The sequence below is a fragment of the Toxotes jaculatrix genome, chromosome 1 (genome assembly GCF_017976425.1).
Source record: "Toxotes jaculatrix isolate fToxJac2 chromosome 1, fToxJac2.pri, whole genome shotgun sequence".
Lineage (NCBI taxonomy): Eukaryota > Metazoa > Chordata > Actinopteri > Toxotidae > Toxotes > Toxotes jaculatrix.
The window spans coordinates 19505215-19577303 of NC_054394.1; the positions used below are offsets into that span (position 1 = coordinate 19505215).

The 72089-nt window shown below is 40.3% G+C and overlaps 1 protein-coding gene across 1 annotated transcript in view; it reads left to right on the plus strand.

Annotated features, from left to right (window-relative positions):
* Window positions 1–70392: 70392 nt before the first annotated feature.
* Window positions 70393–72089, plus strand: part of lmo1 (LIM domain only 1) — a 25073-nt gene continuing 23376 nt past the window's right edge. Inside the window, exon 1 of the mRNA XM_041036688.1 lies at window positions 70393–70766. Coding sequence (XP_040892622.1) covers window positions 70745–70766 — 22 coding nt within the window. The 5' untranslated portion in view covers window positions 70393–70744. The remainder of the gene's footprint in view (window positions 70767–72089) is intronic.

Sequence of the window (72089 nt, forward strand, 5' to 3'; positions counted from 1 at the left end):
TCCCAGATAGACACAATCAGGGCGATGAGTAAACACATACACTATGTCTATCTTGCCTATTAATCTGGGCACCCAGCTGTGAGGAGGGCTTTGCTGCTCTATCTCCTCTGGTCCACACAGTAGCCAGCTGGTATTGCTGCCTGTGTTTGGACTTCATCGAAAACTCTGGATCGTTTCAATGCAACACAGATCAGAGCACACTGTTGAATGGATTATGGCTGTTTCTGTGAATATTTTGAACCTGCGTTATGGGATGACAGCCTTTCTTGTAGGTCTTGAATATGAGAAACTTAATGTAACTTTTAGTTCAACAATTACTTACATTAAATAAATGGAGATGAACACAGAGGTAGATAAAGTTATGCAGTGAGGTAGCTTAACTCATTGTTACAAGTGACACAGAGCAGCTCCAGATGAAAGATGGCATAAATCTAAATGGCATAAGTCTGTTGTCACTTATTGTCAAAATTAGTCTCCTTTTACGATGCCTTTAATAATAATAAAATTAATCTAATAATTTTGTTGACAATTACATGTTTTCGCCCTGAGATTAATGGTGGCGATGATGCTCAGAGGTGTTCCTAATATTCTGCCCCCCTCATGTGTCTAAATGGAAAGGACAAAAAATCTGACACACCTCTCAGTATAATGTAGTCTTGTAGAACACCACCACAAACTATATAATTGTATTTACACATTTCTGGCAGTGTCTGATCATTATGTAATTATAAGATAGACTTTAAAGCATGGCTGTTGTATAGGTTGGCATTAGATTGTACAGGTGTGCCTAATTAAGGGGCCACTGAATGTATATATGTTTAGATGGTCAAAATTGTAATAACCATAAAGAAGAAGTTTGAGTTTTTATTTATTTAGTCTACCTTCATGGTCAAATCCATTTTTATTACTGTTCTCCATGGGGTGAAAATTTTTGGTTCCGACTGAGTTGGCACTTGCCTAAAAACTGGACCTATTAAAGAGAAGTCCCTACGAGGTGCTATCAAACACGGACGGACACAGCCCTGAGTATGCAGGAGCTGCCGATGATTGAGCGTGTCGAAGTAACGTGACCAAAACATAACATCTACAAAGCAAAAAGCAACATCTAGTATGAACGTTAAACGCTAACATTAGCAAGCTAGGCTAACTAGCTTTCTTTTTCCAAGTGGAAACTAACCTAGTTTTCTAGCTTCGACCTTCTGAGTAAATAGCAAACTTAACGGCAAGTTTGGCCTCCCCAAGTGTTGAGAAAAAAAACAACAACAAAAAAGTGCATTTGTCACTGTGATGCACTATTTCCTCAGAACAACAGTTAAACCGTCTCACAATTTCTGACAGAATTGCCTGTCCACATTTTGGGCAAGTACAGCTGTCACATGCAGGTAATCTACTACTGACTGGCACTTCATGGACCATTATTCCAATGTACCATAATTTCATCCCTTCAGCCGGACCTGACCACTTTAGAGGGGGTCACTTAACAATGGCCAGTAATGGCAGGGCCAGAAGAGGTGGGAAGTGATGAAGATAAGCTGTCAAAATTTAAGCTTTGGTATCTGTCAAAGCAGCCTCACAAAAGGAACACCCTTAATGTGTTTCTTGGCAAAATCCACTTAAAAATCCGATGTGAAAAATGTGTGAATTCAATATTACATATCTTGGTACATCATGGATATTCTATTGTTTAGTGGTATGAACTTTAGGCCTAATATGCTTATGGATTTATGCTACATGATCCTCGATATAATCTGACTTGGATCCCAAAGAAAAAAACAAACAGCAAGCATAAAAGACAGAGCCTATGAACAGACATAGGGTCTGTAACTCTGCAGGTGAATATTCCATTGACATTTCATCTGCAGTGGTATTAAGGTGCGGGGCGACACTGGCCATGCGGGTAGTGGGCTGGTTGAAGCATGAAATTCATTGTCAAATACTTTTTTCAGTTTAGGGAGAAAAATGCCTGATGTGGGGAAAATAACAGGAAACACTATTTACTGGCATGAATAATGTGACATTACTAGCTAGCTTAAAACACACAATATTAAATGCTATAGAAATGGTAAAAGGCATTCCTCTTATTATCATGACCACTTAGTTATATTGAAATCCATCATGTCATTTTAGATGGCTCAATTCATAGTACATATAGGTGTATTAATAGAATATAACAGAAATCCTATTACTCTTTTGAATCTCAGTGTGAAATGCATAAATTGCAAATGGGGTGGTGCGTGGAACGTATGAGAGACCCGTTAATGAAGGGCTCTGATTAGCATTTGTTAAAACTCAGTGAAGTTCTTGCATGCTAAAGGTCAGACGGCTGTTCTGACATGGGCAGATGAAAACGTTCTACTTTTTGGGGGAATGTCATGATTTGAATTAAGATTGTCAGATTGGCTGTAAGCTCGTATCACAGTGCAGGCGTCTTGTATGACCTTTTCAAGGAATTGTCATTTTCCGCCCCTGTGATGCCACCATGGCTCAGCGGGGGAGAGGCCCCTCTTCTCTCGCCATGTAATTTGTCCTGGGTGTTACCATTCACACTGCACTAGTCCCAGCCGCTCGCTCAAATGCCTATGTATCTACAGACCAGCAGGCTGCGACTACAGAATAACGAGAATATAGCTGCTCAGGTTCTACTCTATGCTCTGTGTAAAGCAGGAGAGGCCTCTGCTGTGTGCTGCTGTTGGCCTGAGCGTCACACACTCACATGCCTGCATGGCTCCAGTGCTGGAGCAACCACTGGTCTAAAGCAAATATGATCGCAGTTAACGATATTAACTACACTCGCTACAACAACTACACTCATGGGCGATCAAGCACTGAAGCCAGCTGTTGAAAGTTGTTGTGTGCTTTGCAGTAAACTATTTTTTTTTACTCACAATGATGTGTGTTCACAACAGACGACACAACTTCAAACCCAAGTGGTGACATACTGTGTTTTGACATAGTGTGTATAGGGAATTTTCCTGAACGTGTTGCCATGATATTACAACATACCTAGTAACACCACCATTTATATGGTGAAAAGGCATATAAGTGAAAAATGGGCTAAATTCTGTCAAAAAGGGCATTTAAGACAAATAATCACAGTTTAATAACAACAATTACAGTAAACATCTAAAAAAAAACCCTTTAACCTAATTTAGCCCAGTTTTTACCCAGATGCCAAGATATTCACAAATTTGCTGGATTACCAGCTGGGCAGAGCGGGCAACAGACTGTGAGGGGCTCCAAAAGCCCCAGGTTTCCTGCTTATTAGTTGGCTTTGGTAATTTGATTAATTGCAAATATGTAAGGGAATTTGCACCACTAAAGTGCAATATCAACTTAATTGTGTCTGGTATTATTAAATAACTTCTTCCTGTCTTGTGGCGGGGCCCTGTTTCTGTCAACATTCAGTGTTTCTGTTACTGTCAACATTGCTGCAAAACATGTTTCAAACCTATTACGAGGGACTTAAAGGTGCTTCGGCCTGTTTACAGACCTGGGTGTCCACACATTTAACTACTGGTGACATGACTTTTGAAGTCTGCCTTCTGAGATTTGCACCTACAATGAAGATCATGCGGCATAGCAGCACTATAGCTGATGTGGCACTGCTGCCCTTTCACAGCTAATTGGTCGCTCTGCGCTCATCATCTGGTTATCAGCGGTGATTGGCTGATGGTAAGCTGCGACTGGTCATTCGAGTGTCACTAGCCTGTGTTCCTGTAATTAAAATCTGTCATCCAGAACCACATCCCTCGTCGCCAGTAAACCCTTTCGTCAGATGGCAGAGCTCAGATAAACTGTCCTGCAGCTATTTCTCTGATGAAAGAATAGAATGGCACATTTGCGGTGCAAAGCGGAAGAAACAGAGAAAAAAAATACTCAAGATATTCCCTCAAAGTTTCCAAAAGTTGGCCTTAATGTGTGAAGTAAATAAGCAAAGGGTTGTCACGTTAATAAGCAGATGAAAGATCACTGTTTTTGTGTTCCCTATTTGAAAAAATACGGCAATTTGTCACAATGAAGTATAGACAATAAAATGGATGCTGTCTTCATATTGTAACTCAGAAACTTTTAACTACAACGGTGAAGTGTTTTATCATTGATAGAAAAAGCAGAAGTGCTGTGGATGATGTAGAGGGAGAGAGGATGAAGCAAAAGGTATTTGATATTTTTAATGACGTTGAACATTTGTTCAGGGCTTTAACTACTGGAGGGCACTCCACTGTTGAGTTTCCACCAGGCTGGCCTTCAGAAACATGGACAACAGAAATCTTTGGAAATTAATTAGAGACAAATCCCTTCTCGCTGCTGAAGTGTGGCATTTAAGGCATTGTCCTTGGTGCTCGTATAACACCACCTTTCAGTGTCGACCCCTCTCCTTCCACCGGCTGGATAATGCAGCCTAATCCACATTAGCAATCACTCCAGTCCCTGTTGTGTAGTGGCAGTCCTTCCTAATTGCTTGGCATTATTAGGTACTTTACTTGTAAATTTGAAGAGGAGGAACATCATTCTACTGCATCCAAGCAGCAAATGATCCAATTTGCTTAATTTCCAAGTAACACCACCAGTCTGTTTTTCCTTTACTGCTCCCCCTATTGTTTGCTGAGAAGAATAATAGAGGAACACATAAAAAGTTGAGATGTTGTTTTACGTAATGATTATCTGAAAAATAACGTCAGGGATAAAATGAGCTAAATATACATTTATATATAAATAAAAATCTTCTTAATATCCACTGACAGAGAGCAACGAACAGTAAGAATTTCATCAGATATGCCTGACTCCTATATAGGCCTCAAACAAATGCAGAAGTCTGACTGAAATCAGCTTGTATTCAAATGAACTACTGCCATTGTTTAGAAATTCCAAAGGAGGCAGAAGAAGAAGAGTACCTTTGATCTAATATGACGCTGATCCTTCAGCACTGCAGAGTTGTTTACTTAATTAGAAAATGGCATTTATTTATAAATGGAGCGAGGCAGCATCAAGGCAGAAATGAGCCCCTCAGACTCACACACTGATGATATATCTGAGTGACTTAATCTCAAACTCAGACACTGGCCTGAGAGGCAGGAGAAGGGAAAATAGTTTCACAATCTGTAACTCACTCATTCTTTATCTCTTTTCTCTGTGTCTTCTTCACACACTCAGACACAGCATGGCGTTCTCTTTCTCTCAACCTCCATGACAGTCTTTTTAAAGTTTTACCACCGTCTTGGCGTCTGTTTCACTTTCTTTTAAAGAGATTTACTTATGAGTTGTTGACTGCTGGTCTCTCTTTATTTCTCTGTCTGAATTAAGGGGCATATGCAGCCCAATCCAGCTCATCTCTCCCTCTGCCTGTCAGTCAGCCAGACGGCCAGTGTCCCTGGACTGCGTGTGGAGGGAGGGAGGAAAGTCATGCCACTACACACCAAAGGGGAATAAGGCAGACATGACAGCCTGATGACACTTGCTTTTGTGTATCATATCATTTTACCAATCATCTGCATTTCATTTATGTGAGACTTGGTGCACCAACGCAAAGTGTCAGGCCTGTTGGCCTAGTTAGGTTGAGAGTGAAGTTGGCTGGGTGAAAAGCGAGCTGATGAAACCCTCGTGTCTGTGGCCCGCTGACAAACCCTGGTACTCCAAATGGAAGTGGAAAGGCAGCCTTATTACAGTACATTTCATACAGCAAATGGGGAAACAAATGTGACTTGATATCCCAGGATGCCCTTTGTTGTTGTTATTACTGCTGTTGCTATTGTCAATAATGGTGATGATAACGCCTGGTGTTTTGTTTCTGTGCTCTCTTTTGTTGTCTTTTTGTTGTTCATCCCAAACAGGGTTTGTTGGCAGAAGAGCTGCTGCAGCAAGGAAGAGACAAATTTCTCACACTGAGGGTTGCACTTTGTTATTGTGATCCTCTCTGTTTGAATTTAAAACTTAAGATGAAATCTCCAGATCCCAAGTTCATCTGTCTTTAACAATGTGGTAAACAACAGAGCTGTGGACTGAGTGTTAATCCAGACTTAGAGCAGAGTTTTGTCTGCACTTAGACTTCAGTCCTGTAATCATTCATCTTTGCAGCACAGACTACCATATTCAGTTTGGGCATCTTGTATATTTAAAGTGTTTCTAACACTAGACATTGGACACAATGGACCCCTTAACTTTGCATTATTTATGATTTTTCTAAACTGGCAACCTCTTTCATGAGATTTTGAGGAATATTTACCACAGGCCTGCCTTTATTGATTGCATCAATAAGTAAATGGCTTTCTGTGGCCCACCCCAATTAAACTTCGTCAGTAGATAAGTCCTTCAGATAAGAACAAAGACTCAGACCCTGCTCAGACCCTTTGGATTGAAAATAATTTCTGGGTAAGCTTTTAGTTTTGTGCTCACATATTTCCTGAGTTATACGAAAAAAGAAAAGATTAAATTGGCCTTAATATTGTATATTTTATATGAATATATTTAAGTGTGGACCCAAATGCACCTTATACTGTTGTAGTGCTGCACTTAAGAGGAGCACAGATTAGCAATTAGGCCCCTCTTTCACTCTTTGTTGGCACTACTGTCAGTTTTCCATAGAGACCGGAACACTTGGAGACAAACATTTAAAAGCTCTTCATGTAAAAACAGCAGGAGAACTCTGTCTGAAGAAGGTCTAAATACAGAAATGAATAAATAAATACAATAAAATGTGGGCACTGTTCTCATTTTGCAGCTTGGATGCAGCCTTGTCAAACGGCACTTAAAAGCGAGGGAGCTGGTCTTGGGGGAGGTTGAGATGTTTATTCTAATGGATGCCATAATGAATGCTTACAGAGTCAGGCCTTGGCTTCGATAGGGGGCTCTGTGCCAGCATGGTTTTAAAGGAGAGCAGTCACTGCAGCAGCCCTGGGCGCTTGGCACGCCGAGTTCTCCACAATCTCCCGGCACACACAGAAATGGCAGCAAGGACCTGGAGATAACCACCCGTGAAATCTCTCATCACAAGCCTTTGATTACTTGTCCACTATTTACTGTTTTTAAACCCTGAACTTCAAACACAGCAAATAAAACACAATTCCTGTGACATCTCCTTCCTCATAGGGCCATGTTTATTGAAGATGCCTGTCTACAAATAGTCCCGATGTTGTATTGTTTCTGACTTAAGACTCTTTGGAAGCACAAAAACATTTAAATCAAATGCTGGATTATCACCAACTGTCTCATTTTTACATGGTTTCATGGAATCATTCAAAAATATTTAACCAAGTTTTGAAAACAGAGGCAGCTTTCTGTAGATTTTATATGTGTCTGTTTTTTCAGATTAAACTGTCTATGGTGTGTACAATTAGTATAGTCTATGCATGTGTGTGTGTGTTGCGTGCCTGCTAGGGGTGAAGACTGAAGCGCTTTATTAAAATGATGAGAGCAAGTTCAATTTGAATCATGCAGTGCTTGTCAGTGGCTTCTCGAATTGCAGGGCTGATGAAATTGCTCTTGCGGTTATTTAAAAGCAGTTGTAATCCATCTGAAAATGCTGTGATATAATCCATTTAATTTCTTATTCCTTGCAGCAATAACATTGAGTAACAAAAATCTATCAAAGCAATGTAGCCTGGTGATTTAGTAATTATCTTTATTTTACATTACTGCAATTCAGCCAGGATTAATTGGAGTCTTATCTGAACAGAGCGGCAGGTCACTTACCTCAATACACCACAATGTGTTTTTATCTTAATCATCAACCTCCACAAACTCAATTGTGACCCACTGTGCCAAGAAATGATTATTTTCTGATGCATAAAATCAGCAATATATACAGACAAGCACACTGAAACTAACAGCTATAACAGAGTTTTAATGGTTTTCTTTTTTCAAAATAAAACATAAAAGTGGTGAAATGAGAACTAAATGTGTACTGTTGACTGCTGCAGTACCTCAGATGCTACTAGTGAAAAAACAGCGTCTCTGTAAAGGACCAGCAGGCTCTATCACATGGTAGGTGTCATGTAGTGATTCCTGTTTGGGAGAACTCAACAAATATCTAGTATCGATCAGCTGTTTAAGTTGAGTTAATGTATGAGCGATGCTCAATGTATTCCCTAATGGGTAACCTGCCTGTAGGCAGTGCACTGGTAATAAGACCTCAGACAGCCACATAACTCAGCCTGTCTCTAAGACCACTCTCTTTTTCCTCCACCTGGGCTATCTGACATCTGATATTAGTGAAATCGCCAGCACTCTGGAAAGAGGAAGAGGAGGAAAGAAGGAGAAGAGAAGAGAAGGAGCATTACAAGGCCTATGAAAGCTGTAGTGGGTGAGGGAGCGGTAATTAGAGATTTATTCACCATGAAGGCACCAAAGTGGTTTTGTTTCTATCATTGTCTACATGTGTAGAGTACAGATTATTAGATTAAAGTGGTGTTTTTGCTTTGGTGTTTTTTGTTTTTATTTTTGTAGCTCATTTCTGTTTCTTACATTAGTGTCAACCATTTTCCAAAGCAAACATTTTAGATCTGGAGAATGTGGTTTCCTACAATCTGGACAGCCATTAGTTTCTGTTCATGTCACTACAGTACAAAAATTAACTTGTAGTGACTTGAGCCTTGTTTGAGACAGCTTGTATATCGCAGTGAACATTCTGTTTGTATTTTTCTTTTCTTTTTTGCTCAAATTACATCAGTGCAGTGCGTCAGTTTTGAAAACCCTGTCAGTGATCTGCTCCACTGCTGGTGGGAACCAAGCAACCTTCTTTATTCCCCTCCAATATTTACCTCACTTGTTTATATAATGATCTTCCCCTATTTTTAAATAGTTAAGTATTTCATTGATGACCAGCCTCTCCCCTTTTTCTTCATTTTTTTCTGTATTTTTTTTCGACTTTTTCTTCTTTATATTTATATAATTTACTGTATTATCTGATTTTTGTCATGTGTACAAAGCACTAAAAATCGCAAAAAAAAAATCCCACTATTTATAAGCAATGTTTTCAGAAGAAAGAACCTGAAAAAAACAGCAGTAATTCAAGTACCTTCTTGCATCACGAAGGTTCAGTATCAAACTCTCATAGGGAAGCTCTAACATCCAAAATGCGTCTCCAATCACCACTTGACTGCACCACCAACACCAATACACAGGAACTTGCCAGCAACAGCATTACAACACAATAAGAATGCAAATGGCTGCTTGGACCTAAATCCATCTAAACACTTATGTTGTTTTCAGAAGTGGTTGTCTGTGCTGTAGAACAATTAGTGATAAAAGCTCTGTAACATGAAAAGCTAGAATTACCGCCTCGTGGTTGTATGCCTCCGCCAACCAGACCAGTTTACATGTTTATATTCATGTCTGTCCAGACCAATATATGTAGTGGAGACTTTTCAACCCTGCAGCATCAAAGCTCTATACAGTCACCACGGCTTTAAGGTGGGCGCCCAAGATTTGTGTCACCAAATCAGTATTTGGCCAAATGGCTCCTAGGTTATGGCAAGAAAACTATGACATCACAGTGAAGCTTACCTTTGACCTTAGGATATAAAATGTCATCATTTCATCAGTTTATCCTAATAGACATCTGTGTGAATCTTTTTCATAATTAGCCTATGAATGCTAGTGTTACGGCCAGAAATGTGTTTTGAGAGGTCACAGTGACCTTTGACCTTTGACCACCAAATTCTAATTAGTTCTTCCCCGAGTCCAAGTGGACTTTTGTGCCAGATGTAATGAAATTCCCACCAGGTGTTCCTGATATATCGCATTAACAAGAACGGGACGGACATGAGGTCACACTGACCTTGACCTCTGACCTGTGACTACCAAAATCTCATCAGTTCATCCTGGAGTTGAAGTGAATTTGAAGAAAATTCCCTCAAGATGTTCCTGAGATATCGCATTCACGAGAATATGACAGATGGACAAACCGAAAATATAATGCCTCCGGCCACGGCTGTCGCTGGCTTGGAGGCATAACAAAGGTATGGCCCTTTAATGTGTGTGAGTGTGTGTGTGTGTGTGCATGTGTGCCCTGGTGGTGTTAAGAACATCAGCAGTGGTCTGTTTGTTGCCTGCCTGCTGATGGATAAAACACATAAAGGACTGTCCTCACTAAGATTAATTGATTCCTTCACATTTGGATTCAGTTCAGAGAACCAGAGAAATTGGTTGTTTTGACAGTGGCATGGCTCTCACTCACTCACTCACTCACTCACAACCAAAAAAACACACACTACTTAAACATATAGGATATGTACATGGACAGATTTAAACACCCCCCCGTTCATAGTGAGGGGAAACCTTTTCTTATTCAGCTGTTTTGGTACATTAGAATCAGAATTAGCAGGGTTATTACCACAAATATAATGATTATGAGGAATCACTGGGGCCATCCATTTAAAAACACATCTTTTCAGGACCTTATAAAAACAACTTTTTAGACATTACTTGTGCTCTTTAAATCACTTATGCCATGCTAACAGCAGCGCTGTCTTCTTGGAAAACATTTTTCCCATCGCAAGAAATAAATACATCACAAGCGCCCAGGTAGAAAAATCATTATTTTTGATTTGAATTTACCTTGCCTGTAGGTATGAGCGTATTGATGCCGTAGCAGAACATGCACAACAGGCCAAAATAGAAACATGTAAACCCTTGGCTGTGGTGGGACTTCATGATGGCATTTTCATGTATTTTGATCATACCCTCTGCACTCCTGGAAAGCCTCTCACATGTTCTGCGGCATAAGTGCTCATGTCTAATACCCTCAGAGGACGTTTTGGTCTGTCTCTATGAGTCTAATTTACGGATATCTGCATGAATTGGGAGGGCCTGGGGCCAACCATCTCATGTCTTTTTAAAGGAGGGGGTGGGTTGTTGCGTTAGTAGGCCCTTTCGGGACAGGAGCAGCATTTCAGATAAGATCGGCGGTGGGATGTGGTGAGCCGGGCCGTTTGTTCTCGTTGGCCATCTCTCATGTTGCACCACTGATTGGGAGGAAAGCTAAAATTGCTTTCACCGGGGCTCACTCCAGCAGTAGGCAATGATAACTAACAATGCCCCCGGGACCTAGTTAAAGCTGCATCACACGCGCTGGAAAACCACTTTAATGTGGCAGCATTAGGAAGCTGTCAGTTGGGTTGGTGGGGAAAACAGATTCCAACTCATCGTGGATTTTGAAAACATTTGTTATCCTCACTTCAAAAATGCATACAATCAAGCAGGCATTTTTAATTTCATTTCACCCTGCTTACCATGAAGCAAAAAAGGTCTAAAGCGAGGATACAGAACAGAAAATTACCATGCTTCCGCTCTTCTCTCAAACCCTCAGCTGCCTCGCTCAGTCACAGGGAATGTGGAGCTCTTTTCATGCAGAAATGCAGCAGGTTGCGAGCTTCTCTTGTTTTACTCAACTTATGATTCAGGTACTGTTCAGTGCATGTACTTTGCACTGCTTACATTATTGACCCATCTGGGCAATTTCTCTAAGTGCTACTTAAAATTAGTGCTACTTATAGCTGCTGCTAATTACACTAAAGGTTTCCTTGTCAACTGTAAAGCAGGAAAACAATATAAATAGTCCTCTTTTTGAAGCTCAATATGATGGAGCTGTTTCTCAAACACCACTTTCATTAAAAGGATATGCTACGTATTTCTCTGAATGGCACCCAGTTTGAGAGAAAGAGGCTGATCTGAGGTTTACTTCGTAAAAACTATTGTTTTTCCCTATAGATTTTATATGAAAATGTCTCTTTTACTACTTACAGTTATGAATTTATGTTGACCTCCATATGTATATATGTATTTCCCTTAATTTGTTGTGATAGTGCTTCCTGTTGGCTATATCCTTCCAGGCATGAAACTAACAATCACACACCTCATCTACTCCAACAAGGTATTTACTTCACAATAAAAGGTACCAAAGTGCTTCTTTTACATGATGTGCAATGCTATAAAAGGAGTTTGTTTATTTATTCATTCTCTTTACCCACCTGCTTATCAGGGCCTATGTGTGGAATTATGGTTGACTCCTTCACTGTTTATTATACAGAAAAATACAAGGTTTTATTGCCAGATATCACTTTTCATATTCAGATTATCCACAGTGTATGTCGCTATATTTGACTTCATTAATTACTATTGCATGTCACTGCTTTTTTCAATTTAGTCCTTATATAGGAGTTTAATAATTTTATCATCTGATGATCTGGGCAGCAAAAACTGAGAAATGTAAGAGTCACTTTTAAATGTCTGTGACGTTAAAATGACAAAAGAAAAGAAAATTTCTCACACTAAGCTTGGAGACTAAACGACGGTTAGCTAACACATCATGAGCTTTGATATATGAGCAATTTAGAGTTAATTTCTAATACCAGACTGTCAGAACTGGGAGGCAGTACATTATTAGTGACCTTTAACCTGTTACAGTATTTCTCATACTTCTGTGCTTTCATGTTACTTATGGGAAATTAGAAATTCTACTCAATAGTACAAAAGCATTGTAAAACAGTATATAGCATAGCTCCACAATGCACATTGAATCACAGATAGGTTTTGCCGCGTCTATCAAATAACAGTTAGCTGAAGTGGCTGTTCTGTGGTTTGAACTAATTTTCTTTTCTTTGGATGTGAGCCAAATAAAAAAACAAACAAACAAAAAAACACAAATTCAAACAAACCACTAATTATATAACAATCAGTATAAACAGTTTAATCACTAGTACTGGTGTTTAAAAACCCCTTCTTGCATTAAAATAAATGCTGTCAGTATGCATAAATTTGCAAGGTAACTTTGAATTGAATTATGTTCATTCTATCACTGAAAAAGATAACATCAGCCACTTATGTGATTTCGTTAATATCAACAATATATTAAACTGCATATACTGTTGAAAGAACAGGCAGGCAGATAAGAGCTGAGAGGTTGTTCCAGCTCCTCTTAGCCAGTAAATCGACATCTTTGTGCTTTGTTTTTACCAGTTGCCTTGCTGAAAATGAACAGTATTCCAGCCTGTCACCTTTGGAAAGCTTGGCCTTTCAACAAGCTTTGGCAGTCGGTGTAAAGTGGGAACACCTGGTTTGCAGTGGCACTGTAACACACAACTCACGTGATTCATGATAATCTGTAATATTAAGCTACTCCCAACACAGCAGGCAATTTCTCAATCACAAAATTTGGTGATATGGTAATTCTCTGTTTTGCACAACGATAGTCATCTCTGTAATGACCTGCCTCTGTAAACTAGTTAAAAAAGAGACATGCAGGCTTTAAATGTAGGGTCATCACTCTCTCTATTAATGAGTGTAACTAAAATAAAAACAAATCATTTTAAAACACGCAGCCAGTGGGTTGGATGCTTACTAAAAGTGTTTTTTTATTTCCTCTTTGAAAAGAAAATGTCAAAAACAAGGTATAATATGAAGTCTCATCCATACAAACACTCCACTCTGGCAAAACTCTGATCACTCAACAAAAGACACCCTATCTTTGCTTAATGCCTTCTCCTCCATTTGGCAATGCTCTCTGAGTGTCCAAGAGGTGTTCTTATCCATTTAATATATGCTCACAGTGTATCCTGTCAAATATAGATTTGAATCAATAGCACTCTGGAGTGGCTCGTTAAACTTAAATCAGCTTGGAAGTGGTGCATGCCTGCCTCACAGCTGCTGTCATTAACCACCGCCTTGCAGATTATTGAAGAAATGTCCTTGTGTGAGCAGATCCACCAGTTTACCTGAGGACTGTCGGCTGGAACTCCAATGTAAGATGAACCAGCACTGAGGCACAAACAGCTTATATCCCCACCATTCGGTCTTAACGAAGCACTCCACCCAAGATCTATATTTTGAGTGTCAAACATGCCCCTGTGTTGGCTTGAAAAGTGGCTGCAAAAAGTTTTCAGTTTTTGTCCTTCAGAGAACATAGCGGCTGCACTCAGCTGACATGAATTCATGTCAGTTACCACGAATTCCCATGGCGACCAGTAGTTCCTCATGCGCAAGCCTTTCGAGCTTGCAGGTAGACGCTTGTGCGTGTTAGAGGGCTCTTGCTTTTTCATTGGTCAGAACTGCTCTATTCTAGACCTCCCATTCAACAACACCACAGACTATTGCCTCCAAAATGACAATTCAGTTGAATTGACACCTCTCTAAACCACTTTCAACAAAAACTGAACATTTTAACCTCAGTGAAGGAGAATTTATTTCAGGCCTGTTTTATTTGACAGCATCACTTTTGGCTAGGTGTACAAAATAAACTGCCAACTACCTGTATATTGAAATTCAAAAGCTTTTTAGTTTGAGTATCATTAGGATCACTTCGGAGTATGTGAGCTATCTCCATGACAACTGAGCAAACCCCATACTCTAAGGAAGACTATGAGATGTGGTCAAAAGCTCTTGAAAAACCAGAAAGAGAACCCTGACACATTTTTTTTTCCTTGAAAACTTTTTGGCAATATACTAAGTAAAGTCACTGCATATTGTTTTCTAGCCTAATACACCACAGGTGTGCATCAGCTGTGTTGGATGTTTTGCACCATGACTGTTCAGATTTTTTTCAGATTTGCTGCCTTTAATAACAAATTCCAGTTACTGCTTTTTGGCCTCTTCAAAAGTCTGGACTTGAATGACTGGTAGTAAAGAAACTCAGACGCAATTTGCTGTTAATAAGGTAAAAAAAACATGCAGTACAAAACCACCAACATGGTCCTTGCTCTCTTGTGTGTTAGGGTTAGGTTCCTCAGCTTTTCAAATGCATGGGCAACTAAAAATATAAAGAAGAAGTGACTCATCCACTTCTCTGTAAAGAGTCTATTGCACAGCCACGCCTTGTGGGAAAGGGTTAACTGCAGCAGAAACAATAATGAGAGCGCAGTGAGACGTGTGAAGTAATTAGTCAGTCTGCTCTCTAATATTTACCCAGTTAATTATTTGTGAGTATTACTCTTGTCTTCCCTTCAGATGGCTGCCTGTGTTGTTTTTTCCACACCATTTGTCACTGTCCACCTCTTGTGGGTTCTCATCCCCGCTTCCTGTCGTTTTTCTTTTTTTCCCAATTTTTCCCTTCGTTTGCTGTGGCAGGAGAGTGGCATTTTGGTGAACCCATGCCAGTGGAGGTGTTACACCGCTGTCCCTGGTTGTGCGAGGTCAACTATGATTATTTATTCATCTGTCTGTTTGTCTAACATTAGTAGCAAGATGTGAAAATGGTTGCTAACTTTCCAGAGTGGTGTACACCACAGAAAGGTCAGAGTGAGGACAGACAGGTTCAACACTGACTGTGAATAACGTAAACTTGTAAGCCCCATGATGAAGGAGAGGACTCAACAAGTATAAAGGTTGCACTTGGCCACAGTAAACTATACATACATGCCTTTTGGTAATTATAGAAATAGAGAAATGCAGAGATGTGAAATCAGATCTATAGAAATATATTGAGGTGGATGGATGGTGTCAATATTACAACCTTACAACAAACTTGAAGGATCAGTTTGACATTTTGGGAAAACCCAAAATGTAAAAACAACACATTATGTTTTTACAGGGGGTCATGAGCTGGATTATTTCTTGACCCTGAGCAGTGGATTCCTGGAGAACCATGAGGTTGCCAAACAACCAGTGGAGACTCCAGGTAGGCAGATGTTGTTACCTTTTGGCAAAGCCAGGCTTGCTGTTTCACATTGTTTCTAGTCTTCTAGCAACTGGCAGCTTGCTGTAGCCTTGTATTTAAGATAAAGATATAAGAATGGAACCAATCTTCTCATCTGACTCTTGGCAAGAAAGTGAATACATTTCTCAAAATGTCGAACTATTCCTCTAACTTTATAGAACTATGATTGTCCATCAGCCACTATAAGTGACCTGAATGGATATGGGAAAAGGAGAAAAAAAAATCTATTATCACTGTCATTGTTTAATTAATGTTTCACACGTGGAGGAAATATGTCGGTGGCCAGTGTAGGTGGGGGAGGGGTCAAAGCAGGGGAGTAGGGTGGGCTTGGTTCGTTGAAAGAAAGACAAAACAGTAATTATTTCATTATGGCATGACAGCAATAATATTACAGTAGTGCAGTCTGCAGTGTGCTTATCTGTGGAACAAATGAGCTCTCCCCCAAGAGAACAGACTGCAACACTGAGCCTAAGGTAGGGTTTGCATTGCTGTCTTTCTTTCTCTCCCTTTAACACACACTTTCTTTCCCCTTTCTCAGCTACCTTTTTAATATTCTCATTCATAGCACATGCAATTATTTTAAAAATAAATTTAGCACAGATAAAAAAAAAATTGGGCCTCTTGGGTGACGCAAATGACTTCCTTGTTTTTATTAGAAGACAAGGTGTTTATTAGGGGCCTTGTTGGCTTATTGCAGGAGGTTTCTGAGTTTGAGTAATTGTCCAATTAGGTGTAATTTCAGGATTGGTGCTAACCCAGGCGATTGTGCTGTAAGAGGAAGACTACCACCGGGACACACATTAATGAATCCCACTGAGACCTGTCTACCTTTAAGAAAGAGAGACTGTGTCTGCTTCTGTTTCGCCTTCCCAAATCTTTTTAACGAGGCATTATAACTGGGATTTACAATTGAGTCACGGCACTACTTCTCCCTCCCCCACTTCATCGTTCCTTATTCTTCGCCGTCTGCGCGCTGGGTTACAAAAATAATTTATCATTCATGTTATTTCAGTTCTCTGAGCAATTGCCTCTTATTCAAACAGAAAGGTTACCTTAATTGTTATGTAGCTCAGCTATTTATGCCCTGGCATAAAAATGCATGTTTGCTGCTTCATGGAAAGGTCACTCATTACAACCCAAATAACTTTTTCGGTGTGGGCTCCTCAAAGTGTTTGTTGGCTACTTCACACTGGGAGATGGAACAAGGGTTTTCAGAGAGGGCTCCAGAGGTTCACAGTAGTTGTCCCCGATCTGATGTGTTGAACTTGTTGTCTTTCCCTCTCTTGGTCTCTCTTTTGTTGCATAACATTCTCTTTTTCCTCTTTAAAGGAACAATTTAACATTTTGGGATAAATATTTATTGTCCTCCTTGCCGAGACTTAGATAAGAAGATGGATACCTTTCTCATGTCTGACTATTAAATATGAAGCTACAGCAAGGACACAGAGCTTAAATTAGCCCAAAGACTGGAAACCAGTGGGGTCAGCTAGTCTGCATGTAAAAAAAAAAACATTTGTCAGCACCCCTAGAGCTCACTAACCATCCATAACATGCTAGTGAGATTTAGAAGTGTCAGCAGACAGTGTCAGTAGAATTTTGTTACCTTTGGACAGACCAAGGCTAGTTGTTCTCCTGTTTCCCGTCGTTTCGTTACGTTAAGCTAAGCTAACCGCCTGCTGGCTGTAACACGATCAAATACACATATTTCCTAAAAAGTGGAACTATTCCTTTTATACAAACTATTATCTTTCCCTTATCTTGACCAAGTGCCTTGAGTGGGCAAAATAATCATAAAAATATTAATTGTGTTTCGTTGCCAGGAGTGGCCATTGTAGGAAAAACATTTGACTGTTTCAGTTTAAAGGTTTTTATGTTAACAAGGAATGTTGCTAATATGAGAACATGATAAAAAATATAATCCAGGCGGCTTAATGTTCCCTACAAAATGGAGACAGCGCTGGCAAAAGAGATGGACAAATGCAGAAAGAGAAAGAGACAAAGAGAATGAGACAGAAAATGAAAAAAGACAGGGGAAAAAGCGGACAGCATAAGGGTGAGAACTGGGAGAACCTGTAATAGACACAGAAACTGAAATATTAATAAGGGTGAGGGCTGTGATGTTTAAACTCTCGGACAGCATCTCCCTGCATGTGTTTACAGGCCTGTTCTTTGTGGACAAATAATAGGTGTTAGGGTGGTCTAAAAAATTCAACATACTGCATAATGTACAAAGTTCTGGCACAGAAACACGAAAAATAGCCAGGTGCCTCTATCATAAAAGGCTTGGTCTTCACAATATGTCCACACTTGCTCCCTGTACCACTCTGTTGTTACATCTGTATGGGCTTAATGCTTCAGCAGGACACAGAGGGTGGAGATGAAGGGAGAACTACACACTGGGAGAGTCTTCATTAGCTCAGAGCTCAGTGCAACAGACATTGGTTCACACCACCTGACCCCTGGGCGTACAGTGCACACGGCCAAGGAGTGGACATCATGCAGGCACACTTGCTTCCAGCCAGTGGGGAGATAAAGCACTAAGCTGCTCATATGGATGCTAGCCGCATCAAGAGAAATGTGTTTGAAGCTCACATCTAGTTTGGGTTCATGTCAAGGTTGCATTACACCCACCCGCCCACCACCAACACCACCCTCTCTTTCTCCCTGTCTCTGGTTCATCCCTTCTCACATTAGAGCCTCTCACAGTTTCACCACAACCACTGACACCACCACCACCAGCACATCACATCCTCGCAACAGCTACCCACTGCTCATCTTCACACTAAACCTTGTCCTTCTTTCAGGCTTACGTTTCAACACTCCCTCAGAAATAAGCCATTTCAAAAAGATTCATGAGCAGCTGGAGCTGCCATGCTGTATAACTGCAGCCATCACAGGCTTCTTCGCTGATACAGCCTGACGTCTCAAAAGGCTGCGGGATTCAAAACAAAATCAGGTTTCCTGATCCAGCGACAAACTGAGCTATTGGGAAGGCGCTTTTGCTAAGACTCTTTGTGACATGATGATTGGGAGACAGGCTCAAATTCCCTATGAATATGGATGCAACTGTTTATGCCTCTAGGAGAAGAAATCAAGCACATACTTGACTGGTAAATATTTGTAAAAAAAATCTTGGAATGCTTTTGGCAAGGTAGGCTATATATCTGTTTTGTTAGGGATAGATTATTTCTTTCCAGTGTGTGGGCTTGGACTGTCAGTTCATACTATCCTAAAAAGGATTATCTGATGCACCTAGGTCTGATTTCAATTTGAATAGGTGTGAATTTATTTTGCAGTTCTCAATATCACATACAAATAAGTCCCCTATAATCCAATTCCACCCCCACCAGAAAAAAAGGATGAAATAAGAATCTCATTATACTGTCCTGCTTTATGTTGGCTTGTTCTCTCACAAACAATCTGCTGAATTCAACATCACAGTGTTTACTCGCAGCTCTTGAATGGACGGAAATGTAAGTGAACGACAGGTGATATTTTCTAATTTCATAAAATTCAGGTACAGAAATTCATCTCCAAGCAGTAATTCATTTTGAAATACCTGCACCCCATGTCTTATTTACTGCCCCTGCGATGCTGAATTCATAGTGATTGAATGTGGTGGTATGAAATTAGATTGCATTGTGTGTCTCTGGCTAATAATTCCAGATGGAATAGTTCCTCACTCTGCTTGACATGATGCACCCAGAGAGAAATATGGAGGCAGAGAGGGAAAGTTAAGGTTGCTTAGGTTCATTTGGAGGCCTTAGAAGCACAATGAATCAAGCTTTACTAAACCTTGGGAGTGGTGAGAACCTGTGTAATTTGCTCTGAGAAGTGTTCTCTGAGGAGGTGTGTGGTGCTTCTGGCCTCAGGAAGATGCCTGCCCTCTTCTGTGAGTACAGTGTGATGTGATGATAAGATGAGGTGTCCTGTTTAAGAGCTTGATTAATGGCAGAGGATGAGATGGCCTCTCAGCACAGATACTGTTTGGCTTTACTGAAGCACACTTGTGTTCAGGCAGGGGGAGAGTGCCGGGGGTGCTCCACTTCATCCTAACCCAAACCCCAAATTACCAACACCACTGTCACCACAGCTCATCTTTACTTAAGGCATAAGGGCAAAAATCACGATCAATTTTCACAAGTCCATTGGAGCAGACTCCTTCATTATGTTTAAAAACCATTCACACTGATTGATCCACAATGAGTGCATGGTATTGATAAATAATTAAAAAGCTCTCAGTTTAATTTGGGGGTAAGTAGAGGATGAAGAGTGTGGGGTGGGGGTCGGGGCTGGGGTTGTGTCAGGCCAGTGGGCTCTTAGTTGGTGTAATGAAGCCTGGCCCCCTGCTGTGGCACGCCCAGCCTCAGCTCCCTGTCTGCCTCCCCACTTTGTCCCAGTGGACGCACAACCAGCTGGATTCGTCTGCCATATTTGCAGCAATCAATGCAATCCGGCTTGAAAGAAAATCAATAAGATGTGTCCACTTATTCTTCAGAGTGTAGGAGAGGATCCTTTGCTGGGGCAAAGCTGCAAAACCGACACTTAAGATTTCATAAAATGTTCTGTGAGGTGTCCTTGTGGTGTTTGGGTGCTCCACATTTTTCATATTTTCTTTTTTTAATTCACGGCATACTGCACATCTTACACTGAAACACAATCATTTCATGATGCAATGAGTTCAGCAAAGGCTACAAAGAAAGGCTCTCTACAAAAATTCTTTGGAGGACAACACAACAAAAAGAGGGTTGTTGACAGTAGCTCACAGTTATTAGTGCAAAGGATATACTGACAGACTGTTCCCAACAGAAAGATTACAGCAGAATTTGTTTGTTCAGAGACAAATGACCTGTTTAGTTTGGAGGACTTGCTCACTGACAAGTTGGGGTTGTCTACTCAGGTCCATTTTTGTAGGTGTCTTAGGTCTACAACTACTGGTTTTTGATTATTTTTGATTTATGTATATTATATGTATGTATATAATATGTATGTAAATCTATGATCATAGAAATAGGATAACTGTCTTTCAATTTGGTAAAAGAACTCCTTGGCCAGATCTTTAGTTGTCAATTTAGCCTGTTTGAAGGGAATTTTTAACGTCCAGAAAAATGGTGGCTCTATCAGGGAAGGAGCTCTGCTCTGTGGCCTTTCTTTTTTTTTTTCGGGGGATGGGGGTGGACGGGCTGTGTTGACAAAAACAGTTCAGTGAAACACCACAGAAACATGTCTACATAGTGTTATATTTGAAGGTATCAGAATGTATTGGCCTTTTTTGGAGGAGAGTGTGTGCGAAAGCCTGGCATGGAGAAGGTGTTGTCCTATACTCTGGGGTTCATCAGCTCATGGGGGTTTTTAATGTTCAGCCCACCAAATCCTCCACCCCCTGCTATTGCCACCTGGCTAAACCAGTTAACACCGCAGGCTTGAGGTCATGGCTCAGTGACCCTGGTGCAGACAGCTCCTAGAGGTGTGATATGAGGCCTCTGGGGGTGTCTGTCCCACGGCCTCACCCACTGCTGAATATCACTATATACCAGTCATGGACTCACACCTCGACTGAGGAGCATGATGACTGTAAATCTCAAACAAAGCAAGGTCAACTCTGACACAGACAGATGGACACACACTTGCACAAACACAAAGTGACAGGCGCATAACAGCTAAACTGGATAACTGAACACACACAGTCTGTGTCTGAGGTGGTGTGTGTGACATCCTGAAGTTGTCATTTACTGTCTCCCTGTAAACAAAAAGCAGCAGAAAAAAAAGAATATTATGCTGTGTCACACTTTTTAGTGCTGATATCCGTCTAATTGATGACTTTGTGCCACATCAATCCATTATGCATAATTTAACATGGATCAAGTCCCACATTAACATAATCACCCATTGGATATTCTGCATAGTGTGACACGCTAGCGAGGAGCAGAACCCCAGCCTGAGAAGGAGTGACAGGGGATATGCACCCTGCATGAGTTGGCAAACACACCCACACTTTCCTCCATACACACACTGACACACACACACATACACTCACATACACACGCAGCGTAGGCTGGGATGGGGCTGATGTTAAGATGTCAGATCCTTATTCGCTTTAAGCAAATAGTGGGAGTCCGGTCTGAGCATTTTGTGTTTATGCAGAGCCACATTTGAATAAACAGCCACACACACATATACACACAGAGTGAACAGCTTGGAGAGTGAGGGGTGTAGAGCCGCCTGCTTAGACGCTGCCGTTTGCAATCACTAAGCAGCTTTAGTGTCTCCTACCACAGTCCTGATTTAAAATTCATAAATGCTAATCCTTCATAATTTACAGTTTAAAAAGCAGCCCTGCTCACAGGCCCTGTGGCCACAGCTCTGTCAGAGTAATTATACCAAGGAGCTGGGAATGGACTACTAGCAGAGACTTTCAACAGTCAAGGAAATCCCCCTCACTGGCACCAGACCCAATTACTCCAAATACCTAAACAGATTATCAAGTCATTTTCCAGTTCAATCCGGACATAGGTGCCAAATCGGTGTTATACTTTAGTCAGGTGGGTAAATAGCATTAAAGTTGGGACATGCCTGTTTCTTATTAAGTGGACGGTATGCCAAGTAATTTTATTAGCCATTTCATTTAATTTGTGGCCCCAGCAATTGTCTTTTACAAGGTTACTAGGCTCTCTCTCTTCCCCTGGTGTCAGAGGGTGATTTGCTGCCCCCTCACTGTTCACTGACATTGCAGGGTGTATGTGTATATTCTTTATATATCCGTGTGTACGTGTGTGCGTGAGTGTGTGTGTGTGCGTGTGTGTGTGTGTGTGTGTGTGTTAACGTCACTGATGAACGGATGCCTCTATCTGGGGAGGTGCCAGTTTCTAAAACAAATTCTTTGTCCTTGCGAGGACAAAATACATTAGTTTAGATGTAGATTATCTGTGATTCTTTCATCCAAGGTCACTAATAGAAAGCCATTATCAAAATGGTTTGATTTCACTGTAATGGTCCACAATGACACCACAAAACCATTGAAGGTCCTGTGAAAGGGCCCTGCTTTACAAGTAGAAGCTCTCAGTGCAAAATGGCTCACCATCCTTTTAGATGCATAATTTAGTAGCTATCTCAAATATTGATTCATTTCTCATCCTGATGTAGTGTATGACAGTGAAAGAAGTATAGACATATGTAAAAGAGAGGGGTGTTTAGTAATTTGTGATGACATTGTTTTCATCAGTACATGGTAATACACAATCGAGCCTTTAATTTTACATGATATCCAAAACTGGGGTCTGAAAGACCAAATGTAAGCATGAAAAGCAACAGAAAATTTTAGAAATTCAGACTCAGTTGTGGGATAATCTGTCAAGTAAAGCAAGAAACAGCCCCTCATCTTTCAAATTATTTGTTAAAATGTCAATCAGACCTGAATTACAAAAACAAAAACACTTCACAGCTCCCTTCAGTTTACACTGCAAAAGACCAGAGTAACTGTTATTGTCTTTATACCTGATATTTCTCTGTTCTAGCAGACATGGCCACAACCCCAGACGATGGCTGAGCACTACATCACAGCGACTCTCATCTCTAAGTGAAAGAAATCAGGATTCTATTAGAGCAGATTAGGACGACTGCACTGGACATCATGTCACAAATCCCAAGCTTTAAAGTTTCTCTGTCTTTTCTCTGTAACCATCAGCCATGAGGAATGACTCGGCCATCACTCAGACGTCTATTCCCTTTCTTTTTTAACAGTATGTCTGCAGAAGACCACTGGTATACTGATGCCTACATGTGTGACTAATGCTATTAAGCTTTGTTTTAGGCACAAACACACACCAGTCACCAGCAATCCACCTCACTACTTTTGGACTGGTTTACTGACATACTGCACGTCTCAAGTAATTGCTTATGCAGCAAAGAACTGAATTAATTTCACATGTTGTCTTGGAAATAAATGCAGTTTGAATGTGAGAAAAGTGAAATGAAATAGGAAGGAAATTACATGGTTTGTAATGGAGCTAGCCTAATATTAGAATAAAGTACTCTATCAAATCCTCTTGCACCCTTATTTTGTTTCACAGAAAACTGCATATTACAGTTGTTATAATAAGCTATTTGTTTTTGAGAAGAGGCCCGTCTCAAAGAGTGAGATTACTGCATCAGTGATCTAACTTCAGGTCTTTGAGATCTCAGGTCTTTTGCCCAGGGTGGTGAGCCACATACAAAAACAGCTCTGTAGGTCGTGTGTGCAAGCAGCTTGTTAAGACTCTTGGTTACGTTTTATTGTTCAGCAACCTAACCAAACCATGACTATCCCAAAAGCATAACCACATGTTTATTAATGTAACCATGACGACAAAGGTCCGGTACGCCTTCACAAAATACCAACATTTTCAACAGCACGTTAGAGGTGTCATTCACCTGCTAAAAACTGTCACTGAAACAGATGCAAAAACAACACTCTGTTCACCTTATTCACTGCTGCTCACTGTCAGATAATTAATTGAAACTGCTGCTTTTATTTACTTTGTGGCTCAGCAGGTCGCTTGCTCACAGTGCTGTGTGGACAGTGTTTGAACGGAGCACAGCGGGGTGTTTCTGACACGTCATTCCAGGAACAAACACCTGGATTTACAGACAATAACTATTGATCAAAGTGTATGAATTGGTCCTGATCTTGATCCTGTGAATGAGCTTGGGACATCATTACTTTCCTATATTTTCAGGTTGTAGATTATTGTTTATCATTATAGGCTTTCTTTTGTTAAACCTACTGACTTGATAGAGATGCACACATACTGTCAGTGTCCCAGTTGTGAGTCTTGTCCTCGGTGTGGATCATATTAACATGTTTATATGGTAACCTGGTTACTTATATATGAACTGCCGGGTCACAAAATAAGCAACAGTCAGCGGGTTAATGATATGTCAGTGAGCATTAGCCCCCAGTGGAGTGTGTCCCTCTATAGAGTCTGCCTGTATTTTTCTCTCAGCATCAGGTGTTCAGTGTAGTGGGGTTTATATTTTAAGAATTTAATACGTGTATTGGATGGCTGACGTGGATTTTTAAGAGTAAGAAAGGGGGTCTGAAAATAATTCCAAAAGGTTTCTTCCTCTCCTCCTTTAGTGCCTCTCTAGGTGGTGGCGCCCTAGCTGGCCGCTTAGCTCGGCTAAAAACCTGCCTGATGATGTGCATTTTGGCAAACCTATTCATAGCCAACACCTTCTGTTGAAGCAATACTCTCTCTCTTTGGCCATAGAAACCCTCTTATTTTTTAGTTTTATAATTTTCTGTCTTCTGACACGAATTTCACACAATTGCCAGTAATCATTTTATTTCAGGAAAAATAACTTCTTCTTCTTAGCATGTTGAAAATTTCAGCAGTGTATATTAGTGCCAGTATTATCCCACAATCATAGTCTTAGTGGCTTTTCATGTTAGTATTTTTTCATCATACAACCACAATTTCTATTGCTTATTTGTATTTTCCAGTTTTTGTAATTACACAAATTATTAATTATATCTTTTATCCTGCTTAATATAATATAATATACTATTGCTTCTGCACCTATACTAATTTAAATGAATGTATCACCCGATCTCACATTATGTATGCTGCTTTTGCATATGTTGTTTATGATTGGTTGAGAAAGGCGATTATTAATCCAGTTAACCATCATGGCAATTACCCTTTAGTCTTGTAGTCTGATGATGATGAACTCACTTCATGAAACAGGCCCGAGGTCTATTACTATCAGTGTTCAAAGAAGCAGTGTCAGATTGACAACACACTCGCACATGCCACCGTATATCTCCTCCAAAACACATCATGGCTTCTAATGTGTCAGGTTTGTGGTGCAGCAATTTCACAACCAAATAGCTCGCAGGAGTGATAAGAGTTTCATTATTGCACGAACAAATCAAAGGCAACAAGCAGCATCATTCATAAAACAGATTTCAATATTTCACCTGTTTTAATTTAGGTGTTCAACAAAGCGACAGAGAGATGGAAGACAGAACAAGAAATAATGGAGAAGGTGGGCATAAGTACACAAAGAAAGCAGCACTCCAAAGGATATTGCTTTTAGTTATTCTAGTTGTGTGCTAAAGTCTGCAATCTGTGTTGTGCAATTTTGAAAAATAAAATCTAATCAAAACAACAATGCAAGAATAAAAGACCTGTCCTAAGACTCCGTATTACAATTCAACAATATACTGCTAAGTTATTTTCAAAGCCAACCACATGGTGTAAATTAAGTTCATATCTATTGTTAAATCTTAGCAGTTTTCAAGACTACAGAAGAACTGAGATTATAACAGAGTAATTTAGTTTATTTTTGTCTGGTTTTAAGAGCTTATTCTTTTGTTTCTCTGCGATGCAGGTGGACCAGGCTCTAGTAGCCTAGAATAAAGACTATCTCACCGACAGGCAGCAGTATATCAGACAGCAAAGCTGCCTGTCAGACGTGGTGACACACGACAGTGGCACACCCCAAGGAACTGTACTGTCACTGTTTTTTGCTCACCTATTACACTTATGACTTCTGCTTCGACTCGGGAACGTGCCACTTACAGAAGTTCTCGGACTGTCGGCTGTATCACAGATGACAAGGAAGAGGAGGACAGAGACTTATTCGAGAACCTCATAGGATGGTGCAACAGCAACCACATTCAGCTCAACATCGGGAAAACCAAGGAGCTGGTACTGGCCTGTGTTACCTTCTTTGCTATGGTGTGCTGGGGAGGTGGCATTGGGACTTGTGTCGCAAATGGACTGGGCAAGCTGGTGAGGAAGGCCAGTTCTGCAGAGGGGATGGAGCTGGACAGTGTGGAGGCAGAGACAGAGAAGAGGATGAGAGGGAAGCTGAAAGCAATAATGGACCACCCATCTCATCCTCTCCACGTCGAGCTGAGGCGTCTCAGGAGAACATTCATCCACAGGCTCATCCTTTCATACATCAGCCATCAGATGCCACAAAGACCACACAACACCAGAGCAGCCTGTACCTCCTACCTCCACTGACTGAGACTCACAACCAGACACCACACACAGCTAAATGGTCACCACAGATAGTGCACAACACAAGAACATAGCACAGGTATACACACAAAGATCTAGTTTACTGTAGCTGTAATTACGATTTTATCTCATTTTATTTTTTACTTATTTCTGATGTACATGAAATTTCTTTCTTTGATGTTGACTACATTCCCTTGTGCTGCTGTGTCAAATTGAGTTTCCCCTACGGGGGATCAATAAAGGTACATCTTATTTTATCTCATCTTATCTTAGCCTTGCAAAAAATCTTTTAGGCTCATAATGTTATGTTTTTTTGTTGACACTGTGTCAAAGACAGGCGATGATTCAAGTCTATGATCATTTTTTTAATTAGACATTTTGGTTGTTATTGTACCAAACTGTATATTACACAAGTTTTGCTGTTATTGTGTCCACCCCCTGTGCAACACATAACACCCAAATCACTGTCCACAATAACAGCTGTTGTGTGTTTCAGTTACCTATTATGCAGTGGCCTTGAACACACAAACAGCAGTTAAGTGCATAATCATCTGATGTAACAAGGCCAAAACACCCAAATTAAACATTTTATTTTCTCTGAGCGCTTGCTCTTTTTCCACTCATCATTCAGCCTTGTACACACGAAAAGCACAAAGCACCAAGACTTATTAAAGAGTAAGCACTGAAGAAGTTCAACTGATGAAATTGCAAAGGGATTGAGGAAGGCTGAATCTGTATGATAACAAAAAAAAGCAATTTTTGTTTAGGTCAAGTGCAGCACAGAGGGTGGCTCAGTGGTTTAGAGAAGCAAGAAGGTCCTGGTTTCAAGCACAGATGTATTAAGAGAACTGCATACTATATTGTAAGAAGCTGTTTCCCAGCAACCCTGTCCCCAAGAAATTATATTTATTATCAATATAATTAGGGAACATTTCAGTGTACATAGGCACAAAATGTTCATATTTAACAAAACATCAAGTGACAACATATTTAATTTGTTTACCCTACAATAACCAATGTTACAAAACAACATCTTCTCTTAGCATCTAAAGCACAAGTCAGTGTGCAAAATCTATAAGGAAGCGTATTGTGCATCCATACACATGAAAGATATGAGATGACAGTGATTTGGCTCTTTAAGAATTAAAAAATATATATATATACTTAAATAATATATATTAGAACTGCTAGCTCAACTGTGACAAAAAATAAATAACCGCCAAAAATGGTTTTGGCCTTAGGGCATCACATGACCTGCAATTGCAATGATGGCCACTACACCAAAATTACTCCAGAGCTCCAACTTTACCTCCTACAGTCCAAATACGTGCAGTTTTGTTAGGTGCACTGCAAACTCTGAATTACCCATGTGGTTGTCTGTCTATGTGTGTTGCTGACCATGATGTATATCTGCCTTCTGCTAACTCTACTGCTCCTGTGACCCTGAAAAGGATAAGTGGTTTATAAAATGGACGAATGTTTAGGTTATGCAATCTGTCAAAGAAACAATGTTTACGTGAGTTTTGAGCAATTCCCATAAAGCACACGATGCTTGTCGCAGAGATTCTGACCACGAGAATCAAGACTTAGACGGTATTTATGTTTTCCACCAAACTGTATACTGCTGATTTATTTTCTTCCAGGGGCTTTTCATCACTAGTAATTTTTCATTTAAAAATGTTCTGTATGCTTTCTAGTCTTACTCTGAATCTTGAGATGTGATATTTGTGATGTATTCTGATTAGGAATTTATAATTTGGGATACTTTATTCTTCAATGATTTTACATTGGAATAATGACAGCATCAAGAGAAGCAGTAACAGCAGTACTGCAGCTTAGGTCCACATTCAATGCTCAAGACAGTGCAGATGGAGCTGTACTGTCTACACTTCTTTCTTTTGATCTAGTTAGACTCCTAGGCATTGGTAATAGACCCATCACTATTGGAAAAAAAAGGGAAATTGCAACACGTTTCAATAAAAGTAATTGGTCCTCGTACAGACAAAAACAGCCACACATTTGCTGTCGCTATGTATACGAATGCGAATGTAATTACCTTGCCTGTGAAGCCCCTCTCCCTCTCTCCCTCCCGCACTCTCGTATGATTATGTTTTTCTGCCTGTGTTATCTGTGAGAGAAGTGTGCTGCGGTGCTGATTAACAAATAAGTCTTATGAGCCCCACACTGTCCAGTTACACGCAAACTAGAATCCCCATATTTGGACTGGGAGATGAGGCCTTCTGGGAGTAGAAAAACTGCTAATCAAGTCATGTATTTTTACAGCTAGGGGGCCTGGTTTTGCTGTTATATTGTACATTTAAGCTATATTTCCTCAGCATTATGGTTTAGTTCAGAGTATCCACTCTCATAGAATTTCAACATTGGGATTAACCACCGCTGGTGGATGTGTAGCAGGCTATTCAGAGCTGCACAGTGTGACTCTTATAATGTAATTAGTCCATCTCTCTAGGAGGGTTTTTCAAGCTTTACCTATATGCCAAAGTAAAGTGCAGTCACTTTGATGATAAAAGGGATAAAGAGGCAGCGATAAGGTGGAATGTTGAGCAGAGCGAGGCCGGTGTGAGCCAGCCAGCAGAGGTCTAATTGGATGAAGGAACCCTGTTGCATGAGGCGTCCTTCCCTGAGAGTGCATAGACATTATGAAAACCTCCTACGCTGCTTTCAGTTGATTCAATTAATTTATTCTTCTGTTAAACTGATGGAAATATTGCCTCTTTTCCAATAAAAGCCTGACAGCTTTAGCAGTGAAGACATGGCTTGAAGTCTTCAGCTCTAAGGAATTAATTGCGAATGTATTTTGCTCCCGTCACCAGTCCTGCCCTCAACCTGATCCCAAAAGGAAGACCAGAAATCACCCTGTTTCCATGGCGGCCCAGCCCAGGCTCAGCCTGTGGTCGAGTGATCTCACTCAGTGTTATAATTCCCGTCTTCCATGTTTGGTGCTGTGGCTTTTGTTTTGACCGGGCTGAGAGTGAGCCTTAACTGATTGCCATGCCTCAGTGTAGCTGAGGAAAAACGCTGGTTCAAACAATAGGCAGAGGATCAGAGAGGTGGGAGAGTGAATAATGTGTCAGGTGCTCCAAATGAATTAAAGTGCAGAGCAGGGCTGTGGAAATACCTCTGTGTGAGGCCCTAATCAGTTGCAAACAAGGGAGGGAGAGAAGGAAAAAAAAAAGCTTTCATTCCTGTAACTAATCATTTGCGGTTTCCCAATGCAGTCAGCCAACGCCAAAGGCAGAGACTAATAAACTGGGAGGCTGTGTAGATTTATAAATGATTAATTAAGGGGCCTCCCACGGGAACTACAGCAGCTATAAGCAAAAATATTAATTAGTTGAGATGAGACTTAAACTAACAGGAAAGCATTCCAGCCATGTTGGAAAGCACAGGGTGGGGGCAGCTTGCTTGAGTCTGGGCTGACAAAGAGGGCCCTCACCACTGCATCACTGTGAGGTGAGGGAAGGGGCTGTGTTGAATTTGGCTGGAGGATAATGAAGAGTTACATAGAGTGTCAGACAGAGAGACACACAGGTCCTTAGTATTGAGTTGTAAGGAGAGATGACTGAGTGACTTAGAGGGTTAGGATTGGGTCTGAAATGAGTTCTCGACTGCCTCAAGTACCTCCGCACCCCCCCACACACAGCTACATTACCATCTCTGGTTGCCTCTCTTCATGCCTGCCCTTCAGGGAGGTCTCTAAAGCCTCTCTCCTCCGCTTCTTTTCATGAATGTCAAGATGCTGAGTTTAAAGTCCTGCAGATTAAATGGGAAGTGTTGAGTTTATTCTGAATCTAATGAAAGAACTAGGTAATTTCATGCAGAGGATCTCAATGTCACAATGCTTTCCAACTTCCAGAGAAGAGTCCTCTTATTGCCTGCTATCCACTGGGAAGGTGGCAGCTGATTTCACCATTTTTGATTACTGTAGCATCACCCAGGATGATGCTGCGTGGGTGACACGACCCATCCAAATAAGTCAGTGTAGGTGCGATACAGTAGAGTGCAGAGAGTACCAAGGTCTCCTGGTGCTAAAGCTATTCATGGTAAGTGTCAAGTCTGATGCCTGATCTGATCCAGCTTCTCTGTCATCTATCAAGTCAGACACCAACAGCTAGAGAGCTACAAAGTCAAACAACAATCTTGTCTCCCGTTTCATGTTTGCTGATAAATAAGAGCAAGGCCTGTTTGTTTTCTGAGTAAAACCCACATCAAAAAAAAAAAAGTGGGGGCAAAGTGGGTTTTTTTTCAAGTAAGATGTAACTGACAAATTAGCGGCAGGAAAAATCCAACACGTGTTTATTTCAGGAATTCCACAAACCCAACATTAGTTTCTGTCAGAAATCCAATATCTTACAATTTGAAATCACATATCAAGTCTCTGACATATGGCCCCTCCAGTCTGCATTCTGAAGAATAATGTGGCTGGCCTCTGCATACTTACACATACTGTTCACCACAAGACAAACCAATGAAGAATAGCGCGAGATGGTAGCACTTTTTTTTTGTCTTTCTAAAATTGTAAAATAAAAACAGGACAATAAAAGTGAAGCCAACACAGCACTAGACAGTCAGTATGAAATACAATTACAGGAATATGAATTCATTTGTAAAGGTCGTGTGTCCTTTTTGTTGGTCATGGTGATGAGAGCAAAAACCACAGCAAGCACAAACTGCCTGTGCCAACTAAAATATTATCATAGTTAGTATAAATTGGATCAGACCTGTGGGACAAATAACCTAAAAAATACTTTATGAGAAATGAAATAATCAGGATCTTTTAAATAGTGCTACACGTTGCATCTGGATGAGATTCACTATCACCTATACTGCGGATGACTCAAATGTAATCCATCCACAGAAAAGTGGAGCGAGGAATCAGCCCTGAAGCGACTACATCAAAAATCCCCATATGTCAATCTTGACTTCAGTTTCGTACGCAGGTTAAAAAGAACTGGCCTCGACTGTTTTCATGTTTTCAGCACAGAATCAGATGAAAAGAGCCTGAGATGAAAAATTAGGGCCAAGTAGACACTTGAAGAGAGAGGCAGACATTCCTTTAAGCCATCATAAATGACTCACTGGAGGGCCAGGCTCTGGTGGCGGTGAGGTGCTTCAGAAGTCAATGTTCCTAGAATCTAGTGTCAAGGGTGAATACATGTTTTTAGATTTCATAAATAAATATTTCATTCAACTGTCAATGGCATGTATGTGGTGGAAGAGAGCCCTTTCATGTGACTCTGGTTTTTGGATAGGTCGGCGGTATGTGTACGGGAAAATTGAGGCTACTAAAGGCTACCAGCAGGAGTGAACCAGAAAAAGGCTTCGATTTGAATGATAGGCAAAAAGTAGAAATGCTTTTTTTCTCCTGATGCGATTTCTGAGGGTGTCCAGTGCAACTGGAGTGACGTTTGACAACAATTAGTGGTGCTGCTTTGAGCTGTGACAGGCAGGCCTATATGCAACACAAAGCCGACTCTGGCCCTCAGCTTCACAGAGGATCAGACCACCACACATATCAGCCCCGTCACAGCTCCAGACAAGAGTGATACTGCAAGGCAACATCTATTGTAGGAGTCAAGAAAAATCATACTCAGGTCCAATATGAAACACAAGAATTGTAAACTTGCATTACATAACAACATGCCTGTCAAGCTTAAATATCACACTGATGTAAACAACAAAGTCCTGCAAACTAAATGTGACAAAATACAGCAAGACAACATTGTTTGTCAAAGCCTTCCAAAATGGTACAAAAAAGTTAAAGTTACGAAAATTATTTATTTGACCATTTCCTGATCTGACGCCCCAGTGGTCAAAATTTAGTCACGCTACTTCAGCCTTTGGTCCTAACAGGCACAAACTCCTGCCCAGAGGAAAGACCACAGCAGTCCAGCCACCACAAAACCCCCCAAAATGACCATCATATATTTACCTTCAATTATAATGGAAACAAGGAAGGAAGTCAGGTGACACTCTTACTGCGCAACAATGTTCATGAAGGGACAAGCTCAGGGTGGATGGATGAGTCAACAAAATTTCGGTCTTTAAGACTGCGGTTATTTTCCCATTTCAAAACAACAATTAACATCAACAACCTTAACCATAACACAGATTTATTTTTTAACAGTGACTTGTACTGGTTTTGGAAGGCACAGGTAAACGACACTGTCCTGCAGATAGGGATATATTTTATCATTTACTTTGGAGGTTTTGGTGCATTCTTCTTGGAGAGAAAGTCTTAGTGTAGCAGTTTTGTTTGTGTAAGACTGGGCGTCTTGGTTGTTCACTGTGCTAATATGGATGCTGATGAACTTTCTAACTGATGTTGCGTGTTTGAGTAAAAATAGTCAGTAAAGAAAATAAATAAATAATGTGTGTGTGTGTGTCATTTACCATGACCCATCCTTCTTACTCAGACACATTAATCAACAACAAACCAAACATTCCTATATATATGCCAACCACCATCTAACAGCACAATATTGCTGCCATACGAATATAAACAGCCTACACACACAGTGTCCCAGGAGATATCTCACAATGGAAATTAAATACATACATGCACTTAGCCACACATAGTCAGTAGAAACAGCAACAGTAGAAAGAAGATATGTACAAACATAAGCAAAATCTTAATTTACAGCGGGGTCCAAAATACGGAGACCACTTTCCCAAAAGTGGTCTCAGACCCTACTATATGTACTAGTTCATGTTAGCTTACACATAACATGTTACAATTCACCCCAAGGGTGAAGGAGGTTTGTACAGCCCAGTCAAGTTATTCCATGGTATACTCAGGAATTGTCAAACTATGAACATTTCTTTGTGCATGGGGAGACACTGAAACATTGAAACAAATGCCTTCCCCAAACTGTAGTCAGAAAGTTGGACAGACATTGTTGTCTCAAATAAGTTATTCAGCCCTCAAACTTTGAGACACAACCCTACACAAAATGCACTCAAACCTATGTGTGTTGTCCACATACCTTTGGCCACATAGTGTACACTGATACGCAAATCTAACAAGCAGTTACTGTTTTAAATTGTCTATCATAACGTCTTACAGTATCAGGAGACATTTCAGTCACAACTGTCTGTCTCAGCGGCACATCCTGGTCTGCATTTACTATCATTATTCGCACAAGTTCAAAAGGTTGCTGAAACCCTCTTGTATTTAAGAAAAAAACATGCAAAACCATGCAGATGTTGTGTGTGTAAGTGTGTGTAACTGTTCATGTCTTGAGTAAATGGCAGGTAGAAGCAATGACTTCAGGAGCTAAAAACAAATTTAGGCAATAATTGAAATGTAGCATAAAATTGCCCCTGCAAATAACCATGAGCCATTACGTGAACACATTCTCTCCCCTTTCACTAACAACTAAGAAACCAAACCTCAGACACACAAAAACAGCATGCATGCATGAACACACACACACACACTCACATACGCAAGGTGGGAGAGACCTTTGAGGGTTTCACAATAGCACATTTATCCGCAAAATTAAAAATGGTGATTGATCTGTGGAATATTAACGGTCAACAATGTTTTTCATTAAGTTGTGAAGGGGAGCGAGGGGAGGCATTCTGGTAGAAGAAAGAGAGCAGGAAGGAAAAAGAGAGAAGGCTTTATTTAATGCTGATCCTGTACTGTAAAAAGGCCCAAAGAGAAATGTAAATACTAGACTCCAATAACACGACAGCACACTAATCATATTTACAAACTATATTAAATCTGCCCATTGTGTTTGCCTTGCTGAGGATTGGCTACCATGTAATTGTCATTGTAACCAGTGTTGGCTTATGGGAAAATTTAACTGCAGTGATATAAGGTGACTGGTAGGATTATTATTACTTTATTATGACCCAGTATATGTTTATTAAAACAATTTGTCATGCAGAACAGGAGTGGGGAATGGAAACATTAAATCCTGCTCCACTCTGGCCGCAGAAATGAGTTACAATAAAATTAATGGTGGGGAGGCCTGGGCTGACACCAGAGTGGTACGTAATAACCCGCTGCTTCGTTTCATTTGCCGATCATTTCCTGTTGGGCCCTCACCATTAAACATACATGCTGGGGATTAGTGAAATAGCCCTGTGACAGCCATTGTTGTGCAGAGTGTGTGTGTCTCTGAGCGTGTCTATCTGTGCGCCTGTCTATGTGCTCCCATGTTTGTGTTTGCGTGTGTGTGTGTTTTGGCTGGAAATGCTGCTTTTATGTGGCTGGGCATTTGATCTTGAAAACACCGGCGTCATGGCAATATGCCATGGTGTGTTTATATTCCTGGTTGTGCTGTTATGAGAGGAGAGATATTAGGACAGAGAGGCAGTAAGGCTGGGATCTGAAGTCTTAGGAGGAGGCGTCATTTCACTGAGTGCCTGGGAGGGGCAAGATTAGTCTATCAGTTCTGTCTAAAATGACTTTCAGGCTATAGCTACAGGGATGCAGCATAAGTTTAGCCATGGAGTTAAGTGCATTTACACTGAACAATGCCCTTCATTCCCCATGTGGTTTGGTGTTTGCGAGGACTGCCATGGTAAGTTGTAGACTGATCATATGACTTGAACAGCATTTTTTTTCACCTACCTTAACTACCATGGGAAAAAACGCTGTGGAGATTTACATTTTAAATTCTGTATAGTCATCCCACATCTGTGAGACAAACGAATGCTGCCTCACCCACTCCAGTCACTGTAATTAAGAGTTATCCAGAAAGCTCCAGTGGTACTTGTGTTGTGATTACATCTACAACTACAGGGAAAGGCAACAGTACCTTTACGTTTTACTGTCATGCAATGAGTGAAATCTTACCACTGAAAATCTGAAGCACTTGCAAAGAAAGTAACACATATAAGGAGGCTGTGAGTCTCCTAAAAGGTCACTGACGCCCACCTGTTCAATACTTTCTAGTTCCTCCTTTGTGGTATGCTATTTTATCAAGTTTTAAGCTGTGTCCCAATTCCTTAGAACAGCCTATGCTTCTAGTATACTGGTTTTGCTGTTAGTATCCTAGAAATCAACGTATCCAACCATTTAATGCCCGGCATCAATCAAATTGTGATTTTTTTTTTTTTTTTATGTGTAGTATTCATTTTCTAACATAGCTGTATCAGAGACATGGACACATGTCAAACTATCATTAGCAAAGTTTCCAACCAAATTCAGCAAAAATTTTTAGAAATTGCACATGAAAACAGGGGGCTTTTTATACCCAAACTACGTCCATGCAACAGCAGCAGCCTCTCTTTTTAGGTATGAGCTCCTCGTTTTGTCTTGGCTGGTCAGAGTCCTTTTTCTGTTCGGATTTGACCCCGTTCTGTGTACATTCCCTCTCCTCCAAGTTTGTTTGTGTTACCATCATGCGAATTCCCTGCCTGTATCTGTGATGTGTAAAAGAACGCAAAGCGTGGTCCAAATGATGGAAAATATTGCTTTAAACAGTGTGATTTGGCACACAAGAAACAAACTATACAGAACAGAATAAAACAACAGACATTTTTCTATTGTCACTATATACATATCGTCATATTGCACAACCCTACCGCAAAGCATGGTGGACATCTATGTTTGTAAATGCTTGGCCAATTTCATTCACAAAACTGAAGCTTAACATCAGTATTATTGTTTGTCTGGCACATACTGTAGAATGAATGTCTTGGTAATTGGCCACTGGGCACATAATGTGTCTATCATTTGAACTGAGTGTAATTCTGTGCACTGCTTTTGGTCTTTTGGCAATGTTATCCTTGCAATGCTGTTTATTGTTACAATAGCAGGGTCCTTTATATGCTTTCTCTCTCTCTCTCTCTCTCTCTCTCTCTCTCTCTCTCGCTCTCTCTGGAATTTCAAAGTTATACGACAAAAAGAATTGGTCACAGTAATAAGATAGGATCCATTCGATGCCATTCAAAATAGCCTGATGAAATCTCTGGTCTGTGAATCTCAGAGTATTGTGTAGTGTTTTTGAATTTACTGAACACCAGTTATGCCAACAAAGCCTTTGTTTTCTAAGAAACGTTTCCTTATTACACAGGATACACAAATAAACCACTCTCTAATTCCTCAATAATTAAAAAATAAGCCTGTGTTCACCATTACATGACTCAGTGTACTGTGATGGGCTCCAAGACCTCAAAAAGCTCAGAGAGAGGAGGAAAATGAAACCTTTAGAGTTTGCAGTGTAAATCCTTTCATCATAAAGTGTTTGAGAGACTAATGCAATCACATTACTTACAACCACTTTCCAAATTATACAAAGTTTTTACATTCCCTACTTTACAGCCATCTGTCTTACTTTTTTTTTCCATATGAAAATATCTTGATAGTACTTTTTATAGTTATCGTCACATGGTAATGCAGTTTTGAGCAACTAGTTCAAGATTTGGGTGTTGACTGCCCAGCAGCAATCCTTAAATGCTAGATACTTCTAAATTCACATTTGTTTTCAGTTAAATATACAATAAACGATCTAGATCATTTGGTCAATCTGGAAACTGGTTTAAGAGCTATTCGGTCTCTCATGTAGATCCTTGTGGCCTCATGCATTCAAGGCTGCATAAAGACTAAACAGACAAAGCACACATTTAGAAATTAGCTTATAGCAACTTATCAACTTAATTACAGCTAAAGTGTGAATAATTACCTACTTGCACCTTTAGGAGAAACAAGGGCCTACCAAAATGTCTTTACCTGCCATTTCTCACATACACAGCAAGCTCAGTATTCACTGGCTTTTTAGTCTTGGTTAGGTTCGGTCTCATTTAAAAGGTAAACTTTCCTCATCAGCTTTTTGTTTGTTTTGAACGGGTATATTGTACAAGAGCACAGATGACTGAATAAATGGTTTTCTGTGAACACTGTTTTGGTTTATCAGACTGACAAACTGAAATTCCAAGCTGCAAGTGGCTGAAATGTGACACAGAGTGTCACAGTGAGAGGTGATACTCAGTGGGATCACCAGTAGTAGAAATCCTTTAACACTATGGACAGCCTTTTGATTCACTGTTAAAATAACAAATTTGGCTAAATCCATTCTAAAGTGTGTTATCATCACCAAAGTGATGTAAAGAAAGGCAAAAATAAGATCCAGGTTCTACAAATTATCCTTTTGAATGTTGCATTTGTCAGGACTCATCCTAACTCATCTAACTCATTCCAGCTAAAATGACACTTGTTCTTTTCAACCCCCTCAATAAATGTAATTATCTTTAAAAGAATTTACTTAAATTGTTCCTGGATAGTTACAGTAAGTGTGTTTCTCATGCAAATAGGACTTATTACGAGTTATTGAATTATGGAATTGTAAAAATTTAGCCAGAGTTCTGCCTTTAAATGTAAAACTACCATGGTTCAAAATGTGCTGTTCCGTGCACAACACAATGTACATTAGCACATTACCATTCTTAAAACTGAAAACCAGTTCTTTCATACTTCGTATCTACAATAAATGACTCACATGATTAAGTAGTCCATAATCTGAAAGCTGAAATTACACTTTGTTACTGTGGCCATGCCATTTTTGACAAAATTACTGTCAAAAAAAAGGGATGGTAATCAAATGGACAATTAGTTTTTAAGTGAGGTCGCATTGCTCAGACCTCGTTTCCTAACGTCTACTGCCCACCCCTCATCAGTTCACTGCACTCCCCCATACAAAGCCTCTTATGACCACATTAATGCAACTAATTACCATGTCAATCACAAGTAATGCTTATTAATTGCCCCTCAGAAAGGGGCTGTTTCAAACGGCGAGGAGTGCCTTTAAAAGCCCACTGAAAGGCTGACTGTAGGGTAGGTTATGAGAGAGAGAGAGAGAGAGAGAGCCATGTTTCAGCCCTACTGCTGGCATTAGTCAATCTGCTGTCCAGATGTCTTCCACAGGTGACAGCTGCAATAGCCTAACAAGCAAATTAATCACGGAGCTTTTGTGGCGCTTCATTTTAGGGAAACTCATTTCGTTTCATAAAAGGCTTCATCTCGTGTGAAAAATGACAAATTGCGGCCATGGAGTGATGTGGAGGACCAAGCAGCCGGCTCTCATTTCTGTACCATGCCTGCAAGGTACTGAAGAATAGAGAGGCAGAGAGATAGAGCAAGGGGAGAACTGGGCCAGAACCAGCCACGCAGTAATGAAGCCCAGCTCTGCCCCTGTGGGCTCAAGTTCTGACGAGCCTCACAGGTGGCTCAGTCAGATTAAAATCCAGCTCGGTTGTAAGGACTAGGCTTTGAATGTGGGGATACATTCTGTGGTCTGTCAGTCATTGTCCCAAAATTGCAACATGAAGTACATTTTGAAAAGCTGGCCCAACAAGGGTTTGGGGGCAGGGCGTTTTCTTTGATTTAAACCCAGATGGCTTGTTGTATTTTAATGCCCTTTTTGGTTTATATGCGATGTTTTATCCTGCAGTTTAGTGGTGGTTTTGGGATTTTGGGCTGTGTGTTAGCCAATAAAGAAGCAAAATGTGTGGAGTATATTTTATTTTAGAGCTGGCAGCCCAGCCTGTATGTTTGGGAGAGAGTTGGTAACGGATGCATAAATCTTGATGAGACTGTTCTTCTGAGAACAGCATCACTCATTTCACTGCTCAAAAATGATGTTGGACCTTGACACGAGACCACTTCCTGTTTCTTACCAAGAATCAACTTCTTTTAACCATGACCACCATTGCTTCCTTACTCTAAGTTGTTTCTGTGCCTTACCCTAATATAATCAAACTTTAACCATAACACCATCAGATCTGAAAACACATTGGGAAGGCACTTGACAAACAATGTTGTTCTGCTGATAGGGGTGACAGCTATGTGTTGTCCTGGAGGGCACTTACAAACTATAGATTTTGGAGGACTTGTTGAATGTGAATGGGCTTGAAATCGGACCCATTTAGCTTGCACAAACAGACTGACCCCAGGACAAACCTAAAGTGTACTCCATGTTTGAGGTCAAAAATTGAACACTGTGTCTATACATTTAGAGGACTGTGGAAATGTTTCTCTGACAGAACATCAAGAGGAATGTCACATCACAACGTAAGGGTATTTCAAACAAAAATGGAAAATTGAAAAACTCACAATGGCCATACAGAACCAACGAATTAAACTTTTTGGATTTAAAAGCTTCAGAAACCCATTAATACAAAAAGGAGATAAATCCTTGAAAGCCGTCCAACAAAAACTGTAATTATCATTGTCAGTAGAAAAGAAAAGAGCACAGGGAGGCAAGAGGATTACACTCCTTCACAACAGAGGAATGTTCTGTGTTTATTTCTCTTCATTTGTTGAAAGAAATTCTGGGGTGACAGATGTCAGCAACACTTTATAATTTAGCATAATTATCATGTTCATTCTATTCTACCGGTGCATACTGTATTCCACCTTCTATTCTTCAAATTCTCACTTCAACTCACTCTCATTGCGTAGAAATTCATAGTCCCCCCTCTTGAATGTTTGACCATGGCACATAGAGGGAGTCTTTTGCTTAATGGATTAACAAAAGCAGATTCTTTGACAATACAAAGAACGTCTTGCAGTATAAATGAAAAGTTTTCATTTCGTTTATCTCTGGTGAAGTTTTCAACAAACTTTCTTAGTTCATAACTTGCTATTCATAGACTTTTGACAACATTTCTTAAGGATTCTTCAGAGTAGATGCTTATGTCTGTAAAGAGTACATCAGCCGTTAATGAAAACCTTTCAGTTTTCTGTTAAAAGGACCATTTCACTCTTATTGACTTTTGGTTCCTTAAGCCATTTTCATTCATTCATTCATTCATTCATCTTCTATACTGCTTGATCCGTCAGGGTTGCAGGGAGCTAGAGCCTATCCCAGCTGACTATGGGTGAGAGGCGGGGTGCACCCTGGACTGGTCGCCAGTCAATCGCAGGGCCGACACACAAAGACAGACAACAACAAATGCACACACTCACACCTAGGGGCAATGTAGAGTAGCCAATTAACCTAATGTGCATGTTTTTTTGGGATTGTGAGAGGAAACCGTAGTACCCGGAGAAAACCGACGCAGGCATAGGGAGAACATGCAAACTCCACACAGAAGAGCGAGGTGACAGTGCTAACCACTGCCCCACCGTGCCGCCCTCCATTTTCTATGGTTAAAAGCTATTATATCAGAATATTTGAGACAAGTTTTAATTTGAGGAATATTAGATAGATCTTGTGTATAACGTAACACTAATTGTGAAAAGTTATTTTCATCCATTTGAATGGACCAATGTGACTACTGTATGTTACATTTTACATGCAAGTGAACCCACTCAACTATAACAAATACGTTAAAAATGGGAAAATGCACTGCTCCAGAGCATAGGACACAAAAAAAATGTTATTTAAATATCACCTCTAAAGAAGTTCAAACAGTCAACCAGTAAGTGATGGCTTGATCTTGCCTTGCAGAGTGCGCATTGCTATGGGGACTCCAGACCCCGACGCCCAGGTGCAACACCTGCCAAGAGACTGAGATACGGCCAACCTCTGACTCTTCAATGTGGTCCCACTGGCAGATATGCTCTTATCAGGACAGGCTGTAGCATACATCTTCCAAGAGCCAAACACAGACACAAAAAAGAGGCCCTAAATAGTGTGAGAGGTGAAATTCTTAGCAGAGGTGACTGTTGTGTATGATCCGCTGAAGTGCAGTCAAGATCAGGCTGCTAGGGACAGTTGAAGGCAGGTGTTGTGGGTTTATCACTTCAGGAGAACCAGTAGGATTAAATGATTGTCGAGAGTTGTGTGATCCAATTCACCACTTGAATCTCTGACTTATTATGCATATTAATTAGCGCATTTATATGAAGTAGCATTAAAGGAATAGTTTGACATTTTTACTGAGAGATGAGAAGATTGATATCACTCTCATGTCTGATTGTTCAATTTAAGGCTGCAGTCAGCAGCCAGTTAGCTTAGCAAAGAGACTGGAAACAGGTAGCCTCTGTCCAAAGCTAAAAAAAAATAAAATAAAATCCATAACCCTCTATAACCCTCCTTTTTTTCTCTTTTGTTTTTGTACCGATAAAACAAATGAGACATAATGGGTTGGTTAGGTTCTGGTAGGTGGATTTTCTACCTTTGGACACAGACAAACCAGCTGTTTTCCCCTGTTAGCAGTCATTATGCTAAGCTAAGCTAATCAGCTGCTGGCAGTAGATTCATATTTATTGTATGTTTTGGTATTAAACTTGTCATCTAATTATTGGCAAAAAAAAGTGAATATGTGTAAAATATAAAACCATTCCTTGACGTTGAAAAAGAAGCTTAATTGATATCTGTCTGAAAACAATCATCATGGCGAGAGAAGGATAACTGCATAATATTACAAAGTGAGTTACACGTATGTAGATAAATAAATAAAAGAGATAAATTATTATTTCTTTTAGTCGGTTTAATTTTTTGCCTTTTTGGTAGCTCCATGGGTGTTGCTTTAGGGAAACAGGGGAATTGTTTGGAGTGTGTATGTATGTGTGAGTGAGGGGGTTGTTTGAGACAGAACAGGAAGTGGACTAGTGTCTACTTGTAGATATGGCAATATACAGGAACACACACACATTCTTGTGCACGCTCTCGGACACTCAACACCCCCCTCCCTTGAGGGCCTAGAAGCTAATTAGCTCCTAAAGCATTTATTTATCACAGATAAACTGTCAAACAATCTCACTGGCACATCCCCAATGGAAATAAGAACTACTCATTAGTTTGTTCAATTAAGCTCTCTTTTCCCACTTCAGCCTGCCCTCCCCACATCACCACCGCAACAAGAATACACTTTTTGGTACTGCAAAAGTTGCTCTGCTTAAGCAGATTTCTCATGTATGCACTGCAGTAAATATGTAAGCCTTCAGCTTCTCCATTTGTTTGTATGTGTCACAAACTTAGATTTACCTATACTAAATAAATCCTCAAAAAATCCTTAAAAAAAATGTGTGATTAGAAATTCTAAAACAACCCTGGCAGATTAGTTCACGGTTTCCATTTTACTGTAACAACACTCAAAGAAGCAGCAGTCTGCCGGTGCTGTTGAATAAACTCATGAGGTGAACTCACTTCACATTGCAAACTTTTCCACACAAAGGCCTATTTGGGATTATTTTGAGCTGAAGGAACTGAATTCATATTGTTGACTCTGCTGCATTTCATTTTTGCAGCATGACAACAAGCTGGGACCAAGTGGATTGAACTTGGGTGTTGTGACAACTTGGTGTCAATAGCCAATTATTCAGTGTGCTGAAGTAGTACTTTTGAGCTTCCATCTGTACAGTATTTGCAAAAAAAAAAAAACATGTTCTTATTTCAGGTTGGATGGATTGTGTTTGATCTGGAGGTTGAGATATGCAGCTTATACTTTCTGATGCAATATAATCTTTAAATACAACCGAGGAAGATACTGGGCAGCTCACTTGTATTTAATGTTTAATATAATATTTAATGCTCTGTACAGTAGTTTTAGCAGTTCGAATAAAGTCCCAGTTCAGTCTTTATTTCTCTGTTGCCAAGCATTGACATCTTTGCATCCCATGAAGCAGGGTTAATTATTCATTTATGTGAACTTAAGTGTTATCCTCCATCACTGAGGTTTTTTCTACTATTGCATATTGTATAGAGAATCATTCTGTGTGATAACACTGAAAAAGTGTGAAAGATTGTATTATGAACTGCACCTTTTCTTGTTCTGACTCATTTCATTAAATCATTAAAAACAAATTAAATCTTAAGCATCACTGGTATTTGAATGTCAGAGGCATTATAGATTTGTCGAAGTAACACTGAAGCTGTTAAAATCCTTTTCTTAAGGTCAGACCCTCATCACAAGTAAAGGTTACGGATATTCCCACCGATTCCGGTTTTTCCTCATACACCAAAATGCTCAATAGCACAACAGTCATCAACATTGCATGGAGGCAAACTTCTCTGGCCTGCTGATGAATGCGATGAACTTGGAAAGGGGTTTTACTTTCCTCAGGCCTGCGTATCTATCCCCTCAAGACAGTATTTTCGAGACACCACGAAGGCAATATTTGGCCCATTCCATCACTCTAATTCACTCCCTGCACATCCATATTTCATTCGGCCTCGGCTTTAATGAAAGTCATGGCAACTTCACCACCACTGGAGCCTCTAAGCGCACACGCTGAAAGGAAAAAAAAATCATAAATAAGGACACTGGCCTTCATACAAAACAATATGAGACGGAATGAGGACCCAATGTTGGGTGGAGAAAGGGGAGGGGAGGATGGTAGGATTCAGCTGCGTTGTAGTTGGGGAGGCCATCTGCCTGGAAGAGCCTGGCTATCTCCCATCCCCAGTCCCCACTTTTACTCCATCCAACATCCCCCTCCCTCCACTGCACAGACAAGTGCCTGTTTATCCCAATGCCCTTCAGAAGACATTAGCACAGGTCTCATGTGCAATCCTGTTATCTTCCACTGGCCTGAATATGCTCAGATTTTAAGTAGGGTTTGGTGTGTTGAGTTGGGCGTCTATATCCCCAGGAAGCAAACATGACATCCCCACTAAAAGGCTGCTGGGACACTGGGCTGGGCGGTGCCGCTGTTACCTGCATATGCATTGCGTTTACACAGCCCCCTCCTGCTGGATACCACACCTCATTAGCTTGAAGAGCAAAATGTCATTTCCAAACTAGCTCATGTGGCAGTGAAACCTGAATATAATTCTGCCATTTGTTTGAGTCCTCTAATGTTAGCTTGCAACTTAATAAACGAATAACAAAACAAAAAGGGGGGAAAAAAATCAATAATGATAATGATAAACATCAAGACAGATAGATATTAGATATTCAGACAAGTGACTTTGATGACAAGTGATATTTTTCGCACAGTGTGTATCAGTCAACTTTTTTTTCTGGAAAATAATTTTTAATGCATTAAGGCCCAGTTCTTTTTGAAAGTGCGACATCACACTGACATCACACGATTTCTGTTCAGATATGTGATGAGGGATGACACTCCCTGAATATCATGCACTGGAACTGGTAAGAAAGACCAAAGAATCGCTCTACTTTCCTCATACCACTCAGAGTGGCCAAACATCCACGGTGTGTTGTAAATCTGATTATGTTTGCCAGTCAGAGTAATGTTATTACTTAGTGTCTCTAAGAACAGTATGGTGTCGTGTGCCACTTAAATGGCTCCAGTAAATACAAGGTCAATTGATGGTTAGCCTAAGTTAGCAGAAAGACGGGAAACAGGGGAGAACAGCTAACTTTGCAAGGCTCTCTGCTCTTTCCAAGGGAGAAAACTGTTCATAGACATTGCTTTTGTACAGAAGAAACAAATGAGATATAACAAGTAAATTAGTAAGCTTTTGAGGTGTTGGTAGGAAGATTTAGATAACTGCTAGTCAGATTAGATAACTGGCTGCTGCCTGACAGACACAAGAGTGCTATCGATCTTCTCATCTAACGCTCGGCAACAAACCAAATAAGTGTATTTCCCAAATGTAAAACCATTCCTTCATGGTGGGTGAGCACAGCATATGTCTTTTGTTTTGGGAGACATTACCACAGTTAGCAGCCCCAACTACATGGACGTGCACTCGACTTACTGCAGTAGCCTATTACAGATATACTTCAAGTTGTATTCATTAAAGTATTTTAAAAGAATGAACAAGTTGCTGGTGTCCACTTCCTGCTGTCTAACCTCTGCTCTCCTGCATGATACGGCAGGTAGCAGTGCACAGTCATTGGATATGCACCATCCCAACATTGGAGCTTAACTGATTAACACAGCCAGTCACCAGATTAATGAAAGCTGAAAATTATGCCATCATTACTCAATTCATTATTTCTAAATAATTACACCAAACGCACAGGATGAGACGAACACAGCTGCTGTATTTTAGTCTTGTCTCCTTTCTCTTTGAGTTTATGGAAAACAACAGATAGACAGCCTTACTGCAGGGATAGATAGATAGATAGATAATTCAACTTTATTATTATTTTCAGAGAGGTGTTTCTATTACTACCCTACTCTCATTGATATGGGGAGAAGGTTTGATTGCTGGACTGTGTAGATCCAAAAACACTGAAATGTTCTGTATTAAATTAAATATAATATGTTTATGTTTCTTTAGTCTTGCTTCTTTTTGAATGAAATATGTTTCTCAGGTATTTCATATTGGAAATAAAGGGCAGCGTAAAACATCCTTTACCTGCATTTGCTGAAACACAGTAAATGTATCAACAAGGTTTCAAGTCAATGGTCTAAAAACAAATACAGATGAGTCTATTATCCTATTACAGGCACTCACAACAGTATGATGCAGTGAGAGATAAGGAACAGACTGAGCCCATCAGAGGACATTAAATGGGGCCAGCTCTCACTCTCTCCTCTTTGCTTTCACAGGGAACCAGCAGAGCAGAGGAGGCGGGGCTGCTTAAGTATGCAGGCTGGGATCACACGAGGCCAGCAAAATTACACAAATAAATTGCTACCAAACTCATATGCTGCTGTGTACATAATAAAAGTGAGCTCAAATAAAACATAAACAAAGTCTGAGCAAGGATAAATTATTTTCTGAAAATTAAAACAAAAACAGTTGACACATGAACCAAGCTTGACATTTAAATTTTGATGCACCATGCACCCCATATCATCTACAGGAGCTTTTTCATTTAAAATCCATAGGATATCAAAAATCAGCTTTTGAATTTTTTTTTTTTTTATACTAAGAACACCATCAGTATTTAAGGTGGAATTTATTCCAAATTTACACAGTCATGTACTGTAAAATCACTGTTAAAATGCATCATATTACCTTTTTACAACCAGTCCTGCAAACACAAGTGGAGAGTACTGTTTCCTGCAGGTGAAGACTGGCATGTAATGACAAAGTGTTTTCATTTGAAGTGTGGGTGTAAAGGGGATAGTCGCAAAATGAAAATGAGGGGGGAATAAAAAAGGCACATTGCAAATATCCCCCGAAGCTGCCTCTTTAGAGAAGCAGGCTCAGCATAAGGTATTCACTTTGCAGATAAAGGCGTTCTTTCCACTCATAATCAACATATACAGTAATGCATCATTTTCTACCAGATAGCAAGAGAAGAATTAGCTCAAATTATTTTAAGTTTTTGTTAATTACTTTTGGAGCCTGAAGCTGTTCACTGCAGCAGCTCATGCCTCAGAACTGCTGGAAAGTTTACAGTCGCTCGGTCACATTAGCTGACTTCAAGCACTTATCACCCAACTCTAAAGCAGTGCTTTATGAAGCATCCCGGTCTTTATCTGTATGTACACCTCCAATGTGATCACATGGCTAAATGATATTTCTGCTAACACTCATCCCTTAAATTAAAAAAAGCAGTGGGCGTGCATTTCTGTGGGAATAATCTAATACTCCTGATCTCAATGGGGCATTTATGGAAGGTTTTATAACTCTAATTATCTTAGCCCATTACAGTATATCAACTTTTAGTGGTTCATTGTATTCTCAATATGCATCAACTGGACAGATGCCTCTCTGGCACAGAATATTTATCTCAAATTAGAAGGCATAGAGTCTAAAGTTTAGCTGGATGCAGTGGTTTGTGCCTTCATAATCATGTGCATGCTACACTTTTGTTTTTTTTGTTTTGTTTTTTACAACACCACAGATATTGCTGCTGAGGCGCAAACTCCTTATTTTTTCTCAATCACAATGAGGCAGAGCAGCATGAGGGCGGCCTTACTGTCAAAAGGTGACAACCAAGCTTTATCCTACAATCTCCAGTCAGAGGTTACATTTGCATACAAACATGAAGCACAGCAGATATAAACAGGCATGTAAAGACAGGGTCTGGTCAAAATATAATAATACAAGGCCTCACCATAGTGTACATTGTACATTATGTCAACACTTTATTTGAGCGCCTTTATGAATAGTTTCTTTTTTAAGAGGATTTGTAATTGTGTTCAGGTATAATCCAAGTGCAAACACTTAAAAAGTCTGCTTCTAACTATATTATGTTGTGCTGTAAATCATGTTTTACACACACAATATACTGCTTAAAAATACTAATAATGGGGGTAAAAATTAGCATAGCAAAATTAGCATTGTGCTGCATACTTAATATATAGGATGGGAAGAAATTAGATTTTCTGTGGAGTATCCCCTGAAATGCGGGGCCCCCACACCACAGCAGCCGGTAGCTCAGCCCCTGACAAAGCTGTTAATGTTCTGCAAAGAATGTGCAAATTGCAGAAACAAGTCCAAGTGTGGGCAGAAAACACTTCTGGTACTTAGAACCAGTGATGGAACAAATTTGGTCAAATTGGTAAAGTGCCCAAAGGGAGGAGGGAGATGTTCCACGGAAAACCAATTCCAAGCTTGGGTGAGCTCAGGATTGTTTGGAAACTCTCCAATCTGGGGGCCTGCATTGAATTGCGTGTCAGGCAGAGACTGTTAAATAAGATTAGAATAAGGACCAAGAGAGCAGCACAGGTACCTCACAGGATGACTGTGTAATGTTGAACTACAGTTACTCTTTAAACAGCCGCACATCAGCTGCAGCAGTATTGGAAAAATGTTACATGAGATGACATGTAAACTCACTGGACAGTCGCTGTGAAACATGAGAGGTTTTTAGTGCATTATGAGCTCTGTTTGGAACAAGTCCTGTTTCCTGCTTTGATTTATTCCTCGTAGCACCAATTAGGCTTGGCCCACTCCTGGAGGAGTTGAAAAGCTGACGATGGATATGTCATGGGATGGTATGATCAAAGCAGAAAAGAGAAACAGAGAGAGAAAGGAATCTTATTCAGTTTCATATTTATTAGGCCTTCAAGAGACTTGTATTACAGCTTGTAAATGCAGCCACTTCCAAAAAATGCAGCTTAAATCATAAAAAAAGCAAAACGAAGACCTTCGAATAAAATGAACAGACGCATTACCATCTTTTGATGAGCACTCCAGCGGGCTAATGTGACAGAGAGATCTTGAAGCCTCCAAACACTGACTGATCTTTGGCTTCCTTCCTTTTGGTTCAGTTCATCAGGGGCAGTGAATCATTATGTGATTATGTGAGAAACATTTTAAAGAGGTTATACTTAGCCTACTGTTAGTTTTCATGTTTTACACTGAATAGCTTTGGCCATAGTAATAACTGGCATTAAGGCAGTGTGGGAAGAATTCACATCCTAATTTTCAATTAATAATGAACTAAAACTGCATAACTGTATCAAATAATTATTTGGGGGAAAAATACACTAACTACATGCTGCTTTAAACATGCATTAACTGATTTTTTTTTTTTTTTTTAACCACTTAGAGGCAGTGGAAACAAGCTAAAAGCACAACCTTAACATATTATCACCTTTAAAGCTGATATTTGGCGAGCTTGTTGGCAAAGAGTTGGCACCTTACATTTCTAGCACATAAAGAACAACGATATAATTGTGTTTGGTCACCTGGGAAATGTAAGGTTAATATTTACTCTTCTTTAAGCTCGGTTTTTGGTCTCCACCAACACCTGAGGGAAATATGACGGTCTTTAGCTGCTAAATGCTCTACTACATTCACCAGCTTGTTGCTGATTGACAGAATAATTATTATTACTTATTCAAAACTTGTTAAAAACAACAAGGTTATGCTGATATTGATTAGTACAGCTTTAATCATACAATTTCAAAACATCTTACTGATTTGCTGCCAGTAGTTAATACTAATAAAATACTGAAGCTGCAAAGCCACTTCATAATCAAAGTGACTGTTTAATCAAAGCTACTGTGTAAGTGCTCTTGAAGTTACGTGAAGTGGTCACAGATTCCTTGATTCCAACATATTAAACAGTAGCAGACCTAAGCTGGACCTTACACTAGACTGTTTCATAGGGAATGTGGGTAATTGGAATGAGAGTCCATAGAGGAAATACAGTTTTAGTTCATGTGAAGTGAGTTCATTGTTAAATACAAGCATGTGGAATTAACAGGCCGCCTTTCTTCCTTTCATCCTCAACTTAGTGCTGTTTGACTGAGACAGATGGGGAAGGTAAATCAAGGCAGCTGAGTGGAGAGCACTGCTGACAGCACATTAGAGCCTCTCTCAATGAACTGTCACAAGTGCACAGTGAAAGTAAAGTTTGATCATACGTGGCTGCTGTCCTGTCAGACATCCTTAAAAGCAAATGGGGCCTAAGTGCTGCGGAGCTCAGAATGAGCCTGAGACGACAGTTGTAGTTGGTGCAAAGAGAGGGCATCGGCACTCTATCCTCCATCCTGCAAAAGGACAATGAGGTGAGGAAGACTCTGGCAGCATTTTTCGCCCTGCACCCTCACCCTCGCGGTAAAAGCATCTGACAAAGTGTCAGCCCTCCACATCATCATTCGAATCATTAAGGGCTGCGACTAAACTTTTATGCTGCTTGTGCAAAAAGGGTCATAAATCTGTGCAAAGCTCCACATCTACACAAAGTATGCACATTTTCTTACCAAAACACACTGACCAGTTTCTTCCCGTTTTTCCTGTTATGTGCTTAAGTGTTTTGTGGAGCTATCTGCAGCTCTCTGGTCTATGTTGAGAGCAGTTGGTGTTGTAGACCATTAAAGGTTCTTTGAGATATTGCATTCATATTGACATGATACTGACACTGAGCTTTATAAATACACAACATGACATAGAATAATGCACTACATAATGACTTTCAGTAATTGCAGGTACTGATCTGGTGAAATGTTTTATAGTTTTTATAAATACATGTAGTTTTGTAGGTGTCAGACATTATAATTAAGAAACAAGTGACAGGTAAAGATCGGGGTGAAGAAGAATGGGTAATATATAATGTAATTGCTTTTGTCACTGAGTAACGAGTAAAGTACTGTCATTACAAAAAGATTATTAATTGAAGATTAATAAATAATTATTGACAGATTTTCTGAGTAAATCAAGTGAATCAACTTAAAGAATACTTTTAAATTCAAACATCATGTTGATGTTTAAGTTGCTTTGAATGCATAAGTAATTATTTGGCACTTTAATTTTGAGTTTGTTTACATTATTTTCATATTCCTTTGCTATAGACCCTTTAATGCTGTAACATTTTGGTAATCATGTCGGACTGGCCTCTGTCCAAAAACGCAGAGTGGTTATGGCACCAAACTTAGGGTATGCCACCTCAATTCATTGAATGTGATGACAAAAAAATGTATCACTGCAGCATATTTTTCCAATCAGAGGCTTAATTAACATCTGGCAATTCCTCTCATTGAGTCAGCTTGAAAAACACTACTTTTGCCAAAATGCATTCACATATTTGTAACTTTAATTTTTAACATTCTGGTCAATGTTGTTTTTCACTTATCATTCTGCAACGCATTTGCAAAGTGCAGATAAATTGCAGATTAAGTTGATTAGATAAAGCTTGATTGCAGCCTTTGAAAAACCTAATCTGTAATAACCAGGGCTTAATTTGTCTGATTGGAAAGCAGACTAACTTAAATTAAAGAAAACACAATGGGACAGTTACTATGGGAATAAGTGGAGAGGCCTGAGCTGACATATCTTTAATGAATAACTTACAGGCCCTTAGACCAGCAGTGGGTAGAGCCTTGTTTACCTCAGCCCAAACCTGCACTCCAACACCGTATGCTACTTCACTCTTCCATTAGGGTGTGTGTTGAGGCCTGTGCCCACTGTTTTATCCTGGCGCAGAGGCACTTCTAGCCGTAGGAATCTGATCTCCCACATATTCTAAAACCCACTTTCACTTGCTTCCCAGTCGGCCAGCATACCTTATCTCTGATGCAAAAGAACACTTTCATAAGTGCCCTGCTAGAGAGGGAAAACACACAAACAAAGAAATATTCAGACATAGATTGAACTTTGTTGTTCTAAACCAATTTGTTTGGTAGGTGGTAGTGGGCAAATGGGTTGTTTTTCCACATGTTTAAAAAATTTACAAGATGGGTGAGTAAAACATGTACATTGAATGTGGGATCATCATTATGACATTAAAAATGTAAACATTTCTAGAGGCCTTTCAGAGTCCCAGTGTGAGAGCATTTCTTCTACGCTGATGCTTTCAATGTTGACCATTTAACGCTGAAGTCATAACTGTCCTCAAGGGAGTTTTTCTTTAACAAAGAGGATAAGCTAGTTCAAAAACACAGAACAAAGGACAATGGCAGGACAGAAATGGTCCGTAAGTCAATGTCATTGTAGTTCAATGCTTTTAACGTCACTGTTCCTTAGACAGACATCACCTCGCGTCTAAAAGTGGGTCTGAACCAGGAGAAACAGCCATTAAGAGCAATTCAGCTGCATGAAAGTAGTGTCTGACAGGTCCTCTCTCAGTGACAGATGCCATTATAACCTGTAAAATGTGATACTAGCACTTTAAGGTTGTGTCATTTTACCCTTCAACTTTGGCAGCCCATCTGCTCAACTTTAAGGGCATGCTCCTTTGTTTTAGGTCATGTAGCCAATGTGTCCAACATCCGTTACCTCACCAAGTCAAGTCAATTTTATTTTTATAGCAACAAATCGTAACAGAAGTTATCTCAGGGCACTTTTCATATAGAGCAGGTCCAGACCGTACTCTTTATAATATTATTTACAGAGACCTAACAATCCCCCGAGAGAAAGCACTTGGTGACAGTGGTGAGGAAAAACTTCCAGCAGAACCGGGCTCTGGGTGGGCAGCTATCTGCCTCAGCCCGTTGGGTTAAGAGAGAACAAGAGGAGGACAAAGGATAGAAAGAGATAGGAGAATACCAGTGTTTATTATAACTAACTTCTAATTTTAAATCTCCTTGGAGTGCAGTGAGATATTATGGAGTATTTTTAGACTCTGTGTGAGTGTGTTGGTCATCTCAAAATGACTTTCTCTGTGTTACATTGGTTATTACACTCTCACTACTAAACAAAATCTACCTGCCCTTGTTTCTGAGAGCAGTACATTTTCATAAGCTTTGAATCAAGGCTTCACTTTTTGAACTGCGACTCCTTCAAACAAGAAGCTATGGAAAAAATACTCAAATTTTCATCGTCACCACAGTTCAGATGACAATTATGACAGCCCAGGTTTAATCATAGAATCGAGTAGTTCATTTTCCCAATGTCAACATGAAACCTTGTCAAAAAATGAATTCTGTCTTTCTCTCGGGAGATAAGCAGGCTCCAGTGCACCGGGCTCATTCAGAGGAAAAAAACTTGCAGGTCACAAGGCAGCGACTTGCATGTTTTCTTATTTTTTTTCACCCTCTCGCTCTATCCTCCCCCTCTCCTTTTTTCTGAAAACCACCCAAGAAGAGATTAATCATGAAGGGAAAACTCAACTTCACCCTCTAGCTGCAGGTCACAGTTCTTATTTCGTGTGGAATTGGCTTTCGGAAAGCAGAAGGCCTGCCCGGGGGGCAGGGACCTGATATGAGAGGAATTTGAGAATGAAGCAGAGGGGATTGATTAGCCCACTTCATATCCCACACTCCGTAAGCACAGTCCAGCTGCAATCTAACACACCGCTGAGCTGAATAGACAAGAGAAATTGGATTCCTTCCTAATATTTAACCTTCAAGTCAGCTCTAACAGCTGTTGATGGGTTGCTCTCCCAGGTAGTTACAAGAGGACTTTTTACATGTTACACAGAGAGAGAATAGCAAAGTGGGAATGTGATGACTTTTCTGTAGGTTATTCAATTACAATGGTGCAAAGAGCAGCTAGGCCATTGAAGCACATCATCTGCATGCAACTGCACTGAGGGATTTAATTTTACACCACTACAGGCTGTGTGAGTGTGTGTGGGCACACACATATACACCACTCACATACACGTGGGCAAATGTGCACACACACACGTGCACAAACAAGCGAGCGCGTGTATACACACATCGAGGGCAATTAATGCCGAAAAGTTGAGTGTGCAGCTAATGGATGGATCATATACTGCCATAATGACTTACTTTGATGTTGGTTGTCAAAGTAGACCTATTTAGACTCAGAGCGAAAAAGCGCTTGAAAATATCCTGTAATGCTTCCGTTCTTTTTATCTCTTTTCATGGGCAGATGTTAGAACAAAGAGCGATGGCATCACTTCCTTACCCTTAGATCTCAAGAGTGACTACCATTTAGATTTCTGGTTTCCTTGGTCTGCACTCTGATCCAAATCAACGTATAAAAGTATGAAGAGTTGGCTGATAAATGGTGCATCTCAGTGAGTCTGTGACCACATTAGACACCAATGAATATTTAGAAGCTTCATTTTATAGGCCAGTTTGATCATATCCACCCACCATCTCTTGTGCCAGTCTTTGGGAAGTGTTGATAAGAGAGCAGGATGTCATCAGGCTCTTTTCTCAAGTCATTAAACCATACAGTTTATTCCAAGCAAAGTGTTGCCCATTTGAATGAGCACATTAATGTCTTATGATAATTAAGTGCTTGAGTTGCAGAACTGCAGAATCGGATTCATTAGTAGAGTCACACATTTTTTATTAGCACCTTATTCTGTTCCAGGGCTGCAGCAATGCCTGACAACATGCAGCTCTCCCCCTTCTACACAATGAAGACTAGAAATTTAAGTACTGAACTTCCATGATTAGAGAGAGCATATTGTAAAACTTCACATCATGGATTTGAAAGAAGTAAATTTAAAGTAAATTTAGCTGATTTTTATGTTCCCCATAAGAATTTAAGTCAATTTGGTAAAGCATATTTCAGGCGCGGGAAAGCAATCCAATAAAGTAGTCTGGTACAAATCTATAGATAAATGGTGCTTCACATTCAATTACAGTGAGGATTTTATCTTTACTTTTCAGTGATTTTGTCAATTAGTCAACATAGTGTTTCTTAATTCATCAAGGACTCTGGCCTAGTATTAGTCAGTGTGTAAGCATTTATTCGATTAGCAAAGGCAGGGGGAGAGAAAGAGAAAACACATTAGATGACATGGATGTTTTTTCGTTAAAATAAATCCACTAGTAAATGAACGATTACCATTCTACTAAAGACCAGTTTTCTGTCATCTGAGAATGATCTTAGCTTCTTGAACTGGGCTGATAGAAAAAAAAAAGCTGGTAAACAGTCCCTTATTTCTTGAGTTTTGACACATCGACTATCGAGCAAATACACAGCACACCAAACCAATCCACTGGGGAGCCCATGCAGAGACCATGAAACTACACTCACAACACAAATTAATTGGAGGAAAAAAAAAAAACTAATTCTGACATTCCCTGAAGAGGGTCTTTCATCTTATAAATAGTGGCTGCAAACTTGAGTATTTTGCTTAAGCAACACAACACTGCAGATGATAGGATTCGTTTGGCTCAACCCCAGGGGCCCAGCATGACAAAGAACACTTGTTTAGCAACTGCATAACCGGGTCCCAACATGGGCCTGTGACTGTGCCCAACCTCACCTAGAAACCTGCTCTATTTGCATTCTGCCTCTCCAGACACCAGGCGACAGAGTCTAAGGGGATACTGCGTCCCAGAGATGGCATTGGAAGCTCACACATAAATTAGTCTTTATTCCCCCAACTCTCCGCCCTCTCTTCTCCCACTGCCGCTCCTCCTCTCTCCCTCTTATTTGTACCATGGCTTCAACACATCACAGTTCATGCAAAGGAGAGAGTGAAATCCAACTTTAAAGTTTCTCCATCTAATTACAATCTGTATTTACTTTCCTGGGGCTGCTGTGTGAGCCAGCATATCGGCTTTTCAAGTCTTGAAACCAATGTTTAATTCAGCATTGAACATGTCCTTTGGTATAATGAAACAAAAGTGTAAAATAAAGTTCATGCCAAATCCAAACCCTCAAAGCTGAAATCCCACACCTTATATTGGACAAACTGTATTGTGTTTGTAGAATATACAATGAACTACAAAATAACTTTTTATATTACATGATAGCAGAACTGCTGTGCATACTTACTTGCCTTAGCCACAAGTATCCTTTTAATTTTCCATGTAAACATTTCCCTTTTAATATAACACATGAAAATATTAACTTTCAGATGTGACAATGGGAGCCTGTGAATTTTCCTTCATGAGCTGTAATGTTTTACTGTTGGGTAGTATTTTTTAGCATTCTGAATACATAGAAATATATACAACTTGTATGTATGCAACTCTAAAAATACTCATAGATGTGAATGGTCCACACATGTGTCAGCCCTGTTAAATACTTAATAACCGGACTAAGGTGTGCCCTGACTCTTGGTCAGTAAAAGCTGGAACACGCCCTCGCACTATGTGACCATGCACAGGATAAGCAGGTTAGGAAATGGATGGATGTATACTGTCCAACTGATTTCCCTCAATGATGTCTTCCACTCCCCAATATAGGGAGATTCTGCAGATCCACTCTAGTCATGATGTTAACAGATCACTTACAGAGGGATGATAAATTAAAGGAAATAACTGAATGAGTGGGAAAACATTAACAAATGCAGATTGAGTCACTCAATGGTTTGATGAGTAATAAAATTAAATGAATCATATGCTATGGCCTTAACATCTATGGATTTTGGACCAACGTGTTGCACAGTGCTCTCCACCAGCATCATCAAAAGAAAAACATATCAGGAAATAGCTTTTGGTCTTCAGCCCGCTAGGGCCTTTAATTTGTCACCAGTCTGTAACTGTGTGCTCTCCATGCTAAGCTAGCATCTTATACAATTGTTGTATTATTGTATTTACTGTATTGTACTTATTATTATATTAGCAGCTAGTAAGATGTTAACAGTGGAGAGTCTCCAGAGGATAAAAACACTCTCTCCAACCTCCCAACCAGTCCATCTATGGGGAAAATCAGTGGGGGGAAAAGGGAAGACATAAGACCACTATAGTGTTGACTCTTTCAAATGCCACCCCCACCCAACCCTTGCCTTTCCAGACAGTCACACTCTGCGTTGGCACATCATTTGCTATTGCCGCAAATGTGATCATTAATTTACCCTTCCCAGTGAAACTTCATATACCCATGACACATTTTTTTCTTTGTCTAATTAAATATAATTTTGAAGCTCTTTAAATCCAACTTCATCCAAATGCACAATCTAATTTTTCATTTGCTTTTGTACATGATATAAGACATCAAGTCAATAATTTATTAAATTACTTTTCCCATTCATTTTCTTCTATCTATAATTGATCTCTCCAGTTGAAATTCTGTTGTTCCTCTTACTCAGCCAGTCTGCGGAGAGGCTGCGTGACATCACTGTGAACAGGGCTTGTACCCCCCCCCCCCCATGCCCTCACTGGAAAACACACACGCACACACACATACACATACACAAAGAGAGCATAATCATGCTTACAATGTACTGTATATGCAGCGCAGCGCTTTATAAGCTCTATTTACAATAACCATTAAAAGCTCTTTGACTAGGTAGCCCCTTTTCTGGGTATTTTATTATGATCATTGCTTTTTTTCTTATTGTACCTTTGTATTTATAAATATAATTATGATTTGCTTTTTTTATGTATTTAAAGCCAGTTACTAAAAATATGTCCATTAATTAAACTGCTAACAAATGTGATGGAGTACTGTAAAACATGAACACGTTAGCCACAACTGAAGATGTTCTCTAAGCTCTGTTGAGAAGCAGTAGGCCTGTTGTACCTTTTCTTGGTTTACAGTGCCAAAAACATTAGAACAGAGCATAGTTAGTGTACTGGAAGCCTATGTTTTTTATTTTCACGCATAAAAAACCCAGCATAAGCTCAGTTGTACCATACTTTGTGGGCTGGTGCAGTTTTTCTATAAACACCACTGCTAGTGCAGAGGACAACAAACAAATATATAAAAATGAAGAAACAGCAAGCAAGCAAGCAATTGCTTGGTACTGTTGGCAATTGTAAGCCACTGATAGCAAATAATACTCTATTATATGCATAAATTAATCACAAATTTATAAACTCACACTGCTTATTATTTTTGAACCATCATCTGATAATTCCTCTTTTCTACCACGGTCACAGTTTTGTCAGAAGTGGCAGCAATATATGTTACACGCTAACATGACAGATGAGCTGAGACGTCATGGCTAATCACTCCTGTTTCAGTGGGTTCCACATCATTTCTGCGTTGTAAAGGAGTTTCTCAAGACGTGAATGTTCGGCAGAGAGGACTAGTGTGGCTTTTTCTTAGAGGGCATCAGACCCATTCTGGATTTTTATCTATTGTATGCTTGCCATGCAAGTACGCCTTTCTCTTCACTCACGTTAAAATGGCTTCTAGAGCTGGCTCAGACAGGTGGTTCACCACTATGGACTTGAAAGATGTTTATTTTTATGTCGCAGTAGTGCCTTCAGATGAAACCTTCTCTGTTTAGCTCTCATGGGAATGGCTTACGAATACAGCACGCTGCTATGCAGCTGCTCTCTGGGGGCCAAGGTTTCTGCCAACATATGAGTTTTCTACCTAAGTGGCCTTAAAACTATTTTGGCCTGGTCTCCAGAGCTGCTGTGTTCCACACAGCAGATGCTGAACCTCATCAGGTAAGAAAATGGAGGAGAGCTTCTCATGGCTCATCAAGCAGGTGCTTCATTGGGGAGTGGAACTGACTTCTTCCACACTAAACACCAAACCCTCTAAGTCCAGATGCACAGCGATGACAGCTTTGATTCTCATGCATCTTTTAGGTTTGCTGGCAGCTCACTCAGTGGTTCCACTCTTGGGTCTCCTGCACATGAGGTGCACACAGATTTGTTTTGAGAATCTGGGGTTGGACAAATATCACATGCATCATAGCCTTGCAACCATTTCCTCTATGGTCAGCCAAGTCTGATTCACTGGAGAGACCCTAAAGTTCTCCCTTTTGGGAGCATGTCCAATTATGCATTTGTGTTCACAAGCAGGGTCTTGGTGGAAAGGGACTGGACTTGCATGACAATTCTCCTGTTTAGCTCAAGGTCTTTAAAGCTGTAACGTATGGTACAGAGCCAACGGAAGCTGCAACACAGCTTTGTGTTTTGATTCAGAGTCAAACACCTTTGGCTGGCAGGCACATACTGTGATGCATTAGTGGATTATGGAAAGTTGTAATAAACAAACCTCTGCTGTGGCAGAAATGTACACAGTGCATTACAAATATTTGAAGGTGTTCACGCCATTATTAACACATCCAAGTCAAGTCCTAAGACGACGAGGCTGCTCTCTCTTTTTCCCCTTTAGTTGGTGGACAGAGGATGAGGTGTGAACCTTCTTGCATAATGTCCCTCAAATTTGCTAAGCCTCACAGTCTGGGAGTCAGTGGTGTCTTGCACAGTGAGCATTTGCCTCCGTGTCTCTACTATGTGTATTTTTGTTGCTGGGCTGGGTTCCTTCCTTTGACATGCTTAGGTTCAATCAAGCTTGGAGCACAGTAAGGTTGCTTCATAGAAATAACAGAAATAGCAGTAAAATAGCATGTAAAAAATGTTTTTCAGAGATCAGTTAAGTGTACATCAAGCCAAAGGTAGAGTGAGATGTCTAAGATAATTATCTTGGTTGTGACCAAAATAATTGTTGCGTGTTTTCTACCTGAACCATTCAATAGCTCCGGTGACAAGAAGAGAACAAGGGTCAGCAAAAGAGACAGATGAGGAACAGTCTTGGAAAACTGGTCTGTAATTAAATGTTTGCATAATATGATGGTTCATTTTGGTTCGTTTTAAAATTCAAGTGCTTCACTGAAACAATTTCCTCTCCCTAATTACAATTTCCTTCTGGACTGACATTTACAATGCAATCTTCAGATCTTTGGAAATGTGTTTCTGATTTATCATTTCTGCCTTCATCACAGTAGTTAGTGACAAGAAATGAGTTTATAAAATAAGAGCTCAAATTATCAGGGCCTTTGACCTGTACAGCTGACTCATTATTGTATGTCAGAGAAAAGCTGAACATTTTTGACAAGCATGTACAGTAGCAGAAGATCAGAGGAAGAAATAGGGTTTTTTTTTTCATTCAGTTTTCTCAAAATGTCTTTCTGCTCTTGAAATGAACTGCAGGGACATCAAACATTCTTGGATGCAAAGCTTTCAGAGAGAAGACAGACAAAATTATTTGATGCCATCTGAGGCCTACCAGTGCTGAGGATCACAATACAGCTAGTTGACACACTGGTGATTATTCATGGCACTCACGCTTATTATGCTGGAGAGACTGAACAATGGATTTCTGTTGTGGGAAGTGAACAGTTAGAACTTCTAACCTCTGCCAAAACAATCGTCCTATGCATTTCTCTCAGCAGTGAAACAACGGAGGCTTGAAGGGATGCAGACATCTCTTTCTCCCTTGGGTGTAATCTGACTTAGATAAATATTTGCCATGCAGTCTGAACATCACACAAGACCACTGTGATGCTCTTGTGGAGTTTGCTGTGATTGCTTTACTCTACCGCAGAGATGGATTTCAGCCTTCAAGTGACTTTCACTTAAACTGGCTCTTCTTAGCTAAAACATCCAAAACCAGGAATGATATGCAGCCGAAAGTGGAATGAAAATCAATTTAAAAATCAATGAAAAATAAAGGCAAGGCATCTTGAATAATTTCACAAACATATGAACAAATATGGATAATTATTCTTGACATTGAAATATTAAAGAAAAGCTTGAATAGAATTTTTGCTTAGTATATTAGAGCTTTATTTCCTTCAAAACACACGAACAAAAAAAAAACTAGGCAACAAACAGGTGGGCTGAGCATTGGCAGTGACACAAATGATATTGCTTTGTCTTTGAAGAGCTCCAGTAAAGCTGTTCTCTAAATTTGTGCTTACCCTACAGCACGCTGGCCCATGTAGCTCGTGTTTTACCATCACACACATCCATCACTGAGTCAAGAATCATATCAATACTTGCCCATTTCCCCATTTGGGGAGAGCTGAGTAGATCAATTCATTTAAAAGGAACCACGGCCAGACATGCGTTTTAGAGATTAGAGCATATATTGGCGAGTCATCTGATGGAGGGTTGAAGGTTCATTAAGTCAATGGAATCCTTAATCAATAGGCAAACTTTTAGTCCAGGCTTTTACCGCAGAATTTTTACTGCATATCTAGTTACACTGGTAAGGCACAAAGCACTAAACAGCCATGGGCTTATTTTCATAATGCTTATATTGTATTTTCTAACTTTTGTGTATTTCGCCCTTAGTAAAAAAAACTAGTCTGCCAAAATCAAAATCCCCTAGTTATTTGTTATAGGCTGGTAATGTATTGAGAAATTTGTAAGACGCAGTCTTAAGATTTTCCAAATCTGTTTCACAACCCCAACGCTGTGATGAGACACTAATAATCAGGAAATATTGGTGAGCAATGATTTCTTGTTTCATTCTCAAAGTCAAACAACTGGTAATCTTTGATAGTCAAAGACAATGGCTGAAGACAAATGTCAAGCATCAAATGCATGCTGTCATATCCTTACAGTATTGTCCAAATGACAATGGGTGAAAACTCACCAGAGTCCTCAATCACTGGGTTTATGTAAATCCCGCAACTCAAGTTTCTGTCTACGGTCCAGCGTATCCCTCTCCAGCTAAATCATGGGGCACACTCTGGCCATGATTCTTAAGTGTCACTTGTGTCCACCTGAATTATTGTTTGTGTGTAATGCAGGGGAAGAACCGGCACGCAATGAGAAGCAGTTGTGCCCTCTGATTGATTGTTAAGTGTTGTCCAGGAACCCATTGCCAGCCTCCACTTAACGGTCTGCACAGCAGAAAGCAATCAGTGGCTGTTACTAAGGGTCTCGTGGGGACGGGCCCGGTCATGATTGATCTTCAGTGGATCTCTGAAGATGTCTCAGAGAACTGGGTTTCACCAGAGCCGTGTTCAGGTCAGAGAGATTGTCCTTAGACTTGAATGTGTGGTATCACATCAACTGAAAACTTTGTTTAGCTCGACACCAATAAGCTGAAACCATCTTTTTTTTTTTTACTGATTTAACTTTCCTTGTCTGGAGAATATGAAATGTCTTGGTGTGTCTGATCATGAGCGGAATTGTCCTGTGAGGCATTTTAATTGGCATGACAAACTGCGGGTATTTGCATACATCATTCATACGGTATGTTAACTGCAAATTGCTGCATGAAGGAGTGTATTATAGCCAAATAGTAAATCCCAGTGGATATATTGCATGTCTCCAGGCACTGCTGTACCTGAGGAAACACACATGCACACACACACACAGCTGCCTCTAGTACCAGGCTGTAGAGCTGTCGGCTCTCCAGTGGTGTGTCAATGTGTTCAGTGACCACAACGCCTGGTGTTAGTCTCATTACAGAGGGATCAAAGGGGGCATGAGCTTCATAGCAGCAGGAACTCTCTTCAGCCCCCTGAGAAGCAACTCCTCCTCTAATCTCAAAGGTCACATTTAGTCATTCAAATATAAAACAGCATCACATCACTCACTCACACACTCATGCGACCTGCTGGAGTCTTCTCCAGAGCAAATATTCAGAGGAAACAGACAACAACAAAGAATGTAAAACTGCAGTTCATCCTCTAGCGATAATTTGCCTCAAAGGTGCTCAAGGTTATGGTGATGACCCTGTTGATATTTAATCGACTGATAAATGCTGCTTTTGAAATATTCAATAAATAATCAATTCCTTTAATCGATGCCAGTGTAGGTACCAGATGTGCTCGGTCTGCCAGATCTGCTTGTGGTCCTGCGTTATGATTGGATTAATCTTGGATTATGATGCCAGACGTCACACATTATGATTGGCTGCATGCTGGAAAGCATATGTATGCCATGTGTTTGTGTTGCAAACTACCGTTTAAATGATCAAATTTTGATTGTGCAATTGTTTGTGTAGAAGAAGAGCTCTACATCTAATGAAATGTAAAGGCTAAACTTTACATATAATGAAAGTTAGTAAGTGGAGTCCAAAAATGAGAGCACGAGGAAGTGGTCCAATATATATACATATATACTACTTCAGCTCTCAGGATTTGCGGAGATGGTAGTGAGGTTGTGATACACAGCTTTAATCAAGAACTGTTTTATTTCAGCTTAGAAATTCTCCATTATTAACTTCATTAATATTATCGCAAACCCAAAACGCCTAAACGCAGGACCCTGAGCAGATCTGGTACCTACATCAGCATGCTTTTCTGACAGTTGAACACGGCAAAACAATGACATCAAACTTATGTGTCTACGCTACTGGAAACGTGCAACAACAAGAAGTCACAACGTAGAGGAAGAAACTGCCCAAAGCGTGGCTTCATTTCACGAACAAAGACGACAACAATGCTAGTTATAATGTCTATAAAATGTAAGGGTGGAAACACCAGCTTCAACGACAGCTCATCTGATCGACTTCAAATTTTGCAGCTACATTGGACCTAGGGAGGTCCCAAGTTTTGTTTGGATGAGTGGTTCTTGAGAAAGCCTCAAACATTGCTGTTCTACATGTTACATGAGTAGTGTCACCCAGACGCTATCGGAGTGGAGCAGCCAACTCCAGCAGTAACAAACGAGACCTGCTCTCAAGAAAGCTGCAAGCTGGATTAACGCAGGCTAAGCAATCAGCCCCTACCGAACGAGCACTGCGCAAGTGGGCTTTAATTCCAGGAATGCCATCTATTTGACACTCTACGCACGGGTGCCACTGCTTCCCAACCAAGCAGCACACCAGTTACCATGGGTAAATATCCTATGTTATATTAACATTAGCACCACGCAGGCAGGCTTAGCACATTTTTTCCTTTGACTGAAAACACCGGGTAAACAGTGGAGCTATAGAGCACCTGTTTCACATGGATGCATTTTTCCTCTTCTACACTGTGTTAAGACTCAGAGGTAATAAAACAGTTGCGTTGACAGTGTAAACCTGTGTAGGCCTATTTCTTTTTTCCCCACATAGAAAATTGATTAGGAATCGTAAAGGGAATCGGGCCGATATGCAGAGTCGATAATGGCATTGTATCAATAAAATCTTATCAATTCCCATCCCTAGTCCCATACCATATGCAAACAATAATCCTCATTAAGAAGCTGGATGAGGCTTTGTCCTTGCACTGTGTCATGACTGAAAATAATGGTCATGAATTGTGCAAACACTTGGTGGCAACTTTGTATTCTGAGAAGAAGCTGTTTCAACAATGCTCTAATGTCAGAGGTTAAGGGAAATAAGGGAACTTAAATTTGAGATGAAACCTGACATGTGCGTGTATATCATTCCATTTTTCTTTTATATCTTTTCTTTTCACATATATCCTCATTTCACATTGTTGTTTTACGGTCACGTCCTTATAACATGTATTTTTTTACATATTAAGGTACATGTATTCTGCAGAGTACTACTGCAGTCAAAGACAAAGACACCGCTGTATACAACACAACGTTCACAATTAAAATCACATCGGTGATCTTTGTCATGGAATTAAGTTTTCATCCTTTAAATGACACAGTGAGTGGACAATGATGACGGCAGCTAATAACACTGCAGTGCCAACAGCAGTTCCTCGGGATCTGAGCAGCTGTTCTGCAGTCTATATTGGCCTGTTCTTCAAGTGTAGAAAAAAGAGCAACCTAGATGAGAATTTTGTGCTTCAGTGGCTATTGAAAGATGAGGCAATAAACTGCTAAACTTGAGTAATCACACACTCCCTGAGGAATTTCTCAAATGGGGATGGTCAAAAACCTTGAAATTTGAGCCCCTCGCACACGGCCCAGGCTTTAACATTTGATGAGATTCATTATTGTAGGGAGCTGAATACAAGTGTCTCCTGATTACAGGGCCCACCATTAAAAGTTCCCACCAGTGTGCATTTCCATGGTAGGACGTCAATGGGATTAAAATCTCAATTCACTCCAGTCAATTCTCCAGTAACAAGATTTCATTAAAAGCAGGCAGGGAGGAAAATGGACTAGAAAGCACTGAAACAGCTGGACTATAAATTATAAAAATGTGCTTTCTGCTAACTGAACACACCTTCAGCTTGCAGATGCATTATTATTTAATGTTCAGAGGAGCTGGTTTTATGTAAATTGGAGTCTTCTATTCTCTTCAGTCCCCTTCTCAATGCCAGGTACTTCCAAACCAAGCAAAGGGAGAGATTATGCAAACCAATTAACATATGAAAATAACATATTAATATACTGTCTCTGAACTGTATCCAATCAGTTCCTTTTCACTGGCGTGTGTACAAAACAATTAAAATTAAATTTATACTGCTCTTCCTTAACATATTCTGCAGCAAATGGAATCAGTGAGCAAATGCTGACAAAAGTTTTACAGGCCTCTGTTCTTCCTTAAAGGCACACTGACTTTAAGAATATTTATAAGAAGCCACGCTAATAAATTCCAGTCTTTGTTTCTCCCTAATGATGTGTGCATCTGAGACAAAGCAGTGAAATCCATAGCTGTAGCCAGGTGCTAATGAATGGCTTACATTATGCTGTCCACTAATTACTACTGCACCGTAAATAAAACACAAGACAATCAATTAGAGGTAGACGTGTGTTTGTTCGTCATGGGCAGCAAGTTACCTCCAGGCCAAGGCTTTGCAACAGACCTGCCTCTCTTCAGGGTGCAATTTTGAAATGGATAGGACGAGTTCGGACAAATCACATTTTGAATGTTATGGAATGCACTTAAGGCAATCTATTTCTACTCATACAGATTACAAGTAAATTAATATCTCCGCAGTTTCAAGCGAGGTGAGTAAAACGTGAAAATGCACATGGAGCAGAAAGTCCTTTCCACTGAATTAGACAAAAGAAATCCAACAGGCGGCTATCATCCCTCTTCTTTTTAATGGAGCTTTGCAAAAAGGCTTTCTCCTCCACTTCATACAAAGCTCCTCCAGTTTCCCAGACACCAACCGGCTGACGTATCACACTTGATTCGAACCAGAGCAGGGGAAATCAGAGTGCATTAACACTGCATGTAGAAGGCACTAACTGAATGATCCTAGCATTATGCGGCCTCTGGCCTGGCCTATCTGCGTAGTTTGATGCATAATTTGAGCATTAATGCAATTTACATTTTAACACAGTCCCAAAAGTAAACTGATTAGTTGATAGTTATCTTCTAATGTGCCAAGAGGACCCACATGTCACTTGCATGCAGGCAGAGGGACAGGATTACACGTAACAAGGTTGGCCTTGCAGGAACACAGACAAAGAGACAACGCCTGCCAGAAGGATAGACACCAGAGAGTGGTACAACACGCACATGCACGCAAACACACACACACACACACACACAAAGCCTAACGCAGAATCTTGTGTGGTAAATGGTTGTCGTTCAGGTTTGCTAGTGTAGCAGTTCTGTCTAACAGGCTCCATCTTTCTTCTTTATTTTCAAGGACCTTTAAACAGATCATACCAATAAGGAGAGAGAACTGTTACAATAAATCTGGTGGATATAACAGTAGGTTCTCAGTTGTATTTCAGTCTGCAGGCCACTTGGTAACATCAACAAATATGTGTGCGCAAAGTTTCACGAGCAGCTGACTTGCCAGGCATCGTTTTAATCAATCTAAAATTTAAATTAAGAAACCTATTAAAAGTATTTCTAAGCCATCAAATGTCTTTTATCTCTGTCCCGACAGAGTTCCTTCTTTTTCATGGGACAAATTAGTGCCCCCATAGATGACAGAAGTGCTTTAAAAAAAAAAAAGTGCAACAGAGTTGCAGTCCCATGATGCAACGCTCCCAGTGGTTACATCTGCTCCATTCTTTCATCTTTCTCCATTGTTAGGTGGGAGCTGTCACATTAGGAGGAGAATCGTGGCTCCTTCCCACCCCCAAGTACCCCTTTTTTTCTCCCCCATTCCAGCAGTTGGCAGGGTGGCAGGCCCATACAAAGGAGCGTGCACCAGGAGCGCAGAGGGGAGCACCGTTAGAGGAAAAACAGTTTGGGAATTAAGGTCATTAATTTTCCACTTTCAAGGGCTGCCACACAGACGGAGATAAAGTCAGCATAAATATTCCGCCGAAGTTTCTCCTGTTTTTCTCCTCTCCCCATTTTCATCGGCAGCCCATTTATCTCCATGCTGTCAATTAGAGGCAAAAGCAAAGAACTAATTAGGAACTGTGCAATTTTAATTAGCTGTTTTGATAATTAAACTAATTGGTTCCCTTGTGTTTCTGCAATGTGTGCTGAGAACTTTTTTGATATCTGGGCAGCAGATTTCCCATCCGCTGGTTAATTAGTCACTTTTGCATTAAAAAGGAGCCTTCCTTAATAGCCTTAATTTGCAGTTGAAAAGAGAATCTACCATCAATAATTTGTGTAATTGGTAACCGTTTGATTGTAATTTAGAGGCACGGCCGGACAGCTCGGCATGTCTAATTCCTAATGACTAGGATTAAAGTTGGATTAACTGTTTGGAAAAGGGATTCACTCTCCCCTCTTCCCTACCCACCAAATGACACCTTGTCTACATTTGATTGGTCATGAAATTCAAATTGACTAGGTGAACAGCAGGGCTTTTACCCTTCGTATTACTTTCTACATGGTGAGTCTGTCAGGTCACATCAAAAAGAGTCCAATAATTCCTATTTTCCACCCACTGTCTCAGGAGTTCCAGGAAGAAGAGAATAAAAAGTGGTTGCCATTTATTATGAGATGTGTTAAACCTCTGCTATCAAACCCATTTGTGTACAAGTCTGATGGGAAAACATGGCCAAGATCAGCCACTAGGAGGAGCAGAACCTCAAATCTCAGGGTAACAAAGTAAAGTAGACCACACTTTTAATGAAACTTCATTCATGTTGTAGGCAATGGTTTTCTCTCTGAACATAAAATTGCATATTAAACACAGCATACATTCACACACGTACACTGAATGTCTGGCTGAGAGTTATAGGCTGACGGAGATGGTGACATTACAATAAATTATCTTGTACAATTACCTAACAAACCGATGTTTGCTACAATAGCAGAAACACCAGGGGGAAATCACACTGATGTTTACAGGTGTCATCTTAATGGCAGAATGAATTTAAATATTGCTAGAAGCTGGGAAACCTGGCCTAAAAGCATATCATTCAGCATTTTAACTATCAGGCATCATCTCTATACATTTACAACACCGAGCCCCGTCAGTGGTCTGATTAAAAAGCACCATTCATCCCACTTAGCCAGAATACAATTAAGGGACATGGCTTTAAAAGCCCAGCCCTGAAGCCTCTCTCCATCCCACATAAAAGGAGCACTCTCCACTGAGCCTTGCCTGTAAATATCATGTTTGATATGAGGTTTTAATCTGCTTAGCCATTCTGAACTATAGAATGGGCTCATTCTCTCTCTGAAACCCCTGTCCAATGGCTGTGTGCCTGAGGACGAATAGGAACATAACACTAGTGCGCTATCTGATTAGGTGGGGTTAATTACAGAGCACTGTTTTGTAGTGGCTACATTTGAGAGCCGCCCATAAATAGATGGGCATGGGTAATGCATGCTCAGAAATGAATTTTAATTAACTGTGTATCAGAGAAGCCCACTCAGGGCCTTGTTTCTAGTATGTACTGACCCTTCTGTTGGATGTGGAGTGGGAAAGGGTCTGCACCCAAGACACTGTGACAGGAGCTGAAGAGTACACTATGGCCTACATGAGCCATAGACACGCAGAAAGTTGTGTCTTTACACCAAGGTAATGTGGGTAATTTATATTGATGAGAACTACCTTGATTGAGAGCCACTGTGCAACCAGTACATGTCTTCACATTATGATTGCTGTTAAAACAGGAGCTGGACTGAGACACATGGTCTCTGCAGCTACTTCATCTGTTCAAGTGAGGATCAAATAGCATTGAAACTTTAATATACATGCAATTTCTTCAGCTACATGACTTTGTATAACAATGCAGACTCCAAAACCTGGAGTGCTAATGAGGTAATAACTATGTTATTACCCACTAGTCACACACACACGCACAATTTTTGTTCCCTCTCTGAATGGACTTTATATTGTGTGTGTGTGTTTTTTTTTTACATTCAAATGTCAAATGGCTGTTTGAAGCCAAGCCCTGATGATAGTGGACCATTCTTTCCCCTTTCCTTTCCAGTTTTCTGTGTGATTGGATTAATTATGTGTCACTCACTTTGCTAGAGGTCAGCAAACATACATTCTCGGTCATAAGTCATCAATCTATGTGACCGTGGAGATGAAAAGTCAAGCATGTCAGCCAGGAAGCTGGACAGAGAGGGATCAGCCCATTGATTTCAGGGCCAACCCAATCTCACCACAGCCTGCTGCCCTGAGAACTGAAATTATCCCTATGGGCTATGTACAGTGAGCTTTCTACCTTACATTTGTGGTGCATGATCACATTAGCAGGGGCCTATAAAAAATGTGGTTCAACTCAAAATAAATGCACTTCTATGTGGATGTGGTTATTTTTACTCAATTTAGCTCACACATTTTATTCGCCTCCATCCCAGTTTATGCAGAAATAGTTCTAGTCATACAAAAAATAAATCTTCACAGATGAGGTTCCACTGCACAAAATCTTACTAAAATATGGTCTAATGGAGATCTTACAGAGGCTCTTAATTTGAAATAGCTTGAGAGCAATGATCAGAACCATTATTTATTAGCACAATGATTTGATTATAGAGTAACTAATGATAATGTGCTCAGAGTAGGTTTGTAATATCTGGTTCAAAATGTTAACAGAAGGCAAGGACAGACCGAGCAAGCTCACACCACAGACAGCCTGCTGGCTTGCTGACGAACCAGCATTATTGTAGCTATACCCCACTCCACTCTCCTAAATGGCTAATCTTTGTTGGATCTCACCCTTAATTGGTTAACAGTCTCCGCGGGGCAAGTGAAAGTGGTGCTATTTAAGGCTCCACCATGAAACAGCAACACTTTCATCTTGGCAATAACAGGCAACAATTATATTACCAGATTCGAAACTGAACCTTCTATCTACCCACTAATCAAAAACGCAGCCCATCTGTTGTGCCGTCTCTTCTGAAACTGCAGCCTGTATGATAACTGTGTCTGGACACTAATTAACTGCTAAATAGACCACAATTAGATGTTATTTCTATTAAATTCTGCAGAAAGAAGGTAAGGAGAAGAAACACAATACACGCATTTTATGTTTACTCCAACTGTACCAGGCACCGATGGAGCAGCATCACTCTTCCTCAATGTCTCTCTCCCTCTCTCTCTCTCTCTCTCTCCCGCATGCGTGCGCACGTGCATCAATACAACCTTACGTGCATGCGCGCTCCCTCCTGCTCTCTCTCTCTCTCTCTCTCTCTCTCTCTCTCTCTCTCTATCACGCACATTCAGACTGGCAGGCAGACCAGTCACACACATACACACACACGCATACACACACACATACACACACTTTCCCTTAGCTGTGCTTTTGTGTTTTGTCAGAATTAATGAGAAAAGTTCCCTTGCCCTAGGGGTAATTAGTGTCCTTGGAGTTAAATAAGCTAATACTTAGACACCTCTGGCACAAGCAATTATGTTTGTGTATTGAATAATTGATTCAAAGAGGGGGGAAGGGCTGCTAATCAGATCTGAGCATAATGAATTGATTTAATTAACAGGGGAATCCGAGGGTCTCTGGAAACTGCGCGCATTTATTCAGTAGCAGCAGAGGCGAGCGCGGCACATAAACTGGGAGAGAGGCGGCGTGAGTTTGCTTTTAGCAGTTGTCAGATTTGCAATTGGATTTGTTTGAATATAGTTGCTGTTTCGGAGCAAATGAGAACGAGAAAGAGAGGATATTAACAGCGAGGAGAGCTCAGCCGTTCAGTCTGAGCGTCTGATCCGTCCGTGTGTGCACAGTTACAGATAGGCGACACTAGATTTATATCGCTTTTCATTGTTTTGCCTCTTTATTCGCATGGAATTTATCAAAAGCAACCAACGCTGTTTGACGCTATTTATTTGCATTACAGTTCAGTCCGGATAGGGGGATCTCGCCGCGTATATCGCCGTATTCCGTGTATGAATTATTATTGATAGGAGGAGGGGAAAAAAAACGTGCAGACGGTAATTCATCTTTCCAGGGTTTTGGTTTATCGAGGCTTAGTCTAGTCAGCCGCGCGTTTCAAAGCCATTTCCAGGAGAAGCAGCGAGAAGACCGAGAGGTGCAAGCCTGCTGGAGCCGAGGACGGATCGCCCGGGGAAGGACTCCTCGTTCCTCAGGACGATGGTGTTGGACAAGGAAGAGGGTGAGTAACATCTCCGACCGTAGGATGCTATAACCTGGGGAGTAACACGGCAAACTACTGACATTTTTACACGTTGAGTGCTTCCCGTCGCCCCGGACCCTGCGCACCCGCAGCCTCCGCTTTGTATTGGCTTTTTCAACCCCATTTCCATCACGACAGGGTCCGTGTTTTCGCGAAGAAATACTGAATACTGTGGCTGCTTTCTGTACCGTGAAGTTGGAGGGGGTGCACTTTGCACACAAATACCCTTTCCACTGCCAAACTGCAGTTTAGTTTGGAAGAGTTTATTTAGACCAGATTTTGTCCGTGGCGTTTTGATGTGTAACCCAGAGTTTAAGGATACTCCACAGACGCTGCAGTGCATGTGGCTCCTCTTTTCTTTCCTCCCTCTAAGTGCTTTTTGCGTCTGTGAAGTTAGCGAGGCAGCCTTTGACATCACCACGGGATGGGAGATGACAGCAGAGTGCTTTTAACTTGATTGCAAATTATGGATAGCGCCGTGCAACGTTCACTCACTTTCCATCCAAACAGGCCTACTTGCATTACTTATCTATTTCAATGTATTTAGGTTAATGGGTGAGGCAATCTAATTAATTTTAATTTAAATCAAACTCGCCTCTAATGAAGTCCCATTTTGGATTAAACTGATGGTGAGATGTGCCGTGCATTTTTCACATTCAGGTCTAAATGCTGCTCAGTGTATATGCATTTTACTACATTTGTACAACATAATCATAATATTCAAATGGAGACTGAAAAACACCGCAATGAAGGCTTTATGTGATCGGAAACCCAAGTTATTCTCTGATGTTTTTCTGTCTTCAGACACTTCTTTGAGAGTATTTTGAGGGTTGTTTTGCTGACAATTGGGGACCACCTGCTGACATGCACAATGGCAACCTCCACTAACCATAAAACACATTTGTGTGTGTGTGTGTTATTTCTCAAAGTACTGTATATTTCTTTTACACATTTGAGTTTATCCAGGGCTCCTCCTCCTCTAAAAGTGATGGATGCTTGGATGGATTTGTAACCCATAATTTATGTTTGAAAATGGATATTTCATATCTCTTAGCAGAGCATTCTTTCACTTACACATCTAAAAACCAATAAAAGGATTGCGGCAGAGACATAAATTGGTCTGTCTGGCTGAATCCATGTTGTGCTGCTAATGTACCCAAATTAACTCAACTGTAAATTGTCTCCTTCGGATGTCTGTCTAGCTAAAAGTTCCCTATATGATTCATGATTCAGATTGCTTTTAACAGTTATTGGCTAAGCAATATGGTAAATGTACAAGGTGATGCAAATGGCATTAGTGGG